Below are 72,089 nucleotides of genomic sequence, written 5' to 3'. Positions count from 1 at the left end.
GGATGACAAGGAAAGTCTACCTCCATTTCTCGACAAAGAAAACTCATAAACCCTAAAAATACAAAACCCCCAAACCCAGAAAAAAAGCTTAAGCTTGAAGAAATTTAGGAACTTTAATGGTCGGTGGATCAAGATCCGGTAATAGTTAATAGTATTTCAATTTTTTTCCTCCTCCTTTTTGATTGAAGAAATTTGGGAACTTAAGTTTATGGTTTACATTTTTCTTATTTTCTATTTTCACTTCAATCTAAAAATCAAAACTTTACTTTTAAAAAATCGAGTTTTTGGATTTCAAAAAATGGAGTTCGCAATTTTCTTCATGGTCAGAATATTTTAGCTTCTTAAAAAAGGTATAATTCTTCGAAGGTTGTGCAGAACATTTGTGGTTTTGAGCATGGTTCAGTTTTGATTTACTGTCTAAGGTAACATGCTGAAAGTCAATGATTTGTTATTGATTTTCTACTTTTCTTGGAAGCAAGAACCGAGAGTTGTTTGATTGATTTTCTGCAATTTACCAACACTACAGTGGTTGGAACTTGGGATCGATTTCTTTTTTAATCTGGTTTTTTAAGTTATCATCCGTTCAAAGCCTTTTTTGAATCCTTAAGTAATCATTTGTATAAATTCTGACATATTAAGAATGAGCAGTATGGTATAGTGCGTGGTTTATATGATTGCTAATCCTCTCTGGATGTGCCTTTATCTCTTTCTGTTCTTGTGTTAACAATTCTTTTCTTAGTCTGAAACGTAACCTTTTTTTGCAATCACTAGTTGGAGTTTAGAATTCAGTAGTACTGATAGGGCACATTTCTAGACAGTTTCACCGATCACCTCTATTGCTTTCTACAGGAAGGTGAAGGATCATGTTAAAGCCTTCACTATCTTTTTGAAAATATTGAAATAAAATGTATTTTTAAGAGGATGATAGAACTAAGCAATGAGTTTGCAGACATAACTTTTGCTTTAAGAAGGGATCATTATCCATAAAAAGTTTCTCTAATGCATCTTTTGGACATTACCTTCTTTTTGAAGTAGTCACTTGTAGCTGTTGCTTATAAAATCTTCAGAATTATAGTTTTTCATCAAGTATTACAGTAATATTCTCAGATGACCATACTATGAGCTATAACATCAACTAATGGTAGGCTTTAGAATGTCTTGCTTACCAATTTCTAGAAGTTTAGTTTCTCATAAATCTTGCTGTTCTTGTTTATTGTTGACATCTGCACTCTGTTTAATGTGATTCACTTTAGACATCCATCCATTAAGGTTTCTTTTTATTGATTTTCTTTAATGTTGGATTATGTATATTATGTATGTAACCTTAGAAGCAAGATTTTTAATTATGCAAATGCAAGTTTATGTGGAAATTGTGGTACTGATGATACTTTATCAGCTGTTATTCCTAGACCTTCAGTCTTGATTATCGATTTCCACAGTCTTGAGAATTATTTAAGTGTAAATTTCAAGACCTAAATCTCTTGGAACTTGTCATTGTTGTGAATGCTGATAAAAAATTTCTAAAATTTTATTTTGTTTTTAAAATTTATATGAAGGCAATAACTAGGAATAAATTTAGTATGAAATGAATGAGGTTCTTATTCTAAAGTGATAGCTCAATAGAATCTTATGTATTGATTAATAATAGATGTTTCTTCAAAGAATATATAACATTTGAGTTTGGATTTGGTACATAATTTCATATACTCACACCATTTTAATAATAAAATAATATTTTTTTAATCTTTTCATAGTTTCATTTTTGTTTTTAGGCATTTAGCTAAATAACTTATATCCGAGAAATGGATGATTATTTAACTTATTTTTTAGGCAAGGGCTTTGAGTTCCTTGATCTTGGAATAATAATTAGCATATAATATCTGCTCCATCTCTTTTAATGTCAATAAAACTTCATTTGTTTTTCTCTATATGTCTGTGTTTCTAGTTTTGCTGGATTTGCCATGTCAAACAGTTTTTCTTTTTCTTTTTGTGTGCATGTATGTGTATGTATGAAGGATGGACCTAATAATTGTACAAAGGGACAATCTAAACTCTATTACTGCTGATTTTTTGTTAGATTAGAGTGAATTAGATATTAAAGACTGGTTTGCTAATGAGTCCCCTTAAGAAATTCTTTAAACTTAGTTAATATTCTATTTATGGTTATAACATTCTATTGACTGTAGTAGTTGATAACTTATCTTTTTTAGTTGGAACCATTATGTGTTAAATGTGTAGTGGTATATTATTATTTCAACAAGGGGCATGTGGTTTAATAAGGTTGTGTTTTCTTTGGCAGAATTGACTTCAAGATAAGGACCATAGAGCTTGATAAAAAAAGGATCAAGTTGCAAATATTGCTGGGCAAGAGAGGTTTTGTACAATAACTGAGGATGAGCGCTGTTGTGCAATTGAGCAAAATTCCAGATCATCCATCGCAAATGCTCATTTTCTTTAGTTTACCTTCTACTGTGCATTTGGAATAAGTCAAAAGATTTCTTGTTGACCATTAAAAATTATGGTTGTCTTGATGATATTTTGGTAACATTTTGTGTTTGTAATATTTGGATGGTATAATGACATGATAGAATGTCATTAAAATGTTGTAACTTTTTGAGGTTGTAAAATTTTATAACATATGGATTATGACATATAAACTAATGAAATCATGTCACTTTTTTGTTAATATATGAATATTATGTTTGGATGTGAAATATAATTCTCAAATTATTTATTATTTCTAATATTTTGTTTTTTATTGTAGAATATTTGAATTATTTGTTTCACTAATGATATTTTAGCACATTAAATATGTATTGCAGTTTAAATATAATAAAGTAGATTACATATTATTTTTATAGTATTATATATTATGGTTTTTTAATTCATATAATAATTACATTAAGAATTTTATTAAATTATATACCATTTTATTAAATTATAATTAATAATAATTATGTTAAAATATGATTAAATTATTTATTATATTTATTAAATTATTTTTAATAAGAATAACAATAATCATCTACCTAAAAAAAATTCTGCTAAGGGTATTCTGGTCATTTTAGTTTTTTTCCATTATGTTATTACAACATCATTCCATTCAACCAAACACAAGAATACTATTACAGTTCTATTCCATTCCATTCAACCAAACAGTTGAATTACTTATTACAGCTCTATTCCATTACAACTCTATTCAATTACAGCCTTATTCCATTACAGCCAACCAAACGTACCCTAAATTTTTTGTAAGCGTGATATAACGCATGAAATACTGTTTGGTTGTATAATGTTAGCAACTAAACCAAGTTATTACAATTGAAAATGATATCATTTAGGAAAGTGTAGACCATGAAGTTTTTTTTGTAAAATAATGAAAGAATTGAAAAGATCGAATATAAATATTATTTAACGTGATAAAATTTCTCCATAGAGGATAAAAAATTATGAGTAATTAGAAAAGAGTTTAACCAAGAGAAAAAACCAAAAATTTTGGAAACACGTTCCCATGTCGCTACGTCTCCAGTCGTGTCATCATGACATTGTTTCTGCTTCTCCCCGTTTCGTCGTCGCGACGTCTGTAACATCCTGATTTTGGGCCTAGTCGGAACAGTGGTTTCGGGACCACAAATACGATGAGGAAAATTTTATTTTTATTATATTTTTATGGTCTACGATTTCATGGAATGATTTCGTGAAAATTTTGTTCGAAAATTTTGACGTTTGGGCACTCAATTTGGTCAAAAGGACTAAATTGTAAAAAGTGCAAAAGTTGAGTTCTACATATTAGAAGTGTCTAATTGTTATGAGTTTTTAAATTAAAGGTCCTTAAATGGTAATTAGATCATTTTTAAGTTTTTGGACAAAAATGGACATGGTATGATAGGTTTTTAAAAGTTTTTCATTAAGGGCATTTTAGTAAATTGGTAATTAAATGAATTGAAAATGCCAAAATAAGCCAAATTTGCTCATCTTCTTCCTCATGGCCGAATGTCTCATGAAAAACACCATGGATAGGGTTTTCAAGCTTTCCAAGCTCATTTGTAAGTGATCTTGAGCCCCGTTTTTAACGTTCTTTACATTTTTGAAGTCCCGATAACATGTTCTATCTATTTCTACCATTTATTTGAGCTAGGGCTTGTGTTTAAAAATTTATCCATGAATGATATGCATGTATTTTGATGTTTAATGGTAGAATATGAAGCTTAAAATTGTGTTAAACAACTTTTGCTAGGCGATTTTACATGAAAACGAGTAAAATGACAGAATCGGTAAAAATACCTAATGTTCATAAGTACATGTTAGAGTGAGAATTTTAGGTTTCCATAGAAGGAAAAAATGATCAGCATGTCATAAAACATAAGAAAATAGGATGAAGTTTAATTTCCGAGCCTTGGGAAAAAAGTGCAAATATGTAAAAGTTTATGGGTCAAAATGTAAATTTGTAAAAATATGATTTTTGGACCCGTATGAATAATGTGACTAATTAGTAGACTAAATATGATATTATAGATCAAGGAAATCAAGATTCGGGCTTAAATCGGGAAAATACAAGGTTATGGACTAAAAAGGTAAATTGTCGTTTCTGGATCGAGGTAAGTTCGTGTGTTAATAATAATGCAATACCATGCATGAATTGTAATTCTCTATTGATATGGCATAAATTGTATGATCTAATATGTTTAAGAGAAGTTGATAGATGGTGTGTATGATATGGAAAAATGTAATGCTTGTTGTGTCATGTGAAATTGAATGGCAAATTATTGTTACATGAATTGAGTGTTAAATTACTATTGCCTGGGTTGTATGAATTGCTACACAGTTTTACTTGACGAGATTTCGACAAGTAAGTTCAGATAACTTAAAATAAACTCCTAACATGCCTAATTGTATGATTTATGAGTGCATGATAAGTGCATTTATTGATGGCATGAAATTACATGAAATGCATATTTGAAAATGATTTGTCGAAAAATGTCTCGGTTGAGGTTAAAAAGGGAATTCGATGGATAAACCATGTGTTACATGTGTAATGAGATCTTGCATGTGTTGCAGAAAATGATTTAGCCCGGACGGGTAATCCGCTGATCTCAATTATAAAAAAGATCTAGCCCGGACGGATGTTCCTTTGGATGATTGAGCCTCCCGAAGAATATATGTGCATTGGATTTAGCCCGGATGGGTAATCCGAATTAGGGTCTAAATTTAGCCTGGACTGGTAATTCAGATCCGAGCTCATTGAGGGTGTTTGTCGTCACAAGGGATTTAGCCTGGACTGGTAATCTCGACATCACTCTATGAGTTTATATTTCGGGGGATTTAGCCTGGACTGGTAATCCCGCCGTAAGATGTGAGGTTCGTGGGACCGCGTGCTTGAAAATGATCACTTGTATGATTTGACGGTAAATGGCTATCCATCGAGATTCTCGAGAAATTCAATGGGATCAAAATGAGAAATGAGAATGGAAATTCTTGAATTATTGAGCTTAACTAAGATTAATACTATGATGTTTTGTCATGAGACTAATTTGATGGTTGAGTGCATGTGATAGGGAATTATCCTATACTTGGGATGTATGACTGTTAGGATTTTAGCCCGATTAAGTAACGAACAAGAAAATAGCAGAATAAATTGAGAAATTGAACACAAATTTAACGTGAAAAAACCACTCCAAAAAGGATAAAAAAACCACGGGCAAAGATAATTTTACTATAATGGAAAAAGAACGAAGAGTACAAAAGATGGAGATAAAAACTAAACCCCGAAAACCCGAAAACAAAGAACCCACAAAACGTAAACACAAAATTCTCTAAATGTGTTATGAGTTCTAATCTCTAATGGGTGTATTTTCTAAGGTTGTAAAAGAGCCTATTTATAGGCTAAATTCATAGATCAAATAATAATAAAATAATCTAAACTAATCAGTGTTTGATTGAAACAAGTAAACAGAGTTTAACTGAAAACTATTTTTCAAATTTGACTGAAAATAGGAGTCATATTTAACAAATCTCCACCTTGACTCATATTTTCACAACGCCATCTTTGCCAAAGCTCGCAACGAGCCTATCTTGAACTATGCAGGGAATTAATTGAGTCGAATTTGTACTTAGAAACTGGAAGACTTCTAACCTTCGACTTGTACATTGCCAAATCAAAACTAACCCGGGTCTGATTTTCACGAACACAGTGCCCTAACTTTTCAAAACCTGCATCTAAAAGAGAACCTCTCTTCAACGAAGCAGTCATACCTTTTTCCCTTCTATGACTAAGTTGCCTCCGCTCCAAACAAGTTGACTTCAACTCCGTAACGGACGAGGGACGTCCAATTTCACCGGTCACTGTATAACCTTCCAGAATATAAAGACTGCCAGTTCTTTTACCTTTTAACAAAACGAGAGCTCCACGAGGTACTTTAATACCGCTCAACTCGATGTTGATTTTGCATCCTTTCAAGTCTAAAATACTTAAGGAGATGAGATTCTTTCGTAAATCAGGTACATATCTGACATCTGAGAGTGTCCTAATTGTCCCATCGTGCATCTTAATTTTAATAGTACCAATACCAATTACCTTACTAGATGAATCGTTTCCCATGCGCACAACTCCACCTTCAATCGACTGTATGTGGAGAACCATTCTCTATTGGGACACATGTGGAAAGAACATCCTGAATCTAGGATCCACTCGGACGTGAGCTTGGTGTTATCACTTGTTGACACTAACAAAAAATCATCCCCATTTTCATCGGCCAAATTAGCACCAGCTAAATCTTCCTCGTTACTCTCAGCAGCTTTTTTATTTCGCAGTTTATAACAATCTGTTTTGACGTGACCTAACTTTTTACAATAGCGACACCTTTTATCTCATTTCTTTGATGCTACCAAAACGGAAGCTTGCCTATCTGTCTTACTATCCAAATGAAGCTCATTGTCGAGTTTGTCTCTACTCAACAAATGACCCTTCACATCTTTGAACGAGAGTTTGTCTCTGCCATAAATTAGGGTCTCCCTGAAAGACTTGTATGAAGGGGGTAAAGAGCACAATAATAGCATAGCCTGATCTTCATCGTCAATATGAACCTCAACATTCTTTAAATCATTTAAAAGAGTAATGAATTGACTAATGTGATCTCTAAGAAGCTCACCTTCGTTCATGTGAAACGTAAATAGACGTTGTTTCAACACTAAATGGTTAGCTAGAGACTTCGTCGCATAAAGAGTTTCTAACCTTTTCCACAAGGCAGATGAGGTCTTCTCCATCAATACCTCCTGCAATACCGTATTCGTGAGGCACAACTGGATTGCAGATAAAGCCTTTTCATCAAGCTCTTCCCATTCTGTTTTATTTAGATTCTCAGGATTTTTCCCGATAACAACCTTTTTCAAGCCTGATTGAACTAGAATTGCCATCATCCGAACTTGCCACAGATTGAAATTTGTCTCACCATCGAACTTCTCAATTTCAAACCTTGTTGTTGCCATCTCTGAACGGGCTGATCTATAAAAATTGAACTAGCTCTGATACTACTTGTTAGGATTTTAGCCCGATTAAATAACGAACAAGAAAATAGCAGAATAAATTGAGAAATTGAACACAAATTTAACGTGGAAAAACCCCTCCAAAAAGGATAAAAAAACCACGGGCAAAGATAATTTTACTATAATGGAAAAAGAACAAAGAGTACAAAAGATGGAGATAAAAATTAAACCCCGAAAACCCGAAAACAAAGAACCCACAAAACGTAAACACAAAATTCTCTAAATGTGTTATGAGTTCTAATCTCTAATGGGTGTATTTTCTAAGGTTGTAAAAGAGCCTATTTATAGGCTAAATTCATAGATCAAATAATAATAAAATAATCTAAACTAATCAGTGTTTGATTGAAACAAGTAAACTGAGTTTAACTGAAAAACTATTTTTCAAATTTGACTGAAAATAGGAGTCATATTTAACAATGACTAAGTATGCCCATGAGAAATAATGACTTTTATATTGAACTCTATTGTGAAAAATGAGTAAGGGATCCATGAAATGGTAAGTTCATGATTAGTTGGAAATGATCTTATGATAGTGAACATTATGTTGTACCAAAACAGAATAGGACAACAACATTAGTCCTCCTTTAAAAATCCACCAAAAATAGTGAAAATTGAGTTAGAGACTGAATTAAATATGAAATGAAATATTATTGAGTCTAGTTTCACATAGAAGAAACATTACAAGCAAAAGAATTTAATATTATGAGATATTCGAATTCTCGTGAGACAGAGTCAGAATGAGTTCGGAATCCCCAGTTCTGAATTTAGAAAATCACTAGAAATTGTACAAAAATAATTATAAGTTAAGAATCATATGAATGAAATCCTAAATGAGTCTAATTTTAGGATAAAGAGTGAGAACATTATCCGAGTCTCGTACTATGAGATAAATAAATTTTAGTGAAGAAAGGTCGAAGCTATCAAACAACAAAATAGGGGAGACTTTGAATAATAAACTGTACTTATTGGCTAGACTAAAAATTTTGAAAATTGTATGATAAGAAGAAATATGAGTCTAGTGTTTGTAAAAATTAACGGATCTTAATTTGGAGTTTCTTAGCTCCAGATATAAATAATTTAATAACTGTGACTCGAGAAAATAGCTTAGCTGGAATTTGAATAAATAGAAAAAAAATGAAAATAACATGTTATCGCATTGCTTATTATTTTCATGCGAGCTTACTAAGCGTAAAGCTTACTCCCTTCTTTCCATTTCTTTTAGTTTTTCCAGGTCAGCTCGGGGTTGTAGATCGTTTGAGGTAGCATCACACAATCGAGCCATTATCCGTGGAGTATTGATATGTGTATGTTAAATGCTTTCAAATGAGAGGCATGTATAGGGACTTAGTTTTTCTATGATGACTATTGTTGTGATTAGCCAAAGGTATTGATTTATATTGATTTGTTGTTTATAGCCATGAAATATGGCTTATAATGATTTTGGCTTGTAAGCCCATTTATCCATGATATGTGTTAATGTCTTGTGATGTGGTTATGTAATTGTGCTTATTCACTATGTATGAGAAGTATATGGCATATGTACATGATGAATGTCATTGAAATCGTGTATGTGTGTGTATGTAAAGATGACAAAAAGGCTTGGAAATTAGTCTAAGTCTTGACCACACGGGTAGAGACATGGCCGTATGTCTCAGCCGTGTGGAGGACACGGCCTCTGGCCACGGGTGTGTGCCTTGGCCGTGTGCCCTTAAATGGTTGCTGATGTCATGAACAGAGAGTTACACGGGCTAAGGACACGGGCGTGTCCCAAGCCACACGGACGTGTGCGATCACACGACCCAACCCACACGGGCGTGTAACTCTCCAAAGCTAGAAAATTGTTAAGTTGCCCAAAGACTTTCGAAAGTTCTCGGTTTAGTCCTGAACCACCCCGATGAATGTTATAGGCTTCGAAGGCCTATATAAGGGACAATATGCATGTGTTTGAAAAGTTCTAATTTTGGGCGAAATTTGGTAACCCAGTTTTGTATGTTTGTGAATGTTTAAGTCCGGTAACGCCTCGAACCCTGTCCCAGAGTTGGATACGGGTGAGGGGTGTTACAACGTCGCTCCCTATTTGTGGCATACTCGACAAATATGCTGAAGTTTGAAAATCATCAATGTATGGTCTTATCCATCTGCACTTGTGATAATCATCGGGAGGAGTTCCACTGATACCTGGAAGTGAAGTTTTGTAAATGTTTCATTCCCTCCTTGTCAGCTTAGGTACTCAACTCAACTGAAGAAAATAGTTCTAGTTTTGTATAAAGGAGGCATGGTTGATCGAAAATCAAGCACATAGGAATTCCTTGTCCATTTCAGGGGATGGATGGGTTATACCTTGGCATTGACGCTACTCATTATTGTGTGATCTTTATGGTTGTTACGAGATTTTGAAACCAAGGCAGGCCTTTGGTTGAACTCAAGGTAATGGCACCTATGAACACAATAGAACATCTTTTGGCTGTTCAGTACACAATATCTCAAGCTGAACAGCTTGTCCAGGATGGAAACATTGTTCTTCTCAAGTTTCGTGTCTTGATGCTCTCCATTTTCCCACAGGTGCTACTCTTGAGTTTTTCATTATTGTCCGATCTGACAGTTTGTTGTCTTTAAGCTGATTTTGTGGTCATGGTGTTAAACTTAACTAGGCAAGCGATAGATTTGCAACTCTGTTGGTATTCACAGCATTAGTTCTAGCGTTGGTGCCTAGTAAATACATGCTTCTGGTGGTGTTTTTGGAGACATTTACGAGGTATTCGCCTCCGAGGAAGGCGAGCATGGAAAGGTGGATGAGGAGACTTAGAGAATGGTGGTTCAACATCCCAGCAGCTCCTGTGGTAGTTGAAACTCAGACAGAGCGAAAAGGGTGATAAGAAGAGAATAACTGTTTTACTATGTAAATATAATGATTTACATATATCCACATCTACATCTCAAAATTGGAGAATAAAAAACTATTAAAATAATTTAAATTTGAACTACTCAAAAGATTAATAAATAATTCTTTTAATTTTAAACTTCATAATTTGAATTTAATTTTTTCAAAAGTTAAATTTTAAATATTTGAATTTAAGAATATTTAAATTTGAGATCACACAAATCTATTATTCAAAATGATTTTAATCATACAATAATTTTAAATTCTATTTTCTCATTCAAAAATTTTAAAATCCTCTTAGGCATTAGATTAATTACTTTAAAATCCTCTTGCTAGAATTTTTTTAGCTTCTTTCTATTTATGCAAAAATAAGTTAAAATTTTTCTTTCCTAACTCACAAATAATTATGTTTGTTAGATATGTAAATTAATATATAAGATATTTTTTAAATCCAAGTTGACGAGATTAAAAAATACTTTCTTTGTTCTCAATTATATTTATATTTTTTAAGTATTTTTTAAAAATATATATTAGAACCTTTTAACACGGTGACAACACCAAACAATTTTTTTTTAAGAAGCTCATGATGGCATGATGATTGGGGGAAAGTGGGATGGTGCCCCTAGTGTGTTTGGCAACACCAACGGACACTGTTCAAAACAATTTATTTTCGTAAATAATTATTTCTCTGATTCATTTTTTGATATAGTTATTTTTTATATTATTTGTATAAAAAAATTAATATTCTTTAACCAAAAAATTATGTTCAAAATTTAACTAATATAGAATTAATCTTTAAAACTATATAAAATTTTTAATATAATTTTATTAAATTAATATTTTAATTTAATTGAATGAAACAAAACGCACTCAGGATGGATGAAATTGGCTTTCGAATAAATTTGGATGAAATTGGGTGTCGACGTGTGCTTCCTTATTTTTTTAAATTGTACTTTTCCTATATTTTTATGATTAGGATAAATTTATTTTTTTTAAAGAAAAGAACTAAAAGAGGAAACAAAATTTGACAAAAATCAAAATTTGAGTGAGTAGTTGGTTAACACTTTTGAAGCAATTAATGGATCTAACACAAATTACCAACCCTTTCATAATGGAAATTACTATCTAATATCAAACATTAAAATTAAAGAAAATACGGTATAAAATAATTAAAATTAAACACACTTTTGGATGTTAGCGTAAATACGTATTTCATTCATAAATCCTCATTATATTTTATTGATATAATAGTAAGTTATAACAAAAATTTAATCATGTTAAAATTAATTAATATTAAATTAAAAATACTCATAAAAATATTTTTATAAAAAATAAAGAAGGTTTTGGTTGATAGAAAAATTAAGAATTTGAAAATATTCACCAAAATAAAATTTAAAAAACTATAATATCTTTAATTAAAATTTAAAAAGTTATATAAATATAATAAAAAATTAAATATTTAGAATTTATATAAAATAACTTTTACTTATTATAATATAATCAAAATTGTATAAAATTAAAATTTTAAATTTTAAATAATAAAAGTTGTTGACATATTAAACTTTATATAAAATAATAAGTCATATATATAAATAAGAGAGGTGGGATTTCACATGAATTAAATCACAAAATTTGTTTTGGTGTAAACAAATATAGAGTTGAGTTGTAAACTGAGATTTGAGGGTATTGTTTTTAACTTTATACCGTTTTTAGTCTTTCTTAGCCTTTTATCTTGATCCCGATTCATCAAATACCAGACATGAGTTTTAGTCTAAAGAAATCTTCTTTAGCTGCATGTTAAAAATATAGTCCAAGCCCCTACGATTTAAGGGCTATAAATAATACAAGCGTACGATCCAAACCCTTAAATTAAGGGTTACAAATAATAAAAATGTACAATCAGATCATATTCTCTAGAACATTTTTATACAACTTTATGCAATCTCAAAATATTCTAAAACTTTCCTCCGGATTTTTGGTGATCCATCCACGTTCTAAAACAAACCTCCGGACTTTTGGTTCTCAAAAGCACCATGTTTCAGGCTTGAGTGGCTCTCTTGGCGCTTGGTGACCTCCAAGCCTTTTTGGAATCCTTGTGTGCATTGCTTATAGGCAGATAACATTTTCTTTCACTCAATCTAGTATCCTGCACTTGATCTTTGCCTACTACTTGAGCTGACTGGGGTCAGGTCTCCATATTCGACCTTCTTGTTTCTTTGTTTAATTGAATTAAATTGGTCCAAGTTTGGAGTAGAATGCTTAGATTCAAGAGAGTTTAAGAACTTGCAAACCAAGCAAATATTGTCTTTGACCAAATTATTTTAATGTTGTGAGCTAAGAAAGAAAGTTATATAAAATAGATTTTTAGAATACTATCCTTTAAAAATATTGATCTATTTTGAGATTTATTTTGAATTATAGTTTTAGTTATTTAATTTTAATAATTATTATAGAATTGTTGAAATTGTTTTTTTTAATAAATTTTGCTTTTTAGATTTTTTTTCTCAATTAGTTTGTGTTGGGTTTACTTACAAACTCAATCAATTTCCCAATTGAATTGCTCAAGCAAAGACCTGAACAATTTATATGTTATGTTATTTTGATAAACTTTGATGGCTTGAAGTACTTAAAAAGACTATTTATATGGAACTCCATGTGATGGCTTGATGGTTAAGTGTGTTCATTGCTCCAGGTGTGGCCTGAGTTTGAGTCGCTCTAGTCGCATTTGTTGTTCGGGCTTTACCCTATTATTTTAATTCACCAAAAAAAAAGAGAGACTATTTATATGTTATTCTAATAAACTTTGAATTTTCTAATATTACTATGGTTCGAGAGAAAGGAAAAGTCTCTACTCCGACTCAGACACGACAGTTGAATTGTGTTGAATCAAGAATAGATAGTAAGTGCCTTTATTATGGACGCTTTATTCTGTCTCCACTTATGAAAGGCCAAACCGACACAATAGGCATTACACGTGCAAAATATGAGAAAATACCCCACGAATATTCTACCATAGTAAGTATTCAAGAATCAGTCAATGAAATTTTAATGAATTTGAAAGAAATTGTATTGAAAGGGAATTTGTATGGAACTCGTAACGCTTTTATTTGTGCCAAGGGTCCCGATTCAATTGGCATTTTTTCATGAAAAGCAAACATGAGATAACAAATCCAGTCTTTCACTAAGATTTTGAATAGCTATTCCAAGTTCAAGTTGATTATGTTTCGCCTCTTACTCGGAGAAAGACAATCAAACAATTTCCAATCATGGTCCTTGCAGATTGAATCATCCATATAATATACAAAAAGAAACTCCAGATATTTGATATCTTCCTCTCTGAATGAGATCTCAATTCCATCAACGGCTTCATTAGATATCTTACAACTAGAATCCCTCTTTTTTCCGATCTAGTTCCTCCACCACCACGAACCCTGGTTAGATTCAGGCATGATACACTTTTTAGTTATTGGGAGAACCCAAGTACTCTCTTTCAGATCCAGGAAACATCTCTCAGAGATCTTTTTTCCTTTTAGAATATACAGGAGCGAAACAATCAACTTATTGGTATTGGAAGACCCAAAGATTCTTCTAATGTATCATTTCTGGGTCCAATGGAATTCATAGGTATAGGAAAAAGCCATGTCAAATAGAGATAGATTGATTGTAATGCCCCGAAATTTTAGTTTTTGAATTATTAAAATTAATTAAAGTGATTAATTTGGTATAGTAGTTAAATGTTGTGAGTAATGTGTGAAAGGTTCTGAGTTCAAATCTTTTCTCTTGAATTTTGTTAACTTTTGTTTCAACCCCTATCTTTGAACTTCTGGTTTAAATATTACTTTCGCTTAATTAATTATAGACTGAGTCTGCTACTTCAGTAGTAAGATTTCAACTTACCCTTTGATCCTATGTTCAAATCTCTGTGCGTGCAAATGAGAATATTTTCGCTAATTCTTTGTGATATTGCCTAAGTGGACCTGATTGGGTCAATTTCAAACTATGGATAATCTGATTAGTTATCAGAAAATCTGGTTAGTGGGATATTTAAAAAAAAATTAATTAGATTTTTTCCCCAAAATTTTTCCACTCCCTCTCAAGTTCCTAAGCTAATTTTTTATTTTATTTTTCTCTTTCCAATTTTTCCCCAATTCCACATTCATCAACTCTTCTTTTGGTTTTCACCTTCTTTCCTTTCTTGCTCTTTTATGTTGAGATTTCTTTATTGTTTCCTTATTGTTGTCGTTGTTTTGCTGGTAAGTATAGTCAATTTTCGTTTTAAGTTTTGTTTTGATGTTTATTTCGCGAAGAGTAAGGAAGATTGTCGGTTTAAACTATGGATTGTAGAATTAATTGTTTTGTTGTGTTTTTAGGAGAGGATTGTGAGGCGTTTGGTACTTCCAGCAAATTAAGTGCATTGGGTTGCTGTTTCTTTGAGGGTAAGTGACGTTACGCCCTGTTAGGGGTTGAATTTTTATGGTATTAAGGTTGATTGTGGTTCTTTGGAATCGAATTAGGGATTCAAAAATTGGTAATTCTTGTTGGCTAATCTGGTTGAAATGTCGATTTAGGTACTGGAATTCTCACTTTTGGATTTACATCGGAAACTTACCAGGTGTGTAACGAAAAACTCGAAAAATAGCGAACGACGTGATGTCGAAAAGTGGGCCATCAACGCCACACTGCCGCATGTCAAGCCGTACAAGTCACATGATTTGAGTCAATTGGGTTGTGTGGACCACACGGGTTGGGCCAATTGGGTCGTGTGGGCCACATGATTGTGTGGGCCTATTTTGTGAAAATTGTACTCAGGATCGTATTGATATGTGATTCATATTTAGTCACTCGGTAGGATCCGTACTGTATATGTAGGACATAAAAACATGAAATATGGTGTTATGCTACTGTTTATAATGCGGATAGTATATGTGAAATATGTATATGTTTTGTAAATTGGTAATTCCATTAAGCATGTTATGATGTGGTAAGCATGTATGATAAATGTGCATTTGATATCTGTTAGTGCGTACATTTGCATTGGGGTGGGATAATGATGAGATGGAGAAAGTGTTGACAGTTTACTAATCTGCCCTAGCTGGTGGTAAAAACCACTTGTATCTGTTCTGGTGGCTCAACCACATTTATCTGTTCTAGCGAATTTTCACGTATTATATTTGGCAGCTTGACCGCACTATTCTAAAAAGTGACATACGCTCACTTATAGGTGTGTGTGGTTGGATGAGAATTTAATACCCTATTTGGTGTTTAGAGATAGACGGAGATAGTGTGTAGGGTTGGATAGAGATGATGTGTAGCAGATGATGGTAGTATCTGAATATGCATCTAAATATGTATATGATTTTGCATCTAACTCTGTATCTGAACTGCAATTGCATTCGTATCAGTTAGTTTATATGTATTTGATATGCTCGTTGAGTTAAGTTACACACTGAGCTCGTAATCTCACTCTTTGTTTGTTTTCCTCTCAGGTAACTAGCAAATTTAGAACAGGTTGGCATACCGGGAGACTAGGTTAAATGTCTGTTTTAAAATTTAGTTATGATAAAGTCTTATTTTTAATTGGATTGTTTTGGACTCTTGGAGGCTATTAATTGTTTTGGGTTTATTTTTCGTTTTTGAATTGATTTATCATATTTAAACTATTTTATTTCAAATTGTATTTCGTTGGATTTCAAATCAAACCATAGTTTTCAAAACTCTTTAAAACTTGAATTAACTAACAAGCTGATGATATAATAATTAATATATTTTAAAACTATTAATTATTTTAAAATTAAAATCTAATTTACCAAACCGCTTGAATTGATTCAGTTAGTTGGTTAAATTTGTTTTAAACGCCAATCATAATAGATTATATGCTATTACATAATAACATAATATGATATATACTTATAACTAAAATTATTAGTATATATATATATATATATAACTATTACTATATTATAGTAAAAGATATAGTATTACATAATATTATGATGTTTAATCATTGATGCGTATATATAAATTATTATATATGACATGAGATAATATTATAGAATATAGTAAGATGACTAACTTTCAAATGTATGAAGAATATATAAACTTAGAGCTTATTTTAACCATTATAATAAACAATAATTTTTAATTTTTAATATATTTTTACAACTATTAATACATATATAACTACTAATTAGTTCAAAATCAAAACTGCATTTACCAATTAATTTATTTGAATTGACTCGATTTAGTAGGTTAAGTCAGTTTTAATAGCTAACTTTTAATAGATGATATACTATTATATAATACAATAATATAATATATAACTATGACAAACTATTAGTACATAGATATAACTATTATTATCTTATAGATTATAATAAAAGATAAAATACCAATAGTTATATGTAATAAATAAAATATTATTAAAAACTCAATATCTTAATAAAATATCATTTTTATTAAATTAGATTTTGAATTAGGTTTTGACTTTTATAAATTGTATTTGGGTATTGGGTTTAAATTCTTTTTATTTCGACTTGAGATTTGGGTATAATTAGTTTATTTTGAGTTTAGGTAACAATAAGAATATTATTCGGGTTTGAGTTTAGTATAATATATTTAAATTTTGAAATATATATTTTAGAATATAAGAAAGATAGAATTATTCAATTGACAATATAATATAATAATATAATAATAAAATATAATGAATTTTACATACAATAAACACTTTAATTATTTTATCTAAACAAACTCTATTAAATAAATGTATTATGTTTTTTTATAAGGTAAATCTAAATTGTGTTTCCCATCGTATAAAAATAATTCATTTTATTAAATTCAAAATTAAAATATTTATGACTTAGAAAATCCAAATTATTTGAATCCGTCAAAATTTACTCGACTCTATGTTCAAATCTGGAAAAATTAGAGTCTAAAAGAACCCGAGCACAAAAAAAATTGAGCCCAAAAAAATCTAATCCCGAAAAAAACTTAAGCCCAAAAAATTCTGAATCCAAAGAAAATTCGGTCGTTTGTCACCTCTACCCAACCTCCATCTTCACATAATGATTAAAATTTTCATATTTTTCCAAAAGAGATATAGGGTCATTACATATTTTACCAGCACAAGTCTTGCAAATATGCTTTATGATGTTCATTTTGATTTTTTATACCAAGAGCTAAATAAATTGAATTACCCATGTAAACCAAATAAATCGAACCGATCGTGGGAGAAAGGTTTTTAGATTTTCTTTTTGAGTTGGAAAAAGAATTTTATTTGAAGTACCTACAATTTTATTTCCTTGTTTTTAAATAATTATCTTTTTTTCTTCAATTTAATATATCCTATTCCTTTAATTTTATTTTAAATTCATTATAAAAATATTAAAAATTAAATTAAACAATTTTTAATGAACTCAAACAATATTTATTTTTTTATATGGCCAACAATCCAACATACTATTTTCTTGTCTTCTACCATTCTTAACATGTACATATCAATTTGGGTTTTTTATATGTTAAATGATGAAAAATTAAAATGTCATAAAAAATAAATTACCAATTTATGTTTTAATTATTAATGGGTTTGAGTTTGTAAGAATAACAAGTTTTAATGGATATTTAAGTTTAAAGTTTAAATTTTGATTTAGATATGTAAATGAGTTACGAGGATATGACCTTATAGGTTATTCCTTAATCAATTTATTAGGATTAAAATGTTTAAACCGAAAAATTTGGTTTTTTTTATTCGATTTTTTAGGATTAGAAAATTTTTTCACACCCCTGCTTTCCATATAATCGTGCAGATGCAGAGCAGACCAGCTATACATGCCATAAAGTATCTCCTTGTTGCTTTGAAGCCTACAGCATACATCAAATGCTTTTCCATATCCAAGTATCTACAGTTCCAAGGCAGCAATTTCCTACCCAAGCCGATGTTGCTCCCAGTCTTCGTCTTTTCTTCCAAGCATCAGTATCTAGCACTCATGCTCCACGCACATCTAGATATAACGATGAGACCTTCCAAGAGAGAACTCGGAAAACAGTTAACACATTCATGTAGAATACATACTGATATACCCATATCCAGGGTCGAAGCCAGAAAAAAATTTTTGGGGAGGCCGAAGGAAATTTATTTTTTTATAGTCTATATATTTATAATTTTTAAAGGATTAAATTGAATTTTTATAATTTTAAGGGGGCCAAAGTGCAATTTTACTTTTACTAATTTAAAATTTAAAAAAAATCTAAAGAGCCTAAATGAAAATTTCCCATTTTAGGGGGGGCCGGGGCCCATGCCTGCCCCCCCTGGTTTCGCCCTTGCCCATATCTGACATAGCCAAAAAGTTCCGTGAAAAGCAGAGCACAGACTCATCCATTCCAGAAAGCCACTGAACAACTGGAACCTACAAAATGATATTTTAGAAGCAGCACACTATCTTATTCCCGCCGGTAGGCTTTATTTATATACAGAACAAACATATCTTGTAAGCATATGTACAGCTCATGCCAATTCCCGTATTTGATCACCATCCATCCAAAGAAAAGGTTTCATGTTTTACTTACTTTTATCCAATAAACATCGACAGCAAAAAGCCATCATGCACATGAGAAATAATTAAAGAAGGTAAACTCGTACAGAAATTTAAAGAAGCCATTTCTCCATAGATATGCGAGGAGAATTAAATCCATAGAGTTTCTAAAGGGATGAAAGTATAATATCCACCAACAGCAGCAGGGGAAATTTCTTTCATGCATTCCCTCACATAACTATAAACTAACTAGTATTTAGAGCACGGATATATAAGTTTCTGATTTTTATAAATTAAAAAGTACCTTTCTTGATTCTAGATAATTTAATATTCCACACCAAAAACATCACAAGAGCAAGTTATAGTTGCTTGATTCTCATAGCAGTCTCCATGCAAAACTTAACAGGGAATTTTGTAGAGGAAAAACTATGATAGATTTCATATAGGCATTTTCATCAGAGAGAATTACAGACCATTGCCAATAATGTGAGTTAAATCGATATGATGCATTATCTCCACCTAAGTTGGAGCAGAAAACTTCACAGTGATGGAGGTGGAATCTGCATTAGTTACAGCACCCTCGATGGAGCACCATCAATCATTTATTAATCATTCACCAAACCAATAACAAGCCACTAATCCATAAAAATTTATCTAAAAGACCAGAACAAGAGATGACCACAAAAATACCATTACTACCTAGTCAACTTGGAAGTCATAGAAATTTTAACCTATTATTGATGTGAAATCTACAAATGTTCATGGACTAGCAAGCATGGTATCGGATGTTACAAACAGAAAATGTAAAATTCAGCAGCATATTGAATCTGAGGTAATATGGAATAAGAAGGTTCTTCATACATTGGTGCATTAATCAAACTTATTTTAAATTGATATATATCAGTAGAAAAAAAAATGAAACTCTAACCAAGAAATGCAATGCCAAAAATCAGTTTCTTTGAACTACACAACATGGCAACAAAACAAATTTAACAAAACAGTGATAAAAATTAGCATTATCACCACTAAATGTAACTCAAGCCGGTGCAACACTGATTTTGGACAACTCTTTCTCCTTGTGCTCCAGATACTGATGCAAAATTGCAAGCCTGGCAGTCTCAAATGCAAAATAGCCCAAAGCTGAAAAACAAGCACTATGAACAACTCTAGGCCCCAGTCCACTAGTCAAACCAATCCAACCTTCCTCCTTGAAAATCTGCTTCACCGTCGCATTAACCCCACTATACATAGCAGCAGCAACTTTATTCCCATGGACCTGAGTCATCAACCTTGTTTTCACGACATCGAGAGGAGTAGTCAAAGAAGCTGAAATTGCACCAGCCAAAGCACCGCAACAAACACTCTGAATTGGCTCCAAATTAGTCTGTTTTGTCTTTCTCAAAACCGCAGCTTTTAAATACTCAAACGAGGAATAACTTAACACCCCAGCAGGCAAATTCCTCAACAATGTAGCTGAGTAACCAGCATAAAGACCCAAAATCCCATCTTTTTCTAAAATTCTTAACAAGACTTGCCATGAGCTTCCTTTAGCACCAGCTTGCATTCTTTGAGTAATCAACTCTTTGGGTACCATTATAGCTGATGAAACAATATTTCCCATAGCACCAGCAGTTGGAGGAATAAGCAAAGCTGGACACTCCAATTTGGACAAAAAAGACTTCCCAAACTCACATGTCCCAAAATAAACAGCTGAAGAAGCCGTTGAACCTACAATAACAGCTGAAACTCCTCTGTAAAATCCAAGAATACCATTCGTCTGGAAAGTTTTGACTACTGCATCAAAGGTGTTAGCATAAATCTCGGAAGCACCCTTTGTCTGCATTTTGGTTTTGATGGTATCGAGTGGGAGAAGGCATACGTAAGTAAATGCACCGGCAATTCCACCACCACCTGCACCGATTAGAGCTCTTTCGAAGACAGATAAGTTTTTAATAAGGGTTTGGGCTTTGGAGCTGTTTCTTGATCTGGGTTCTAGCCATTTGGGGAATTTAGGCGATTTGGGTTGCTGGGATTCAATTAAATTGGCGAAAGGGAGCGGAATACGAAACTTGGTGGGTTTTGCAGTTTGAGGATCTGCAGAAATGGAGGCAGAAGCAAACGAGAGGTGATGTAGGAGAGGTTTGAGGGGTTTTTGAGGGTTTTCCGGAGATGAAGTGAGAGTGATGAAATGGGTGAAAAGGGAGGCGAAGTTGGTGTTGATTGGCGGATGATTTAAGTCAGAAGAAGGGAGACCCAGAGATGCAGAGAGTCTTGTCTCCATTGCTAAAGCTTTATGTTGCTCTGGTAGAAATTTTCTTTCACTCGGTTTGAAGTTCGAAGTTTTAACCACTCATTGATGGACGATGGAATCGATTATTTCTCTTTTTTTTTTATGCTTAAGGAACATCAAAATATATGAATAAAAATTCTAAATAAACCTTTTTCTTTTTCCTTAATGAACAGCAAAATACATCAATAATCTTTAATTATTTCCACAATTGATCAATGGGGATTCAACTTTAAGCTTGGCATTGTTTTTAACAGTAAATGAACCACATTACTGAAAACTAATTTTTTTTTGATTTCTTCTTATTCAACTTAGCATTTGAGATAGAAAACATCAGGGAAAGTATTTTGACAGAAAACATTACTATAATCCTGCACTTAATCTCTCAAATGATGTCGTTGCTGCTTAATCTTGCACTTAATCTCTCAAACTGTGTTGTTGCACTTAATCTCTCAAACGATTATGAGGGTCCTCCCTTCTTGTTAGTTTATTTAATTAAATTAAATTGATACAACTTTAAATAAAGTTTTATGACGCACACTAATTGCTACTCACATGGCCCAATAGGCCCAGTTTGAAGTAAAATATTTAAATTCAAGAGAATTTAAAAGCTTACAAACTAAGCAACTAGGCAAATACTGTCTCCTCGACGTGGGTTAAGAAAGTAAGTTACATAAAATCAATGTTTAGAATGCTAATCTTTTTAAATATTTCAACTTAAATATTTATTTATTTTGAGTTTTATTTTAAAGTTGTAGTTTTAGTTATTTAATTTTAATAATTATTATAAATTTTTTGAAAAACATAAATACTTATTATTTTTATAAGTTTTGAAACAAAATAATATATATTATTACTTATATAAAGTTTAATTATTTATATAACTCCTTAAACAAATCAACCTTATTTGCATCATAAAATTAAAAAATTAAAAAATTACCTAAAAAAATTAATAGAAATAAATAATTAAACTTTAATAATTACGAAACTCATTCATCCCCTCCAACCTTGAAGACGATGAAATAAGCAATATTTAGAAATAAAGCTGTTGATGGATCAAACAAAGGTTGAACAAAACAAGAATTTACTTGTCTTTCACAATTTTCATTTGTTATAACCGATGATGTTTCGTTGTCATCATTGTTTCTTGAGAACTCGACGAGCACAACACATCCACTACAGAGGACCTAGGACCTACAACTAATGTTACACCAACTCTTTGAAGTCGGTTAACCTTATATTTTCTAACTTCTTAGTGCATTATAATACTCAGGCGGCAGAGTCGACCATATATAACAGCTAACCCAAGTGCACCAAGTGCTTAGAAACCTAAGGCTTAACCGAGACTTACAATTAAAAGAGAAAAGAGCACTTTTATTAATATACAATACAACTACAATATGACACACACTTCTCTCTTACTTCATTATAAGAATGAAAGCTCCTACCCATATTTATAGAGTTTAATGGTCATTGGATTGTTGATACATGTCAACATCCTTGCCATTAATTTTACAAACATATAATAGTTAGAATGTTAATCTAGAATATCTAGTCTTTTAGACGATATCATATTTCTTTATTTTATATTCTAGAATCTTCCAAACAAAAAATCTCTTAAAGGATAAGTTTGGTTTTTATCCAAAAGTTGCCTTGGCTTTAAACAATCCCCCCTCAAATATGCAAACTTTTTTCCACAGATGATTTGCAGATCATATCGAGTGCTTCTCTGAACTTCTCAAACTTTAGTCTACTCAAACTCTTCGTGAATATGTTTGCAACTTACTCATCTGTCATTGTTGGCATCATCTTGACTTCCTCTTTAACGACCTTCTCGCGAATATAATGATAGTGAACTTCTATATGTTTTTTTCTGTACATGAAAGATTTGTGAAAATCAAACGTTGATAATGACAATTAATCTCAAAGAAAGAGAGAAAAATAGAACACACAGATTTTACTTAGAAACCCTTTTGGGAAAAACCACGGCCAGAGGAGAAGAAAAATTCACTAACTGTTGAATTTGAATGATATAAGAGGAGAGACGACTACGTCTATTTATAGGTTTAAAAACCTTATTCTAATCAAAGTCTAATAGAAGTAATGCAGTAAGGCTTGATAATAACGATGTTGGTTGTCTCTTATTGCACCATGATATTGCTCTTGATCCAAGGATGAAGATGTACCCAATTGTCGATTGTTGCATATCATAGTCTCTAAGATAGTCGGCGTCACAATATCTAGCCACTAGACATTCTTTTGTTTTCTTGTATAAAATACTAAACTTAATGGTGCCTTTAACATACCTTAGGATGCGACGTATTGCATCAAGATGAGGCTTCTTAGGATTACTCATGTATCGACTAGCCACTCCAACTGCATAAATTATGTCTGATCAGCTTAGAGTGAGATAAATAATACTTTCGATTAGTTGTCGATACATGGTTACATCTTCTAAAAGTTTTTCTTCATCTACTTATAGTTTTATATTGGGATCCATGGGAGTGGAGATAGGCTTACAGTCAAGCATCCCATACCTCTATAGAAGATCCTTTGCATATTTTTATTGTCCCAAAAATAATACTTCCTCCATGCGCTCTACTTCAAGTCCAAAAAAGTGTTTGAGTTCTTCTAGTTCCTTCATATGAAAAATGATAGAAAGATTTTCCTTTGTTCGCTACATTTTCTCGCAATAATCTCCCGTGATGATTAAGTCATCCACATATATTAGAACTATGGCCAGTTTTCCTTGATTTGCTTTCACAAATAAACTAGATTTTGAAGGAGCAACTGTAAAACCACTTTGTATTAAAAACTCATTGATCTTCCCATTCCATGCTTTTAGAGCCTGCTTCAAGCCGTAAAATGCCTTCTTCAGTTTGTAAACATACTCGGGATGGATCTTGTTCTCGAAACCTCTTGGTTACTCCATGTAGATGTCCTTATCAAGTTCTCCATGTAAGAAAGCATTCTTGACATCCATCTGTCGCAACTTTCAAGGCTTTTTAGTGCTTAATGCTAATAAGACTCGAACAGTTGTGATCTTTGCCACAGGGCTAAATGTTTCTTCATAATCTAGCCTATATTATTGAGAGAAACCTTGAGCAACAAGTCAAGCTTTATACCTTTCATTTGAGCCATATGGTCGGGTCTTCACCTTGTAGACCCATTTGCAGGATATTAGCTTCACATCTTTTGGCTTTGGCACTAAGTCTCATGTTTGATTTTCTTTTAATGTCTTAATCTCTTCTTCCATAGATTTTTGTCACTCAAGGCTTTGTGTTGCTTCTTCATAAACAGATGGCTCAATAGGTATAGACTCATTTACAAAGGCAATGTTGGCATACCTTGGGTTAGGCTGCCTTGGCCTTACTAATCTTCGTAATTCTTATGCAAGCTCCTCGACTTGTATTTGTCTTGGACGAAGCTCCTCAAATGTAGGTTGATGTATGCCTATCTTCCATGGACTCTTTTCCTTGAAGGGTGAGCTTTCTCTTTCTTCACTTGGATGCAATACTTACTCTTTACCTTCTTTATTTTCTTTCGGAATCTCTTTTAAGCCATGAGATTTTGGAAGCTCGATCTTTTGAGGTGACCACCATGAAGAATCTTCATCAAACATCACGTTTCTTGAAGTGTGGCATCTTCCAGTGGTTGGATCACAACATCTTCAACCTTTTCGTGCATCATCATAGCCGACGAAAATGCACCGAATTGCCTTATTATCAAATTTACTCCTTAGGTGATGTGGCACAAAAATGTAGCATACACTACCAAATACCTTGAGATAGCTAATAGTTATCTTGATCTTCCATAATATCTCATACGGTGAGATGAATCCCAACTTAGCTTATAGTAGCCTACTAATCATATAGGTTATCATTCTCATACACTCGACTCGAAATCTTTCTGGTACATTCTTAGCATGAAGCATGCTTCGACAAGTTTCAACGAGGTGACGATTCTTGCATTTTGCCACTCCATTTTGTTATGGAATATTGGGGTAAGTTAATTGTTATATGATCTTGTGCTTCTCAAGATAGACAGTGAGCTCAGTAGATAGATATTCTTTCCCATTATCAGTGCGTGGACATTTAATTTTCTCATTGAGTTCACTTTCTATCTTCTTCATAAACTTCTTAATGTTCATAAAAGTCTCTGGCTTTTCCTTCATAAAGTAAATCCACACGTACCTTGAGAAGTTGTCGATAAATGTCACGATATACTTCATACCTCTAAGTGATGATTGTTTCATTGGGCCAAAGACATTTGAGTGTATAAGCTCTAGTGGTGTCTTGAATTGATTCTTTGACTCCTTGAGTGGCAATTGGTGAGCCTTGGCAAATTGACATTCAACAGAGACTATGTCTGTTCGGATGTCTACTTGAGAAAGTCCTCTTAATATGTCATTCTTTATCATTTCCTTCAGCTTGTTGTAGCTTATATGTCCAAGGTGCTCATGCCAAAGATCAGCCGTCTCATTCTTCCTAGTCTTGTCCACAAATTTCGACTCTGCAGATAACACATAAACTGACTATGTTCTTCTTCCTTTCATAATAAAAGTGCCAATCACATTCACTTTCTAGAATATAGTCACATCTTTAGGCCCAAAGAGTACATAATTCCTTGTTGCTGCCAGTTGAGGTACTGAAAGAAATTCTTCTTCAAGCTAAGGACAAGATAGACCTTCTCAAGTTGGAGTTACTAAGAGCCATACCTTGGAAGTGTTGTCTTCCCAATATGAGAAATAAAAAACTTTGGATTGTTGGCTATCAGCACCACTCTCATTCATTTTTACTCAACCATGTCTTGCAACTTCTTCTCGTTACTGGTAATATGATTGGAGCACTTAGAATCGATGATTCAATCCTCCTTGTAGGCTATCTTTGACTTCATTATTGCTGCAAGAGCTGGTTCCTTCATGTTTTCCTCCAACTTTTCTTTATCCTTGTAGTCTATCTTTGAATCCGTGGTTTCTATAAGAGTTAATTCCTTCATGTCTTCCTTTAACTTTGCTTGATTCACTCCAATGAAAAATTTGGCTTCTGCATCCCATTGATTTTATCTAGAAGTTGCATAGGCTTTCAACATTGTTGATCCTCTTATTGTCTTCCTTTTCCGAGGCAGCACCACTCTCCGCCTTGGGTTGATGAAAAACATGATTATTATGATTTTGATGATCATCTTTATTATATGAAAGCCTTGTAAGTTTCTGCACCAACGCTATGAAATCTTTAGAATGTGTGTGGATGACTTTGGGAGAGTGCATGTAGATAATAATAGGGTGACGTTGCTGTTGTGGCTTCGAGGTGCCATTAAGGCCAAGGGAAGGGATTATAGATGATGACGACAATGAGGAGCGTGGGGGGGCAACTACCACCATTCCCGATGTTGGACGTGATTTCTTTCTTTGCATGACAATGGCAGCACACCACGCACTTGAGAGGACCTTTATTGGCCTCCATCCACACCTAAAGAGCCTTTTTGAAATTCTTGTGCACTAATTATAAGCAGATCGTATCACTCTCTTCCACTTGATCTAGCAGTGCTTGTCGATCCTCGACACTTTGATTTGTAAAGTGATTTTGTTGCCTACGATTAAGTTATTCCTTGTTGGTTGGGGCCTGGTCTCCATGTGTATTATCTTCGATCATTCTTGTTACATTGTTTAATTAAGTTAAATTGGCCCAACTTTAAATAATGGCTATGAGGCTCGATAACACTTGCCGAAACCATTTTCAAATCGAGTTTTGAAAAAATGGGAACTGATTTTAAAAAACGAAAACGGGAGTCGCCACCAATCTTTTTAGGTGTGATTGGATCACCTTTGAAACATTTTATTCTAAAATAATTAGTTTTGGTCCACGAAATAAAAGAACGGGTTCGGGAGTCGATTACGTACGAGGAAGGATTAGCACCCTCGTAACGCCCAAAAAATTGGTACCTAATTGATTATCCAATGTCTTTAATGACGGAAATTTAAAAAAGAAAAAAAAATTAAGATGTAGTCCCCTTTAAAATATTTTAACTTTAAAAATTGGGATTCACTCGCGTCAAAGTATTGACATTAAGTTAACCTTTTTTGAAATTCCGATCTCGAAACAGCAAAACGCTATATCCAATAAGTTAGGACATATTGCTTTGAAATTCCAAGATACTAGCTTGCATTTAGAAAACCTTTAAAAAACTTAGAAGGGTGCTTAATTATTCGAATTCAACGAGAAAGTGGCAACCCAATAAGTTAGGGCACTACTTTCTCGAAATTTTCAAACACCAAGCATCGCCTTATTTGCAAAAAAAAATCTTATCTCGAGGTAATAAGATGTCATATCCAGTGAGTTAGGACACAACACCTCAAATATCAGAGAGTAAGTATTTTATTTAACACTCGTATTATGATTTAAAAGAATATGCCGTTATTTAGGTTAAACGTGAGAGAAAAAAATCGAAATCCAGTAAATTAGGGCACGATTGTCTCGGATTACCAAATACGAAATATTTACTTCAGTGAAAGAATCACTATCGGGTTGGATAAAACCTAAATTCGTAATGAAACGAGATAATAAAGAATGCATAACAAATAAAAATTGATAATTATAACAGGGTAAACATAAACACAAATATGAATACTAACGATAAATACGAAGGTAAGATAAATGGGTCGAATAAATAATAAGAAAGGGAAATAATGAATAAGCTAAATGTTTGAAATTATTTAAAAAAAAACTATAAATAGAATAGATGATGAAATAATAATAAAAGTAATGATATGTAAATAAAATAAATATGCTAAAAAATATACAGTTATCAAATTAGTTAATATAAAATAATAACGTATAAGTAAATACAAAAATAAAGGAAAATATAATAACAATAATAGAAAAATACAACAATAATAATAGTAAAAGATATAATAACCTAATAATATAATAGTAATAGTAACAACATGACGATAATAGTAAAATTAATATATTAAATAATAGTAATAAAAGTAGTGCTAATAATAATAATAATAATAATCTATTAAGTTATAATGAAAATAATGATAATGATGATATATTAGATAATAATAATTAACAATGATAAATTATAATAATAGTGATGAGAATAACAAGTGATGATAATAACAGTAACAATAGTAGTAATAATATATTAGTAATACATAATAGAGTAGTAAAAAAAATATAGTAGTTATAGTAATAATAATATAAACAGTAGCATATATACGTATGAAAAATAATGATAGTAAAATATAATAATAGTAATAATAATAATGGAATGAAGGTAATAATAATATTAAAGTAAAGTAAACAAAAATAATACTATATATCAATATATATATACATATAATGCAAATACACACTACCATATAATAATAATAATAATAATAATAATAATAATAATATAGAAATACAAAGAGCAAATAAAAATATTAAATTTAAAAAAACAATACTATATATAAAAGTATATACATACATATATGTACATAAAAATATACACTAATAATAATAATAATAATATTATTATTAAAATGCAGAAAGTAAATATGATATAATAGTAATATTAAAATGACGTAATAAAAATAATACTTATATATAGAAATGTACATACGTACATATATAATAAACATACATTAATTAATAGTAAAAACAATAGAAGTGCTAATAATACTAGTATTAGAATGAAATAAGAGATAAATGTAAACATAATAATATAAATAAGGTAAACAGAAACAATAAAAAATAATAGGAAGGACATAATCGAATTTGAGAGCAATATTTTGGGGCAAATCTGTAATAAATAAAAGAAGAGGGGATTAATTCGCACACGCAAATAACCGGGAAGGACTAAAACGGACAATAGCCCTTTGACCCAAAACGCGCAGCTTTGATTCTATCCTTTATTTCTTACTACGATTGGAGTGAATATAATGAAACCCTTTGAACCTTTTTGATTGCTATTGATATACTGATTTTTTGTTCTTGAATCTCAAAAAAAAAAGAAAAATCCCCTCTTGAATCTCAAAAAAAAAAATCTCTTCTTGAATCTCAAAAAAATCGCTTCTCTCCAAAATACAATAGATTCCTCTCTCCAATCCCCCCCACTCCTTTGTTGCAATGAACATAGGGCTCTTTTATAGCCCAAAACCCAAAGAAAAAAAATACAAAGAATTTCATTTTCTATTGTTTTTCTTTGTTGCCCTTTTTTTGTCTTCTTTTGCATGTATGGAGTGGTGGAGAAGTGCTATTTGCACTTATCAATGCAACTAAAGTAGTGGGATTAGGTGATTTAGGGTTTTTTTGTTTTTTTTTTGTTTTGGGTATTGGGCTAATTGGGCTAGGGTTAGGTATTAGGTTTGGGTTTAGTATTTATTTATTTGGTTTATTGGGCCCCGGGCAAAATTTGGGCCATACAGCTGCCCCTCTTTGCTTGTTGTTGTGTAACAAAAACAGAGCAAAGACTATAAAAGGACCAATTTTGCCCGGGCTCGTCGAGTCTTGAGTTCTTGATCTGCTTCTTCGATCTGTTCCCCATAAACACAGGGATGCCAAATCTGCTGTCTTCAACTTGTTTCTTATAAACATAGGGATGCCAAATCTGCTATATTAAACTTGTTCCCTATAAGCACAGGGATTCCATGCTGAAATCTTCGATCTGCTTCACCGTAAGCACAGGAATGTCAGTTCTGCTATCTTCGATCTATTCCTTATAAGCAAAGGGATGCCAAATCTGCTGTTTTCAACTTGTTCCCTGACAATACGGAAATGCTAAATCATCTTAGATCTGCTTCAGTGAAATCATCTAAAGGTTGGATCTGCTATGTATCTGCTCTCCGTCAAAATGGAGATGCCAGATCTATTATCTTGGATCTGCTTTGGTGTTGGAACATCCGAAAGTCAAATCTGCTATGTCTTCGATTTGTTCCTTGTAAGCACAAGGATGCCAAATCATCTTGGATCTTGCTTCAGTATAAATATCTGAAGGTTAGATCTGCTATGTATCTGCTCTCCATTGAAGTGGAGATACCAGACTTCGATTTGTTCTCTGACAATACAGAGACCACAAATCATCTTAGATTTGCTTCATCGTAATCACGTGAAAGCCAAATCAGCTATGTCTTCGATTTGTTCCTTATAAGCACAAGGATGCCAAATCATCTTGGATCTTGCTTCAGTATAAACATCTGAAGGTCAGATCTGCTATGTATCTGCTCTCCATTGAAGTGGAGATGCCAGACTTCGATTTGTTCTCTGACAATACAGAGACCACAAATCATCTTAGATTTGCTTTCACGTGAAAGCCAAATCAGCTATGTCTTCGATTTGTTCCTTGTAAACACAAGGATGCCAAACCATCTTGGATCTGCTTCAGTGAAATTATCTGAAGGCGAGATCTGCTATGTGTCTGCTCTACATCAAAGTGAAGATGCCAAACTTTGATTCGTTCTCTGACAATACAGAGACGACAAATCATCTTAGATTTGCTTCATCGTAATCACGTGAAAGCCAAATCAGCTATGTCTTCGATTTGCTCCTTGTAAACACAAGGATGCCAAATCATCTTAGATCTGCTTCAGTGAAATCATCTGAATGTGAGATCTGCTATGTGTCTGCTCTCCATCAAAGTGAAGATGCCAAACTTCGATTTGTTCTCTGACAATACAGAGACGATAAATCATCTTAGATTTGCTTTATCGTAATCACGTGAAAGCCAAATCAGCTATGTCTTCGATTTGCTCCTTGTAAACACTAGGATGCCAAATCATCTTAGATTTGCTTCATCGTAATCACGTGAAAGCCAAATCAGCTATGTCTTCGATTTGTTCCTTGTAAACACAAGGATGCCAAACCATCTTGGATCTGCTTCAGTGAAATCATCTGAAGGCGAGATCTGCTATGTGTTTGCTCTCCATCAAAGTGAAGATACCAAACTTCGATTCGTTCTCTGACAATACAAAGACCACAAATCATCTTAGATTTGCTTCATCGTAATCACGTGAAAGCCAAATCAGCTATGTCTTTGATTTGTTCCTTGTAAACACAAGGATGCCAAACCATCTTGGATCTGCTTCAGTGAAATCATCTGAAGGTGAGATCTGCTATGTGTCTGCTCTCCATCAAAGTGAAGATGCCAAACTTCGATTTGTTCTCTGACAATACAGAGACGACAAATCATCTTAGATTTGCTTCATCATAATCACGTGAAAGACAAATCAGCTATGTCTTCGATTTGCTCCTTGTAAACACAAGGATGCCAAACCATCTTGGATCTGCTTCAGTGAAATCATCTGAAGGTGAGATCTGCTATGTGTCTGCTCTCCATCAAAGTGAAGATGCCAAACTTCGATTTGTTCTCTGACAATACAGAGACGACAAATCATCTTAGATTTGCTTTATCGTAATCACGTGAAAGCCAAATCAGCTATGTCTTCGATTTGCTCCTTGTAAACACAAGGATGCCAAACCATCTTGGATCTGCTTCAGTATAACATCTGTAGGCCAGATCTGTTATGCTGTGGCCTATTACCCTACTGCTTAAGGGATTAAGGCCCGTTATCCTGTAGAATGATTATACCTGATAATTAGGATGCCATGATCAAAATGAGTCGGATGTTCCTAATTAAACATGTTATGATGCAAAATTTTACGAATATGACCCCTAATCCTAGACGTCACCACTTATTCCTTCATTTATTTTTTCAAAGCATTATTCTTGCTCAACCTGTAGGCCTGTACCCTTCCTCCAATGCTACGATCCACTGAGGATGTTTGTAAAATAATCTTTTCTTAAAATTGAATCATTGATTTTGTTCATTTTCCCTTTAGACTGGATGAAAGAAATTCCTCGCGTTCCTTCATCCTTTACTTACGTGAATTTCTCGAACAATTGTCCTGTTTTAGTTTCTTGTATTGTCTAGAAATTTCAGAGTAATGCGCAAAATTTCATTTGTAAACATATTTAGTTCATCTATCATTATTTCAATGCAACATGGAAGATGAATAAATCTTTAAGAATAATTAGATTTGAATGAATTAAGAAGAAAGAATACAAAGGAAATTAATCTGAAGGCCTATCTTTAGGAAGGAATAGAATCTAAAGATGGAAAATCAGATAGAAGTTAGATCCTCCAGATATCACCGCTTGAGTGCCTATACACCAGCTCCATGAAGTCTTTCTTGAGTTCAAAATGTGTTTAAAAGATCCCAAGTACTCTTTTGATGCCCCAGTTTGTAGCATTCTTCACTCTTTGCAACAAGATCACTGTGTACTCTTCAAAATTTGAGCTGCCCTTATAGGTTTTCAACTCAAAACCCTTTTGGTCACAAGGTGCCCTTTGCGGGTTTTCACCAGTGATCTTCAAAATTTGAGCTGCCTTTATAGGTTTTCAACTCAAAATCCTTTTGGTCACAAGGTGCCCTTTGCGGGTTTTCACCTTGGCCTCTCCGTTTTTGATTTTTTTTTCAAGGCGCCCTTTGCGGGTTTTCACCTTAGATTCTCTTCTTCTTTAGACAAAGTATTTTTTAACTGAGTCCGAGTTCACTGGATTAGGTAAACTTTTTCCATCCATTTCTGCTAAGATCAATGCACCACCGGAGAAAGCTTTCTTCACGATATACGGCCCTTCCCAATTCGGCATCCATTTTCCTCTAAAATCCTTTTGAATAGGAAGGATCTTTTTCAGTACAAGGTCTCCCTCATGGAATTCTCTTGGTCGAACTTTCTTGTTATAAGCTCGCATCATTCGCTTCTGATACATCTGACCATGTCGAATGGCTTTTAGCCTCTTTTCTTCAATCAAGTTCAACTGGTCATACCAGGATTGAACCCACTCAGCTTCATCTAACTTTACTTCTGTCAAAATTCGAAGAGAAGGTATTTCTACTTCAATAGGTAATACTGCTTCCATCCCGTAAACTAACGAGAATGGAGTTGCCCCAGTAGAGGTTTTGACAGATGTTCGATAGGCCAGGAGTGCAAACGGTAACTTCTCATGCCAATCTCTATAGGTCTCAATCATCTTCCCCACTATTTTCTTAATGTTCTTGTTGGCAGCTTCTACTGCCCCATTCATTTTTGGACGATAGGGGGAAGAATTGTGATGTTTAATCTTGAACTGGTCGTAAACTTCTGCTATCATTTTGTTGTTCAAGTTCAATGCATTGTCTGATATGATCCTTTCAGGCATCTCATACCGACAAATGATCTCTTTCTTCAAAAATCAACTCACAGCCGACTTAGTAACATTTGCATAAGAAGTGGCCTCTACCCATTTTGTGAAGTAGTCAATTATTACAAAGATAAATCGATGTCCATTCGAAGCTCTCGGTTATATTGGTCCAATGACATCCATGCCCCACATGGAAAAGGGCCATGGAGAAGTCATAACATGTAGAGGTGAAGGTGGTACATGTATCTTGTCTCCATAAATCTGACATTTAAGACATTTCTTGGCGTAGTTGATACAATCCCCTTCCATGCTAGACCAATAATATCCAAATCTCATGATTTGTCTAGCCATCGTGAACCCATTTGCATGTGTCCCGCATACGCCTTCATGAACTTTTTCTAAAATTAGCTTAGCTTCCATAGCATCAACACATCTCAAAAGTACCTGGTCTTTCCTTCTCTTGTACAGGATATCCCCGTCCAAGACATAATCGCAAGCTAGCCTTCTCAACGTTCGTTTTTCATTTTCATTGGTCGGCTCAGGGTATTTACGATCCCTCACATATCGTAATATGTCCTGATACCAAGGGTTATCATCCTCTTCTTCCTTCTCAATGTTGCAACAATGTGCTGGAGCCTCGTAGACACTCATTTGAATTGGTTTTATCTCTTCTTCTTTATTCGCCTTAATCATTGAGGCCAAGGTTGCTAAAGCATCTGCCATCTGATTTTCGTCTCGTGGGAGATAATTGAAGGTGATGTCATCAAACTCCTCAAGTAACCCCAAGACTACCTTTCGATAATTAATCAATTTAAGGTCCCTTGTTTCCCATTCACATCTAAGCTGATAAACAACCAATACCGAATCTCCATATACTTCTAGGGTTTTTATACCTCACTTTATAGCTGCTTGAAGTCCCATGATGCATACTTCATATTCAGCCATATTGTTTGTGCAATCAAAGTCCAACTTGCACATAAAAGGATAATGATCGCCATTCGGAGATACCAAGATTGCCCCAATTCCATTTTCGACTGCATTAGAAGCCCCATCAAAATTGAGCCTCCAAGAAGAATTTTCAGTCATTGTTATACACATCAACTCCTCATTTAAAAAATCGAAGTTCAATGGCTCATAATCTTCTAGAGCCCTACTGGCCAAGAAATCTGCTACCGCACTTCCTTTTATAGCCTTCTGACTTATGTAGATTATATCAAATTCTGAAAGTAAAATTTGCCATCTCGCCATTCTTCCATTCAGAGTCGTTGACTCCATCATGTATTTCAATGGATCAAGCTTTGAGATGAGCCAAGTGGTATGGTATAGCATGTACTGTCTTAATCTCCGAGTTGTCCAAATCAGAGCACAACATAACTTTTCAATCGGTGAATATCTCATCTCACAGTCAGTGAACTTCTTACTGAGATAATAGATTGCCTTCTCCTTTTTTCTTGACTCATCATGCTGACCAAGCACACATCTCATAGAATTACTGAACACTGATAAGTACAGTATTAATGGTTTATCTGGGTTGGGTGGAGACAATACCGGAGCATTCAACAAATACTGCTTGACCTTTTCAAAAGCATTCTGGCATTCCCCATCCCAAATACCTTGATTGTGCTTTCTGGGGAGGCAAAAGATAGGATTACATTTCTCGGTTAGTTGTGAAATGAACCGAGCAATATAATTCAGCCTTCCTAGGAATCCTCGAACTTCTTTTTGAGTACGTGGTGGAGGTAATTCTCGTATGGCTCTGACCTTGTCTGAGTCGACTTCAATTCCTTTTTCATTGACTACGAAGCCTAACAACTTTTCGGATCTGGCTCCAAAGGTACACTTTGCTGGATTGAGCTTCAACTGAAATTTTCTCAACCTTACAAACAATCTTCTCAAGACCTCAATATGCTCTTTTTCCGTACGCGACTTGGCAATCATATCATCGACGTATACCTCAATATTCTTATGCATCATGTCGTGGAACAAGTTCACCATGGCTCTTTGGTACGTTGCCCCTGCGTTTTTTAGTCCAAATGGCATTACTTTATAGCAAAAGGTGCCCCACAAGGTTATAAAGGTGGTTTTATCCATGTCCTCTGGATGCATCTTTATCTGGTTGTATCCTGAGAAACCATCCATAAAGGAGAACAATGAATATCCCGCTGTGTTATCCACTAAAGTGTCAATGTGGGGTAAAGGAAAATTATCCTTTGGGCTTGCTTTATTCAAGTCTCTGTAATCGACACACATTCGTATTTTTCCATTCTTCTTGGGATCAGGCACAATGTTAGCTACCCATTCGGAGTACTTTACTTCTTGCAAGAATCCCGCATCAAACTGCTTCTTGACTTCGTCCTTTATTTTCAAAATGATATCTGACCTCATTCTTCGCAACTTCTGTTGGACTGGCTTACAATCCTGTCTTATCGGAAGACGATGTGCCATAATGTCAGTACTCAATCCAGGCATATCCTGATATGACCAGGCGAAGATATCTTTAAACTCTCGAAGCAACTCAATCAGACCATGCCTTGTGTCCACGCCAATTAGGGTTCCGATTTTCAACTCCTTCCCTTCCTCTAGGGCTATATTCTCTATTGCCTCTTTCTCATGTGGCATGATTTGCTTCTCCTCCTGCTTAACCATTCTTAACAGATCGAGAGATACGTCACAATCTTGAACATCTTCAAAATCCTGAGGTTCCTCTAAACCCATGTCTTGCTTGCCAGAGAAATTAGGAGCTGTAGTATCAGCGCTCATATCATTGATATCTAGAGACCTGTGGGGGTATGAAAGAATATACAAAGAATGAATGAATCGAAGAATGATTGTTTATGTGCTATGAATAAAAGAATAAGAATTGCTAGAATTTGAGGGAATATTGGTTGATAAAAATAGAACAATACTCGTTTAAATTGATAAAAGTTATGTTTTATTTAAATAATTATAGATGAGCATAAGCCTATTTCTAGAGTAACAGACATGTTTTGAGAATTACTTTGAAAAAACTATAGGAAGGTCTTCCGCAGTCCAATTATTCAGAGAGCTCCCCGGTTCGTAAGGACGAATGCCTTCGAGGCTTCCTTGCTCCGATCCTTCATTGTGCACAGCATTAACTTGATGTCTTTCCTTTATCAGCAGTCCTCCTGATTTGAAGGATTTAGATATAGGTGGGAATGTCATCGGTTCCCACTCCATTTCTCTTCCATTCAAACGCGCATTTCTTCTCGCTTGGCGCTTCTCTATTTCCTGCCTCTTGTGCTTGTGGTCTGGCTTGAAGCCCAAGCCAAAGCGATCCTTCTTCTCAATCAGTTTTGGGATTTGAACCCCTAATTGCAACTGTCTTCCTAGCCCTTTTCTCGGCAATGCTCCTTTCCCCATCATCATACGTAGGGCCATCCTTGTGGCTCCAGACATTTTGGGTACCGGTACTTCGCTTCCTTCCAAAATGAAAGTGGCATTAATGACCTCTAAATAGCAGAAAGAACATTCAATAGCCTCTTCATTTGCCTCAACATAAGGGGCCTTGCTGGTAACTGCCGCTATGATGTCCTCTTCCGCATTGATGGTTATTAAGCGACCATCTGTCACTAACTTTAATTTTTAGTGCAATGAAGAGGGCACCGCTCCTGCGGAGTGTATCCATGGTCTCCCCAATAAACAATTGTAGGAGGGCTTGATATTCATTACTAGGAAATCAACTTCATACGTATTCGGCCCAATCTCCAGAGGGATGTCAATTCGTCCCATTACTTTTCTTTCAGTTCCATCAAAGGCTCTTACCACATTATGAGACGTTTTCATATGCGAACTGTCAATGGGCAATCTGTTCAGGGTGGATAGCGGTAGGATGTTCAAAGCAGACCCATTATCTACGAGTACACTTGGAAGTGTGTATCCTTTGCACCGAGTAGTGATGTGTAGGGCTTTGGTTGACCCTATGCCCCCAGGTGGAATTTCATCATCATTAAAATAAATGAAATTGTCAGCACTAATGTTGTTTACTAACCGGTCTAGCTTGTTAACGGATATGTCATGGGTAACATATGTTTCGTTAAGCACCTTTAACAACGCATCTCGATGCACCTCAGGATTCAAGAGTAGGGCCAACACTGATATACGTGTCGGCTGCTTACGCAACTGCTCGACCACGCTATACTCGCTATGTTTCAGGAATTTTAGAAACTCCTTAGCCTCTTCCTCCTTTACCGGCTCATTGATGAGTACTTCAGTCTCCTTCTCCCTTTCAGCCTCGACATCTTTTGTCTTTGCGGGCTCTACTATGATATGCCCCCCGTCATAACATTTCCCACTTCGTGTATGAGAACCTTCATTTTGCGTGCCTCTGGATGCGCTAGCTATACTCTCCCCCTCAGGTATTGTTATATTGCAGTCATAGCTCCATGGCACCCTCTTGTCATCCTTATAAGGGAAAGGATTGGGTTTATGGATGACTATTTTGGGCCTAGTTTGCGACCCCTCCTCATTATTCCCTGGCAAGGAAATAATAATTCTCGGTTGGTTGGTTCTTTGTCGTTCATTCTCCAGCACACATATTTGTCTTTCATATGAACTACCTTCAGAAACCTGTAACTCTTTGTTAACGATAAAGCCTTGTACCATGACCTTGAACTCTTCACAATTTTAGATCATATGACCCACTTCCCCATGGGACTCACAATGGTTCTCTATTCCTTCTCCTCCTTTTCTAGAGGTCAGTATACCTCTCTTCACCATCTCTTCCCATATTACCTTCAAATGTGTCTTCACCTCAGCAATGTCTTCCTTGATTTTTCTTTTCTTTGTTTCATCAATGGCATTCACTCCTTGATTGCCATGATCCGGTAACAGATTTTCAGTATTAGGGGTACTGTCTAATTTCACAACCCCCATCTTGATAAGCCTCTCTACGGCCTTCTTGAATCCTGTGCAGTTTTCGATCGAGTGTCCCAGTATTCCCGCATGATATTCGCACTTAGCATTTGCATCATACCATCTGGGGTATGGTGGCTGTAGTGGTTTCAAGTGAAATGGAGCAATGGCATGTGCATCATGCAAGCTTTGATAAAGCTCACGATACGTCACAGGGATAGGCGTAAATTGTATTCTTTTCGAATTCTGTCTTATGCCCGATTCCTGTCTTTGGGTATTTTGTTGTTCGACCATAGCTGCTTTGGGTTGACCAACTGTGATTGCCCTTGAGTTGAGACTATTCACCTCATTATCCTTTCTCCTTGGGGCTGATCTTTTAGCCACTTCCCTCTCGATTTTACCGCCTCTCACGGCATTCTCAATCATCTCACCCGCCATAACTATATCCGCGAAACTTTTTGTGGTACTTCCAATCATATGTGTGATGAATGGCGCCTTCAAAGTATTAATAAATAACATGGTGGTTTCCTTTTCTAACAATGGTGGTTGTACTTGCATTGCCACCTCCCTCCATCGTTGTGCATATTGCCTAAAACTTTCATTAGGTTTTTTCTCCATGTTTTGAAGTGTGATCCTATCTGGCTTCATATCAGTCACATGGTTATACTGTTGCATGAAAGCCTGTGCAAGATCTTTCCATGAACTGATTCTTGCACGGCTCAACTGATTGTACCACCTAGCCGCCGCTCCCACTAGGCTGTCTTGAAAACAATGGATCAATAGTTGATCGTTGTTTACATAACCAGTCATTCTTCTACAAAACATTGTTATGTGTGCCTCTGGGCAAGTAGTCCCATTGTATTTTTCAAACTCTGGCATCTTAAATTTATGAGGAAGCACCAAATCTAGAACCAAACTTAAGTCTTTGGCATCAATCCCATGATGATTGCCAGCGCCTTCTAAAACCCTAAACTTCTCCTCTAACCACCTGTAACGATCTTCCAATTGTTTTGAAGATTCAGTGGCCATTCTTTCCTTCTCCATTAAATCCAGATCAGGAGTAATAGGGTTGATCGAGCTATCACCAAAATTATTTCCCAACCCAGATGGGAAATTTATGGGGATTCTAGCATCCACTGGCCGATATTGAGGCCTTACTGTGACAGATGGCCTTCTAGGAGGTGCCTCGGTTTGCAGGGGCACATGAGGCGGAGTAAAACCCAAAGGAGGACCTTCATTATCCTCTTCAGTGATCACCATGGGAGCTTTTCCTTTATCAGTGGCTCTCAGCAGCTGAGCCGTTTCAGCCATTATGTTTCTCTGAGCCTCTAGCATCTGCTCCCTCCTTTCATTCTGTATTTTGGACAACTGCTCTTGCATTTGATCTTGCATATCTTTTTGTAATTGCTCAAACCTTTGATCCATATTCTTAGTTTTAGTACGAGTACCATAAGGATGTGTGATTTCCAGATTTTCTTTTCTACCTCTCTCTTTTCTACCTCTCTGGAAAGTAAACTTTAACTAATCAGGGTCTTTCTATAATTTTGAATGCAAATGATGTGATGAAATGTTATGATATGCAAATGCATGAATGCAAAAAGAATATCGATTCTGGTTCAACTTCATTTAGAAAATTTTATTTAGAAAAAGAATATCTTTACATATAAGAAGATTACAAATACGATTTCGCCCTAAGGCCTAAAGCTTTAACTCTATCTAATAAAAGGGCTAACTTTTGTCCTACATCCGACGATGATGAATACATCAGACTCAATACGTCAGCTCGAATTGCCAAGTCTTGCACATACTCAGCAACCTCTCGAATTTGAGCTATGGCTTCACCAATGACATGATCCCTTTTTCTGATCTGTTCTTTAGCCTGATGTAGCTCTTCCCTCAGATAATCCTCTGCGCCTTGAGCTGCTAAACCCGGAGTTCACCGTCATGCAATGCCACCTCCAAATCTTTAACCTTGCTTCTTAGCTCCTTTAACTCGAGCGTAGAATTATGGTTTTGGTGCCAACGCAGGGATTTTCCAAGTTTCATTACCTTGGTCTTCAATCCTTTATTCTCTTCCTCTAATGCCAAATTCAGCCCCTACATTTCTTGGAATTTCCTCTCCCAGTACCCGGCTCTATCCTTTTCTTCTTGAACCTCCTTCTGCCACTGATTCGAAGATCCTCCTACTCTCGCCCTCCTCAAGGCTATTTGTGCCCTTTTGTAATGCTCCCTTAGATCATCTCGATCTTCCTTAATCTTCCTTTTTTCTTTCCTCTCTTTCTCAACTTCCATCTTTTGAACATCAACGTCCAACTCAAGTATATCTTTTCTTCTTCGAGCTTTGCTATCCTCCTCTCGAACTCCAAGCTTTGTCTCTCTAACTCCTGTTTCATAATTTCTAACTCTAAGGGCCTTACTTGCAAATATTCCTCCATTGGTCGAGCTCCTTCCATACTTGGCTTAGGGATATTATCATTAACTCTTCTACCTCTCCATTCTATGTATTCCGGTATCGTAGCGGGGCTAATAGCTTTTCTTCTTAATCGACAAGTCTTCTTCCAAGCACTAGAAACTTCACTAACCTTCCTCTTGTAATCGGCTCCTCTATATACAAACTCACTTTGAGCCAACCCCTAAGTCGTTGGTATGAACTGTCTCAATCCATGCTGCCTCAGTACGAGCAAATGGGCATAGCCAATGGCACCCCAAATCCCCAATAAGGGTACCCAATCAAAACTACCGCATCGGTAAAGAACCTCACCAGGCATCATCTACGGAGCCCTCCACTCGACATCTTTCGACTGAAGGTTCTGAAGTAACGCTATCCAATTCTCTTCTGGAACATCAACTCTCCTGGTTGAAGCTATTATATCTTTCAACGGTGAATAATCCTCAAAGTAAACCCGACAAACCACCCTATCTATCAACCGGAAATGACTGTAGAACCAAGCCAAAAGCAACTGAGCACACCCTATAAACCTGCCAGCACCAGCCCTCCTATATGCACCTAAAGACCTAAATGTTTCCGCCAAAATTGTAGGGACAAAAGTGACCTTTTTACTGAGTCGATGAAAAAGATCCGTAGTTGCCTCATCCACATATCCCAAAGCCCTAGGGAAGACCATCAATCCATATAAACTTAGGGCAAAAACATCTATCTTCTTTGTCTCATCAGGGTGTGTCAGAATCAAATCTTTCAAAGCATCCCACGAAATGCACTTGCACTCACCCTTTTCTTTAATTCGGGCCGTGGCCCACTGCTCGCTCATCCCCGTAATAATCATCAATTTCTTCCAAAAGGTAGGGACACAAGGAGCTCGGGAATAGATCCTATCATTCTGAAACCGGGGACAATGAAGTAAAACAGTGTACTCTTCCACCGTAGGTACAATGTCTACTTCCCCAAAAGTGAAGCAACTGTATGCCGGGTTCCAAAATTGAGCAAGGGCTCTGAATAAGTGCTCGTCTATCTGAACATCAAGCAAGTAAGGTAAGTCTCCATAGTTACCGTAGAATAATTGCTTAGTCTCTTTGCCCCACTGATCCCAAATTTCCTTAAGCTCTTGGAGATTATTCTGTGTGACACTTATACGAGTATAATCTGGCAGCTCCGACACATATCCTATAGCTATGCTGTCTCCCTTTTCTAGTTGAGTTTGCTCGGACCATCTGTGGACATTAACATTGCCTTCCACTTTATCAAGAAGTCCGTTCTCCATAATAAAACTTCCTAACTTAGAAACTGACCATGAACCAATATCTTTGTAAATGCAAAATGAGATGCAAGCAAAAGAAAAGAGATAGTCAGTATCACATGATATCAATAAATTTCAACGATAACTTATAAGAGTAATGTCTAAGTTGGTCTCATACGGTCCTTCGACATGGGGTTGGTTCTAAAGTTTGAGGTACCCGAACCAGCAGATTCCTCGATCCTCACCCATTATAGGCTCATTTTAATCGAGTTCAGTTCAGGGGAATACATTTCCCTATGGCTACACGGAGATGAAAATCTCACGAAACCATAGGTACGGATGTATCCCGAAAGTGATCCACTATCCTGCACGGAGGCAAAAACCTCACGAAAGCGTAGCTTTTCACTCCCACTTAAGGGTGTGACCACAACGGTCATGCAAATGCAATGCGATCAAAATATAGCATGTAATAATACAAACACATGTAATGCAAAGAGGATTAAATTTTAAAATTTTTAATTTCTGACATGAAGACAAGAGATAATCAATTACATGGCCTGACTCTCTTATTAGTCCCCAGTGGAGTCGCCAAGCTGCCGAAACCATTTTCAAATCGAGTTTTGAAAAAATGGGAACTGATTTTAAAAAACGAAAACGGGAGTCGCCACCAATCTTTTTAGGTGTGATTGGATCACCTTTGAAACATTTTATTCTAAAATAATTTTTTTTGGTCCACGAAATAAAAGAACGGGTTCGGGAGTCGGTTACGTACGAGGAAGGATTAGCACCCTCGTAACGCACAAAAAATTGGTACCTAATTGATTATCCAATGTCTTTAATGACGGAAATTTAAAAAAGAAAAAAAAATTAAGATGTAGTCCCCTTTAAAATATTTTAACTTTGAAAATTGGGATTCACTCGCGTCAAAGTATTGACATTAAGTTAACCTTTTTTGAATTCCTATCTCGAAACAGCAAAACGCTATATCCAATAAGTTAGGACATATTGCTTTGAAATTCCAAGATACTGGCTTGCATTTAGAAAACCTTTAAAAACCTTAGAAGGGTGCTTAATTATTCGAATTCAACAAGAAAAGTGGCAACCCAATAAGTTAGGGCACTACTTTCTCGAAATTTCCAAACACCAAGCATCGCCTTATTTGCAAAAAAAAAATCTTATCTCGAGGTAATAAGATGTCATATCCAGTGAGTTAGGACACAACACCTCAAATATCAAAGAGTAAGTATTTTATTTAACACTCGTATTATGATTTAAAAGAATATGCCGTTATTTAGGTTAAACGTGAGAGAAAAAAAAATCGAAATCCAGTAAGTTAGGGCACGATTGTCTCGGATTACCAAATACGAAATATTTACTTCAGTGAAAGAATCACTATCGGGTTGGATAAAACCTAAATTCGTAATGAAACGAGATAATAAAGAATGCATAACAAATAAAAATTGATAATTATAACAGGATAAACATAAACACAAATATGAATACTAACGATAAATACGAAGGTAAGATAAATGGGTCGAATAAATAATAAGAAAGGGAAATAATGAATAAGCTAAATGTTTGAAATTATTTAAAAAACTATAAATAGAATAGATGATGAAATAATAATAAAAGTAATGATATGTAAATAAAATAAATATGCTAAAAAATATACAGTTATCAAATTAGTTAATATAAAATAATAACGTATAAGTAAATACAAAAATAAAGGAAAATATAATAACAATAATAGAAAAATACAACAATAATAATAGTAAAAGATATAATAACCTAATAATATAATAGTAATAGTAACAATATGACGATAATAGTAAAAATAATATATTAAATAATAGTAATAAAAGTAGTGCTAATAATAATAATAATAATAATAATAATAATAATAATCTATTAAGTTATAATGAAAATAATGATAATGATGATATATTAGATAATAATAGTAAAATAATAATTAACAATGATAAATTATAATAATAGTGATGAGAATAACAAGTGATGATAATAACAGTAACAATAGTAGTAATAATATATTAGTAATACATAATAGAGTAGTAAAAAAAATATAGTAGTTATAGTAATAATAATATAAACAGTAGCATATATACGTATGAAAAATAATGATAGTAAAATATAATAATAGTAATAATAATAATGGAATGAAGGTAATAATAATATTAAAGTAAAGTAAATAAAAATAATACTATATATCAATATATATATACATATAATGCAAATACACACTACCATATTATAATAATAATAATAATAATAATATAGAAATACAAAGAACAAATAAAAATATTAAATTTAAAAAAACAATACTATATATAAAAGTATATACATACATATATGTACATAAAAATATACACTAATAATAATAGTAATAATAATATTATTATTATTAAAATGCAGAAAGTAAATATGATATAATAGTAATATTAAAATGACGTAATAAAAATAATACTTATATATAGAAATGTACATATGTACATATATAATAAACATACATTAATTAATAGTAAAAACAATAGAAGTGCTAATAATACTAGTATTAGAATGAAATAAGAGATAAATGTAAACATAATAATATAAATAAGGTAAACAGAAACAATAAAAAATAATAGGAAGGACATAATCGAATCTGAGAGCAATATTTTGGGGCAAATCCGTAATAAATAAAAGAAGAGGGGATTAATTCGCACACGCAAATAACCGGGAAGGACTAAAACGGACAATAGCCCTTTGACCCAAAACGCGCAGCTTTGATTCTATCCCTTATTTCTTACTACGATTGGAGTGAATATAATGAAACCCTTTGAACCTTTTTGATTGCTATTGATATACTGATTTTTTGTTCTTGAATCTCAAAAAAAAGAAAAATCCCCTCTTGAATCTCAAAAAAAAAAAACCTCTTCTTGAATCTCAAAAAAAATCTCTTCTCTCTAAAATACAATAGATTCCTCTCTCCAATCCCCCTCCTTTGTTACAATGAACATAGGGCTCTTTTATAGCCCAAAACCCAAAGAAAAAAAAATACAAAGAATTTCATTTTCTATTGTTTTTCTTTGTTGCCCTTTTTTTGTCTTCTTTTGCAGGTATGGAGTGGTGGAGAAGTGCTATTTGCACTTATCAATGCAACTAAAGTAGTGGGATTAGGTGATTTAGAGTTTCTTTTTTTGGGGTATTGGGCTAATTGGGCTAGGATTAGGTATTAGGTTTGGGTTTAGTATTTATTTATTTGGTTTATTGGGCCCCGGGAAAAATTTGGGCCATACAACACTAATTGTTATTGCCATAGTCCAATCGCCCAAGTAATTTGAAGTACAATACTTAAATTCACGAGAGTTTAAAAACTTGCAAACCAAGCAAATGTTGTCCCCTACCAAATTATCTTATTAGGCATAACACCGAGGTTGTGAGGGATGAAAGAAATGTATATAAAAATATACAAAATCATTATTTAGACGAAAACTAAATTGGCTTAATTTACAATTTAGTCTCTGTAGTATATCTATTTTCTCACTTTAATACTTAAATTTTTTTGTCCCAATTTGATACCAAAAGTATCAATATCTTTTATTTTTGGTCCATTCTATAATGAATGTTAAAAGACAACTGTTAGGCAACTTGGCCAATGAAAAACGCCACGTGACATGTTTTGGCCAATGAAAAATGCCATGTTGCAATTAGGTTTATTTAAAATAAAAACATTAAATTTAAATTAAAAAATAGAAAAATATAATATTAAATATTAAAAAACACTTTTAACTTTAACCCGTTGTTGACCGGATGTTAACTAAGTGTTGATTGGCCACATGGCGCTATTAAAACACACCACATGTTCTTTTTTTAATTATATATTTTAGTATTATATATTATATTGATTAAAAATATAAAAATATATATAATATATAAAAAAGTTTTAAAATATTTTTTTATAAAATTCTAAAATATGTAATTTTAAATTTTAAAAAGTTAAAATAATATATAAAAATTAAAAAAATGTATTTAAATTTCAAGTAATTGTAAAAAAAAAAGTTGAAATTTAAGTACATTTTATAATTATATATTTTAAAATTTTATAAAAGAATTATTTTCAATTTTTTTTTACAATTTTTTTTACATTTTGTAATAGTTTTATTAATTTCAACTAATTTTTTTCAATTATCGTAATTTTTTTAGATTATATATATTTTTCTAAATTTTTATATATTTATTTCTATTTTTATATTTTCTAATGTGAATATACATTTAATAAAAGAAAATATTTGATTTTTACATCAAGACATCACGTGGCGCTTTGTGATTGATTATAAGATTATTTTTTTAACCTCTGTCAAAAAATAGACTAAAAAGTATAATAAACGCGTACTTTAAGTACCAAACTGGGAATTTGAGTGTACTTTAAATATCAAATTGAGACAAAAAAAATTATATACTAAAGTAGAAAAATAAATATATTTTAAGGACCAAATTGTAAATCTAACCAATTAAATTTTCACTCAAAAGACTTTAAATATTTCAATTTAAATATTTATTTTAAAGTTATAGCTTCAAATATATAGTTTTAAATATAATTATAAAATTATTAAGAAAAACACAAATACCAATATAATAAAATTTGTTGTTTTATAAATTTTACTTTATATATATTCAACTGAATTTTTGTCTAATAACTCTAAGAAGTAACTGAGGTAAAATTTTAATAAGTGCATTGAACTTTGAATACTAATTTTCGTTATGCTAAAATTATCTTTTTATCTTTTATTGATGGATTTTAGCTTTGTAAATTACAAAATATTATTATTATAATATTTAGAACTATTTATAATTTCTTTTCAACCCATAAATAAGAGGATAATACGTGTATTAGAACCTACATCCTCCTACATTGATAACAATGTCTATGTCAATTGAAATAAGACACTGCTTTTCATAATTAAGTAATTGTGTTTGTTTTGTGCTTTGGTTTGCATGGAAAGAAAGAAGAAAATTAAATGGAAAATTATGATTTTTTGATGCCAAAAATTAAAAAGTAGATACAATCACGTCTTTATTTTGAAACTAAATGACTAGTGGAAAGGGGTTGTATCTCCTTACACTGTCTAAGCCGATAAAACACAAAAGACAATGACAAAAGAGATGAGATGAGATACAATGGAACATCCTACAACTACATATGTTGATATATTGTACATGGATCATTCATGCATGCATGCACGCACGCACGTAGCCCATCAATCACATTGATTTGAGTACAGTATGCAACCTTTAGTAACTGTGTGTTCATTTGATGGGGTTCCAAGCATGAGCATGGTGAAAATAATAGAGCTCATTCTCCGATATGCAACTCCAACATTTAGAATTCACTGTGCGGAAACTTGGTTCTCTCGGGATCGTTAAAGGCCGGTTCGATCTGCATTTCCATTTTCTTTTTACTAATAATAATTCATATTATTATTATTTGTTTATATTTATCATTTTACCTTTGAGGGAAAAAGGGTCTGTCGAAGAAAGGCATGAGTTGAGCTTTTGGAACCATCTCCTTTCTTAAACAACGTATCTCTTCATCTTCAATCATCTGATCTCCATTCAATGTTTATTTATGTTATTAAATAATTAATCATTAATTTAAATTAATCATTTTTCTTAATTACCTTTTGCACTTTCTCAACTTGTTTCTTCTGTATTTCCAAGAGATAAAACTTGGTCGCCACCTGATTAACCACATAATTAATAATTAATAATTATATAAGCAAGAAAAAAAAACACTTAATTCATGAAAGTGATAGTGAATTATACGTACCGAGTAATTGAACATAGCACGCTTAACGGCTCTTTGTCCAGTGTGAAGCTTGAACTCTTGAGGCTTAGTATTTTCCTTGGCTGCAGGCTTGGGTGTAACCTATATTCATACAAATCTGGCCTTTTATTTATTTATTTAGAAGTGAAATATTAGTGGAAATTAATATATATGGATAAATGTGTTTACTTTGGAATATTTGTCTTTCACCTGATCTTTTGTCTGCTCAAAAGAAGAATAATGAAATATTAATGGTACAACCCAAATAAGCAAGACAACAATTGATAAATAAAATATTAAAGATTTACATTGTCGATTGAATCTTAACTTAGTTGGTACCGGTATTGTTGCCAATGTATGAGTTGAGGAGGGGTTATGAGTAGTTTTAGGCATTATATAAAAAAATAAAACAAAGACTAAGAATCGTGTATTGCGATCTTGGAAGTTGTTGGTTCGAGCATAAGCGAATTTAAATGATTAAGTGGGAGCTTTGCTTCTCTCAAATGGAAAATTTGCTTATTAATTTCTTTATAAATAATAAAATTACAAGTTAATATGTAATAAGATAGTACTTTGACTCCAAAAATAATGAAACTATAAGTCAATACAAGATTAAATTCTTATTTAGTTCTTTAAAAGAAATTTCTACCTTCGACCTTGATAGATAGTGTTCTGCTTACGTAAGTATACTTAATTAAGGATTGGACGAAAATGAGTTAAGTAGTATTGGACAAACTTGTTAGGAAATTAACCAAAAGCATTGAAAAAACGTAAGAAATAAGTGAAAAGGAATTGAAGAAGAAACCTTTAATGCAGGTTTGGGGTGTGATCTCTCCATGTTGGACTGAATGGCTTAGCTAGTTGTTTGCAGTGAATATTATGCATTAAGTGAGGAACTGAAAGTGGGGGATTTAAATGCATGGTGTGGGAAGACCCCCCCCCCCAACCCAAAAAAAAGAACAAAAATGTTTGGAGATTTGTAACTATCTTTTAATGCCTTTATCTGTTGCAACATCAGCAACAAACATTGTTAAGAAGGAAATTAAAATTTCATATTTGCCCACCAAACTTTCTGATTAAATCTCCCTCTCATCCACACATATTTGATTGTCATTCCCTACTAAACTTTTCCCTCTTACTGTTTTAACTATTAAAATCTCTAATTTCACGTCACTCTTAATTTTGTCTTTGATTGAATTTAAGGGCTTAATCTATTAATTAAGAGTCTTTGTAATAATTGATATCCTTATTTATCCAAAACTTCATTACCTTACCCCCCATTACTTCAGTTTGTTGTAAGTGTTGTTGAAGTGCTTTTGTGATTAGATGTGATTGCAACACTTAATTAGGTGATTAACCATATGTTAATGATGATTATTAGAAAATTAATGTGTTTCGCTTAAATTTACTATTGATTTTTAATTTTATTTTGAGACATTTTGATATTCGGTAATTATATTGAACTTTGATTAAATTTAAAGTTGTGTAGGATCAAACCCTTAAATAGAAGGTAAAACTCTCATAACACTATTTTTTCCACCCACAAGGCTCGAAGATGAGGCCTTATTTAAAAAACATCAAGCTTCTTACCATTCGACTCAACCTAATCCTTGGAGTGCTAACAAGGAACTTTAACCACTTGCCCGATTAGACTATTTGTAGTTTCATTGAAACATATCTATATGTACTCAACTAAACCAGAGTTTGATTGTATTACATCCTTGTTATATGAAAAAGTGTTGAAAAAGTGTGGGTGACTCTCTATAGAAGCAACAATTGTGACTTCCTACAAAGATGTTCAATATTTGTAAAAAAAAAAATCCTTAATTTTTCTTGACAAAACACAGTAATATCAGTTTTAAAGAAGGCAATAAAATCGGGTATTCATTAACATTCTGATAAGTATAAAAATTCGAGTTTATAAACCGTATAACGAAGAGGATGATGGTAGAGGGAAACTCAGTGAGTAAAGTAGCTCTCAAAACAATAGTGCTGTCTTTTGGTTCAGGTCACCCTTCTTGCACAATAATAATAACAAACTGACTTAGAAAACTAAAAGAAGAAAAGCTAAAAAGGGGCGAACGAACAGAAGGTTGTTAAGAAGGCAGTTTTCAATTATTATATATATATATATATATAGCCGACTGAAACTTAATTTAATTGGCATAGGTGTGGTTGCTAATGTTGGAGGACGTGGATTCAATTGTACATTATTCTCCTATTTATAAGTTAGGGAAGGGCTATGAATAATTCTAGATATTGTGTCAAAAAAAACAGATACGGTCAGAACTTATAACAAGATTATTTAAAAAATTTTATATATATATATAGTTAAAGTCGTTATCCAACCAGCAATGGCATTTGAAAGACAAAGTTTGATTGTGATTAAGAATGGAAGGAGGATGTTGGCTTATTATTATTACAAGTTAAGAGGAACGTCAAAACAGTTAGTTTGGTGATGATTCGAAAATTAACCTAACTAATTTGCTTTTCTTTACATTGAAGTTTTGCCACCTCATGTCTCACATCATTTTTCTATTCCATTTTTCTCCCAAAATATATAAATAAATATTTGATACGTATATATTGGTAAAAAATAAAATATATAAGTAAATGACATGTCTACAATGTTGGTGAAAAAATTTATGTATCAAATTTATATAAAAATAATAATATAAAATTTATTTATGATTTTAGTTAAAATGGAAAGTCGAAATAGTGAAGACCATAATGTCTTAGTTTAAATCTAATAATTCTCATCTTTTGAATGTATTTTAAAAAAAAAATTAGGCTAAACTACATTCAACTATTAATAAGTTTTTTTTTGTCACCCGACTATAAAAAATTACAAAATTGTCTTTTAACTGTTTGATATTTTTCTTTTTTGGTTACCAACCATTAAATGGCTAATGGAAAGATGACGTGGCTGCTTTAAAAATTGGCAAATAGTAAATTTAACCCTCGACATTTATATATTACGTTAATTTAGTCTTGATTCTAAAAATATTAACCATCAACATTTACACGTTGTGTAATTTGATTATTTTTCCAGTTTTGCCTTTGTGACATTTTCACCTAAAAAAATTTTAAAAAAATATTTTATCAGCTAAATTTGATAGAAAATATACCAAAAATGGGAACACCCAAGAAATCAAGATCATAACCTTCACATTCTCTCATTATTTTCTCTTAATACTTCGATTCTCAATCGTTGGATTGAACACTAGCAACTAAGATAACTCGGTCTTCGCTAGTTCACTCTTCAATATTTTGAAGTATAAGAAACAAAATGTATTTGGAGACTATCTAGTTTAATTATAAATGCAATTTTTTTAAAAAAAGGAATTTTTTTTATTTTTAATTTACATATTGTGTATTGAATTATATTTTCATGAAAAAATAAGATAAAATTTGGTAATTGTAAATATTAAGGACTAAATTTTTAAAAATAAGACTAAATTGACACAATATGTAAATATTGAGGACTAAATTTGTTATTATGTCAATTTCAAAAGTTGTCACATTATCTTACTGTTTGTCATTTAACGACAGGTGACCAAAAAAGAAAAAAATTGAATAGTTGAGTGATTATTTTGTAACTTTCCATAGTTGATTGAGCAAAAAAGAAACTTACTAATAGTTGGGTGACTACCAGTATAGTTTACCCTTAAATTTATCAAAATATATAAAAAAAAGTAGTACCCTCAAAATGATTTTTTTAATGCCAAAATAATATTTATTGCTTTGTAAAAAGAATGAATTTTTGATAATTTTACAACTGAGTTGCGATCCGGTTAATGAGTAACACACCAACTTAGTCAAACTCTTAATATATAGTGTATGTATATGATTATTAGTAAACCATCCATTGCTAATGAACTTTTTTTAGGGCTTGTCCACAAATTGGTACTTAAACTATACCATTTTTTGCATATTGCTATCTAAACCCTTTTTTTTGTGACAAGTGGCACCTAAAATACTTTTTTTTCCAAGTTGGTACCTCCATTAGTCAAACTGTTATGTCTATTTTAAAAAAAGGTAACCTACATCCAAGGTCACTAAATTATTAATAAATTTATGTTTTGGTGACTCAACCTCAAAAGGCTATAAAATAGTCACTAAATTATTCAAATGTTTTCATCTAAGTCATTGAGCTATTAAAATAGTCGTTGTATGGCATTTTCCATTCTCACCTCCGGCACCAATCAAAAGAGTAAACCTCTCTTCCTCTTGTTGGGAAAAATTTGGTTTGAAAACATTTATCATTGCACAACGGAAAATTAAAATTTTGAAAACCGACTAGATTTTTTATATTTATAGTAATAAACCGTTTATCAAAATTGCACTTGTGTTTTCGACTAGAAGGATCCTTGTCGTTCCCGGCTTTCAACCAAACAACTTTCTCCGCTATTCTCCTATCATGAACTACTTCAAGTGTGGGCTCGAATGAATTCGGATCAAACATAGAACCAGAAAAAATTTCTTTACTTTCAGTGAGAAAGTAAATCCCTCTCTTAAACAAAACTGGTAGAACTGTTATTCCCGAAAAATATAATTTATATTTAAAAATGAATTTTGACTATTTTCAGGCAAAATAACAATATCTCAAAATGTGTATATTTAGTCCTACCAGTACCATCTATTTATAGAGAGAGGAAGTAAAACCCTAGTTGAATTAGTAGAAGCATTTAATGCCTGTTTAATAGAAAAAATAAACTCTAGTCTAAATAGGATTATGGGGGGCGGCAACCCTAGTTAAATGTACTAGGGTTTATTGTCTTATGTATTAACATGAGAGGCTTTTGGAGCTCTCTTGTATCGGGTCCAATTATAAACACTTCTTGAAACTTTTAACCCTATTATTTTATAATTCAATCCAACCCAATAATTGTTTTTCTATTTTCAAAATAAACATCATAAATTAATTTAAATAAAAAATTAATTTCTCAATTAAATAATTTTCTCAACCCGATTCTAATTTTGTTAAAATCATTGCAACTTTATTAGAAAAGAATCTGTGAGAAAATATATTTAATATTTCTACATTCAACAAATTCACAGTAACCAATTAATTTATTTTCATTTTCGAATTTCAATTAATTAATAAATAATTCAAAAAATTATAAATTAATTTTTCATGTCATTTCCATTTAGAGAAAATCATATTGTCATTTTCATTTAGAGAAAATCACATTCATTTCTAAATGTTTCTCATTTCTCTAACTTTACCATTTCTATCCATTCTTGTTCATTTGACTCAATATGCAATTCATTTTTTGTTTCAACAAGTTAGTGGATAGATTGATCGGACATATGTGATTAGGGCTCAAAATGATTTATAATTAAATTTTAACTTTTCGTTTATTTATTATAAACTCATTTACTTACAAAGTCATTCCATTATAGTATGGTGACTAAGTTGTCCCTAATGTCATAACATTATGAAAGTAACTAGATTAGTGCTCGTCCAATGACCTTGTCATAAGAGTGTTACCCTCATAGGATATCCTTAATCTTTTTTTGGGATAAATTTGTTCTCCCAATATGATCATGTTTTATCTCATGGTAACCATTACTCTTCCTTAATGAAAATTCAATTACTATCAAATAGTAATCAAGTCATTCATCTCAAAGACGAAGGACTCATTGCCATGTTTACTTTTTATTTATCATGTAATACCAATGAGAGGATATCATTTACCCACATTTTGGACTATGAATTCCACTGTTGTAAGTGATGCTACATACTGCAAAAGTCGTATACCCAATGCAGCAACTTTCGGTTCCTTATCTATTTGAACTCAGGCTTTTACTTACATCAAAGTATACAAGTCAAGCATACATGTCCGTCATCCACTCAGGATTAATGTATGTCACACTTTGAACGTCACAAGTGAATAAATCTATAAATGGATTCAAGATCTATTCTTCTTGGGTCCAGTTTGATATACTATTGGTCCAATCAGTCACATCTATATTTCTATCGTCTAGGAATCATCCGCCCCGATGCCCAAGACAAGACATCTCCTCAATTAAACTTGATAGACGGCATATTGGTCTTTCAATTAGTTTGCTCATTTTAGATTAGACTAAGGACATGTTTATGTTTATTTAAGAAATAAGTTATCTTTTTGTATTACGATCCGACCATATAATAATTTATTTTAACTGAGTTTAATTGAGTTAAAAATCGGTTGACTTGTTAACCAATACAAACTAGTTTAATTGAGCTAAAAATTGGTTGAATTGATTTTTCTATTTTTTACATATTTTTATTTTATGGTTTTTAATAATTTATTTGATAACCAAAAATTGATGCCGGAGTAGTTCAATCATATGTGAAAACCTTAATTAAAACCATAAACCCTAAAATGCTCACACTTATAAAAGAAGCTCAAGATGAGAGAAAAAAATATATATATAAAGAGAAAATAATATTTTTTGTCTTTTTTTTGTCACATAGTAACTTCTAATAGGTTATCTTTTTAAAATAGATTTAATGGTTTGACTAAAGGTTGAACTAATGGATGTACCAATTTGAAAAAAAAATAAGTAGTTTAAATAGCACTTCTAACCAAAAAAAAAATAGGTATCCAAAAAAAAATTGATATAATTTAAAAACCAATTTGTAGATTAAACTTTTTTTTAATTGCATAAGCAGAATTATTATGTAATTAGATAAAAACTTTAACCACAGTTATAAAATAAAAAATCTTTACATATATATACAATGTTATTCCTATAAAAAAAATATCTAATCTTAAAAGTATCTTAACTCTTAAGTAATATAGCAAAGCTCATAATACAAAGTTATTTTAGTCCAATTTCATTGTCATCAATTTAATATTAAAAACAGCTCGAAAATGCTAAAAGTAAGTCTAAAGTTGACGTTTTAGGCCTATTGAAAATAGGACTTCAAATTAGTAGTAATTAAAAAAATTTCTGAAATCATTAGTATGGTTTTTTATCTATATTCTCATAATATTATTTCTTGATTAATTAACTAAAGATTTTTATTATTAAATAAAAATTTATAATATATGTTCAAAATAATCCCTTATTATGTGCTTTTGATTTAGATTGAATCTTAACTTAACTCGAATAAGTATTGTTATCAGTACAGGAGAACGTGAGTTTCAATGCATTAAAACACATTGTCTTCCTATTTATGAGTTGAAAAAAACTATACATGCTTCTAAACATTGTGTCAAAATCTTCCTTCCCTAAGCCAACAGTAAGTAGCCAAAATAACCAGTGAATCACCGTATGAGCATCTGAACTGAAACTATTCTCAAAGATTCAACAGCAAAACTTTGTAATAGAATATCACAATTAGTTCGTATCATTTTGACACTTGATCATAGCCAAGATGAAAAAACTTAAAAAGTCTTTTCTTTCAAAGAAAAATAGAAATGGAAAGAACCTATAATAGTCCTCAAATTTGGTTAATTTCCACAATGGCTGATTTTCTTCAACAAAAGCAGCATGAACTGAGATGATGGACCGAAACCGGAGAAAAACCAGCAGTCAAGCTTCTGAAACTCTACCATTTACTACTTGTTCTTTTCACATTCTTTCTTTTTATAATTTAACTTGCTTGGAAGTCAAGGAAAAGATGCAATTTCTGCAACAGCAACTCACGAGTTCCAAAAGGAGGTTTGCTACTAGTAATCCAATCCTTCTCGAGAAGACCTGCTTTGGCACTAGTCAGCATCTCATGGTGGAAAGCAGACACAATGCCGTAAATTGAAGTCCTTAAAACATCAGCCATTGCGTATGCTTTAGAATATAGTGGGTCATCTCTCCTTTTTCCTGTCCTAACATCTCTTCTTCCAGTACTGAAGGTAGCCGATTTCGTGCTGAATGCTCCCATTAACTGATGAGATGGTTGTAAGCTTATTTTTTTCCCCATCAATGTTTCAACAGCAAGTAAACAAGCTATGAGTGTTGAGATGGCAGCAGCATTGCTACCAGATAGTTGAGCAACTCCAAATCGGTCTTCCCTACGCGAGCGTGAAGTTAAGGAAGCAAGTGCTCGAGCAGACCATGTGTATACCTGTAAAAAGGTGACACCAAAAGATTATTAAATTTGATACAAATTACAATCAAATGAGTCAATCTATATTTTGCTCAAATCTCAGAGAAAAGCCACAACTGAACTAAGCAATTCATGCATATGGATGAAATTTCTCGCAAGAGAAAACACCCAATATAACTTGAAAGGGTAAAACCCAACCTTGGCTGAGCACAAATACAATCAGCCTCAAAAACTATGCTCCACCCCCTTCAAATGTGTCTTGATACATAATTAGGTTATATATACTAAGCAAGCAACCACATAGAAACAAGAGAACAAAGCAAACCCAGAACAAAAGCAATTACAGCAAGCAAATAAACCTACAAAGAAAAGTAGTGTTTGTAACCAACTACCTGTGCTGCCTAGGGATGTAAGATTCCCTAGTCGATAATGAGAAAAATACCAAAGTTACCCAGAGATTGAAGTGAGCATTAAAGGCAAAAATTTGTCCAATATGAATGCCTTCAAACATTTTCAAGTCTTCTATATAATTCTGAAGGTCATACTCTCGTATTCATATTCAAATATGTGCCTGACACAAGTGCTTTAAGTAGGATAAAGTGTCCGGCAAACATAGCCTTCCTACCAAACCATGTTGCACATAAGGTGAATAATCTGGGGATCAATTTTTTTCAAGCAGAGCTAGGATGAGAGATCAGATAGTCCCCTCCCTTCTGCAACAGGGCTGTAATTTTTTATTATATAATTTATTTACTACTGCATGTTAATTAAATTAGTGTCAAATACTATTTTCTTCGGTTAGAAATAATGGTACATGTGGAACGTAACTATCTCCATTCTGTTGCAGGAATACAACAAAATTTTAGTAATTTACAACATGCAAAAGTATCTTTAGCAACAGATCGGCAGAGAAATCCCTCCCAGTTAGCATTGGTGCCAGAGAACCAGGGATGGAGGTGTAGGGGGATAAAGATTGTTAATCCTTTCAATAGCAATTAAAAATATTACTATAAATATCCACCACTCTTAACTGTTAATTACCCATTTTAATATTTTAAATGATTTAATCTCAATCTCAATTTTAAATTATAAAAAACACAAATATTGATTATTGTCATAAAGTAGGGAAAATTTCAATTTCTTAAATTAATATTTTGATTTTAAAGCTTTATTATAATAGAAAAAAAAATTATTCTATTTCATCACCATCCTACAGCACTAGAGCATGTTTTTCTAACATTACCAGATATCCTTCCAACATACTAATCAGATTATGAACCAGATATCCTATCTAGAGCAAACACATATACAGTTTCCCACTTGTGATAAATGCCACATAAAGCTCCCAGGATGAGCAGAAATACCAGCAATTACTTAAATGCCTTCTTGCAATTATTACCAAAAAGTTACCGTTTATTTGTCTAAAATGTGAACAAAACTAGAACTATTGATAACAAAAAGTTCACCTTACATATAATAAAAATTAGACAAACAAATTTGATGTAAGACCACCGAACCATAAGATTAAGGCATGCTTATTTTAGATAGATTCAGAAAAATACCCTGAAATTTGGGCTTGTTTCTATCTGAACTTTATTCTTTCATTAGTTTCGCTTTATACTCCTTAAATTTGGGCTTGTTTCACCTCATATAAATAAGTTCATGCTGAACTGTTGAGGGTAGCTTTAGTTGTTCTAAACTTACTACTTAAAGAAAATGTTACAGACATGAGTGCTTTTCGCTGTTTTCATAAATGGAGCTATGATGCTAAAAGATTCTCCTGATTAATTTGGACTCTTATCATTGTGGTGTAATGGTTCTGCATGATGAATACGCAATATGGGATGGGTGCATACACACCTCTAGAAAATGTTGTCATACCTGGAAGTCATTCACTAGCTCGTGGCATTTTGAATTCTGTCGGGGGTTAGTTGGTGACTGCAACTGATCAGATATTGAGAAGGTTTTATCATCTGAAGAACCTTCAAAACCTTGGACCAACTTTGATGCAAGCTGCTCCAAAGGTCTCAAACATACAGCTGCAACTCTTTTGTAAGTCTCACCAGTTTCTTCAAAGAAGGCAGCTCGACGCCAGTAGTCAACATTATTCTCACAAACCATACATAGATCAAGGTATGCAAGATATTTCAGAAGAGAAGCTGGAGAGCTCTCCTCTAATGTAGCTAGGAGAGGCTCACTTGGATTTGTTTCTGCTGCAGCTGATCCTTTTGGTGGTGCAAATATGAACCTTTTAGTATGTAGCACCTATATCAAAGCATGAATATAAGTGCAATGAAATATGTATAGTAAAGAATGTCACTGAATCTGAACAAGCATGTTCTCTATGTACTGTGGAAGCATGCAAAAGGAAGTGAAATAGTAACCAAGAAGATGATATTAGTTTAGCCTTTTGAGCAAGACAAGAAACCTATATTGCTCGGATTCTTATTTGATTGAAGCACCTGTGTCCAAAACTTGTGTCTAATACATGGATATGGGAATATGACCTCTAAGAATCTTCCAAATACATAAAAGAACTCAGAAAAATCCAACCATACCCTATCCAACACTCATACAAGTCTGAGTAACAATAGCAACAAACACCATGCCAAAAAGCCATAGCAGCCAAGACATTTGATAAACTACAAACAGTTCATGATCAATAAAGCTAGTAGTTTACCATACCAGGAATTGAAAGTTGAGAATATAAAACATACACAAAGGAATTTGCCACTTCAGAAGACATGAAAAAAGATGCAAGAACGGTGGTGTTTCTTATGCAACAACTATGAGTACATATTTTTAGTGAACTGACTCAATTTGATAAAAACACATATCTATCAGCAGTGCATAAATAGAATTGATTTATAGATTTAATCCTCTTTAGAATCTGGCAGCTAATACCACGAGTTCTTCATCCACAAAAAAGCCCTAGAGGTCAAAGAGAATATGCCTAGGAATTGGAAAGGTGATTTACTTACCTATTAGTGTTAGAAATTACATTAGTTTAAACTTTAATCACACATGTTAGAAATGGCAATTATTTTATGTGTTTCGAAGTTAAAACCAACCTGATGCAAATGGTGAGTTAACTCCCAACAGAGAAACATAGAAAAGCAGGCAGCATAGGAGATTATGTGTTGAATAAAAAAGTTCCCGAGCTTGAGATCAGTGCTAAAATGGTGTGGCAGAAATACCAACAGCAGTGCTGAAAATAGATAAGCTGCAGCAGAAAGCTTCAATGCCCTAATAATGGCGGAAGGGATCCCCATCTTGAAGCTAAAGAAAAGGGGACGCTGTAGACAAAAAGCAAACAAAACCCAAGTCATAAAACAGACTGAAAGAAGATATTTTTCAGAACAAGAAAGACTTAACAATATTATAAATTCACCTGAATGATGGGGAACTGCAATACCCATCGCCGCTTATAAACATAAAAAGAAGCGTAGAATAACCCGGAAGCAAAACCCTTAAAACCCACTCTTCCATTGAACCCACAAAAAGACACAGCTGAGAGAGAACCCGAAACAGCGGCGGCCGTCAGCAACACCGGAAAACTACGTCTAAATTTAGGTTGGGGAGATAAGACGGTAGAGAGGGACACAGAGAACAACAGCTGGGACAGATGAAAGCTGAAAAAGGAGACGAAGATTGCAGTGGCGGAGCGCCAGGAGACGATCGTTATAGTGAAGGCCAAGAAAATCAAGCTACTTAGAATCGATTGCCATAGTAGGAACCCTACCAACCGGTTCTTCACTACCATGTCTGATTCAGCTGCAGTCCATGAACACATACTGGGTTCCCCTTTTTTCCTTTTAAAAGATTCAAAATATCTGAAACTACTGCCACAAAAATAGATGTTTAGGTCAAAAGTTAATAAAAATTTTCAGCTACAAATATTTGAAGCAGAATTTTTATGTGCAATGCTGTGATAATCAAATTAATAGAAATTAAGAAAAGGAAATAATAAACCCAAAAATTTTATAAAAAAAAAAAACAAGGGAAAAGACGAGAGTTACTTACCCAATCAGTAGTTGAGCTATGGAGGGGAAGAGGGAGAGGGGAGAGGGGAGAGGGTTAGAGCTGGTGACAATGTGAGAATACGGTGCAGTCAAGGTCAAGGAGACCAACAAGATGGTGGGGAGAAGAGAAAAGGGCAAGGAACAGAAAAAAGAAGGGGGGAAATAAATAAGAGTGAAGGCAGTTTGACAGTATAGAGGAAAAAATTTTGGAGGCGGCTCATTTACGCTACATTTGATTTGAATGACCTTATAGACACGTGAAATATTTTTCCGGTCATTTGAGAATGAGTATAATGTATTTCATTGTCACTATAAAATATCTACAGTCCAGGGACAAGGATAGTAGTTGTTCAATTCTTTTTAATGCCAAACACTTGAACATCTTTTTTAGCTCATTCTTTTCTTACAGCAAATTCAATACATTCATATTTTAATTATTACTTAAATATGAACTAAATTTATTTTATCATTATAGATTTTAAATTATTAAAACAATTAATAGTAATCACATGAAATAGAACATATTAATTAATACAATAGAAAATTATATCCTTTAACAACTCTCAAGTCTCAAACTCAACCCACACTTCTTTGGCATCATTAGTACAAAGGAAAAATTATTTACTAATTCAGAAAGTATACAATATCAAAATTAATGTTTTTCAATAATATGCAGACCAAAATCAACCAATTTTTTTTTATATATATAAATATACTCAATGACTCAAGTTTGACTTCCGCAAGACCACAAAGTAGATACTACAACGTAACATGCTTTTATTTTCCGATCTAAAAATGGACCAAAAATCAGATATGTCAAATCTTAACCATTGAACCTTTAGCTGGATAAGTCTCCGGGGCCATTGATCTCCTGCCCACAATAAAAAACATTACAACCAATTAGCAAAACACAAAACCAATCCCAGTAATGGCTGTAAGAAAGAGACTGTGGTTCATTTGTCATCCCAATGTTTTCACCTTGTTTTCGATTACAATTCCGTCCGGAATCTCCAACTTTTCTCCTGGTTTTGCAGCAATTTTCACTTTTCCCTGTAAGAAAAGATAATAATTCCGTGGAAAATTTAAGTGTCAAGAAGAGGAGAAACTTGAAGCATGGTAACAGCAAAATTAGCACACAATCGTAGTCTGAATGATCAAACAAGTTTAAATCATCCGGTATCTGGATTTTCTAGCAGACCAAGTATCAAAACAATTGATTAAAAGTTTAAAACAATGGTCCAGATTTCCTGATAGCAAACATCGGCGACAAAATTGGCGAACTAGGGCAATAGATCAATAATTTATAACCATTCACACCATATTTAGGATCAAACTGATATTTGGACATATATTTTCATCAAAAGGATCATAATAGAGGGAAATTCTACTAAGCTGAATTCCGAACACTGCAACAATCAGGACAATATTCAATCTCACCAAAAGAGCCATTTTAATGCTTCGTAAATAGCTCATATGGAATGCAAAAGTCTAAGACATGCGAGTAGCTACACAACAGTTGGAGGGTGTAATATACCTTGAGAACCATACCAGCACCAAACCAAACATCACCAGTCACGGTAAGGCTATCAAGATTAATGATGCTTGGGATTGTCTTGAACCGACTTAAGAAGTTGCTAACCTGTTAAGAAAATTAATATATATTTATAGGTCATTATGGAAATAGCATCCATATAAAAGTGCAATATCAACATGATAAGTACTAACCTTCTTGAATTCAGGCCCCAATTCAATGGATGGGTTTTCAGGATTTGCTCTAGCACTATTCCGGCTAACGAAGCCATCAACTAAGGTGTAAAGATCAGACTGAAAAAGAAAATATGAGAACATGTTACGGAAACTTCTAATTATTATCCAGGGTGCAATGTTAGAGGAAGAAGAAAATAACCTGGACAAGAAGCAAATCTGAAGTTGCCTTCACCGGAAGGAATCGCGATCGAGGTACGTTGATACCAATAGCATGATCAAAGAACTTGTACACACATGGAAATAACACAGTTAGACCATTTTTTTAGCACTTTAATACATCATAACCTTAAATAGTACAATTTATACCCTAATTGCTGCACCAGCTGCAGTTTCCAGTTGAAGAACTTTGGTTCCCTCGACCTCCTGCAGCCAATTTTATCATTTGGATATCAGAATTCTACCAGAGGCAACGTAGTAAAGAAAAAAAAAAGATATAAACCTTTGGGTTTGGAATTATCTCCATCTTGAGTGCATCAGCTTCCACAAGCCTCTTTACTGCATTTAGGTTCAGCCACCTGTAAATATATCATTAGTGCCTAACCTATAAGCAGTTACAATACTTTAAGGGAGGGTAACTTACAAATTGTTTGTATTGAAAATTTTAAATTTCTCTATAGACTTGAATTCATTGACCTGTTACAAAGAGAATCACATCAGCCATAAACCTGACGAATGATTATCTTTGTCAGTGTTTCAGTGTATGACAGTGGTGCAGAACGAACTATTTTCAAATGAAAATACTTGAGAAAGAATCTAAAAAATCTTAATAAAAATTTTCTGAAAGCTCAGGAGAAACACCCAAAATCTCAAATATTGACATCAAAGGTTAAAAATAGAATGATCGACAGACTCAATTTATCATAATCCAATCTACCAGAAAGTGAATTGATGGAGGTATTTATAGGTCAACTCTAAATGATAGAAGAAAATCTAACTGTAAACCCAGTAAAATGCAAACTGATATTTGGAGAATAGAAGTTGGTTGGCATATCATTAGGGGAACAAAGAGGTAAAGAATACTACTAAAATTTAGAATAAAATATACTTGTTTGTATAAAAAACATATATATATATTCTCAAAGTAAACATGACCCTAATAATTATATACAGCATTCAATGACCTACCAAACAATCAAGATTACAACACTCAAACCATGAATTAAGCCGTAAGCATCATTTTTCCTGAAACATGTGCCACAGCCAGAGATGTACCATGTTTCTAGTAACAATGTCCTCCTCTCCCTCCCTCATTCATTTACTTCTTACTCTACTAGGGTATACTTTTCCATAAAAAAAACCTATCAGTACCACCATCCAAACAATAACAACAAACCCTGTTAAATTTTGTAGCAAAAGAAGATCCCATCATTTCTCCTATCCATTTTCTTCTTCCCTAACAAGGTATCTTCCGTCAACTTTTATCATCAAAGATCTACCACCAGCAGCAGCGACAATAACAACAAATCTCATCTTCAAGTAGCCAGTCCAAGGTTCCATAAGTAAGTTAACATATTTCTTTTGTAATTACCAGTTAAGTTTTCTTTCCCTCTCCCTCCTTTTATGTCTCTACCTCTCTTTTTCTTCTAATCCTGGCAAACAACATCACCTATCTTTTGCCTATGACCCTACGTTATCATACATCAATCAGTAGCACCACAACCAGTGATAACAGAAACCATCATCAAGCACTGGTGGTTCACACAAATCACCAGATCTTGTGCATTTGTCACTATCATGTTGTGTCTGAATGACAAAATCAAGTTGGCCGCCCAAAGCAGGCTTGCACATATTCTTTAAACTTTCTATTTCCCTCAATTTCTGACTCTCTTGAAATTTGGAATTATTCTTGGTTGTTTTATGTCATTAAGCCTACATTTACGGTTCTGGAGTGGTTTAGTCATGAAACTCAAGTTCTTGCAGAAATATGATCTTTAGGGCCAACTGGCATCGGGACAAAAAAAGGGGTTGCATCAAATTAAGAATAATCTGGTAATATCAGCAGCAGCAACTTGTCATTTAAGGTTTAACTGGATGAGAAAAGCTAAGAAGGCTTCGGTAGTTGGTTTAGAAGGGAAAGGCTTTAGAGGACCAACAACACAACAGAAAATAAAACTTGTTGCGGGGCAGCGAACTCTACCTCACTACTCAAGTTATTATTCATAGTTACAGTAAAGTGGAAATCCTAAACATTGATTTCTTCATTCAATCTTAGCCTATACCATACTACTTATAAAAATCATAAGTCTCAATGAGCATAACAATCTTGCAACCAGGTTAACCCTAAACTTCAGCAAAAACTAATTCTGCCAACCGACCCATAGAACTTCAACTTCCTTACAAAATCTACTGATGATTGATAATGTAGTAGTAATAACATCCACAATAAATCTGCTGATAATTGGTAATGTAATAACTTCCACCCTATATTTAGATGTAGCTTATCATAGGTGGCAACCCAAGGACCACCTAGCAGTCAACTTGCCTTCTGAACTATGGTCAAAATCTAATATCAAAACCACAGTATCTCCATTAAATTAATAAAGGAAAGTCAAAAGCAAATTGAGGTGGAAGAACAAATAAAAAACCAACAAACAGGCAAAGAAAGATGGAAAATGAATAACTTACATGTGCATCAGGGACTTGTGCAATTTCAAGGAGCTGAACCACACAAATAAATAAGAAGGTATCAGTTAGCATCTAATTTCATTCTTTTCTCTTCCTTTCAAATGTGCAGGAAAAGTTAGTTATATAGTATTAGGAAACATCTGTTTCTTTCTCGGTTGGTGATTCACCATCAAGCATTAAAAAACATTACTATCATGACCCAAAAAAACTAAAAAATAAACTGAAACAATCAGCTATATACAAAAGCTTAAGCTTTAGATTCTTCTGATTTAACTGCAATAAGTTCTTTTTTGAAGAAATAACTCCAGGTTTTTCGTTGGTCTAAAGATATGGACTATATTCTCCAATAGGAAAATCAATTAACAAAATTTAGAGAGATAGTGAGAGGTCGTTTATGCATTTGGTTTACCAAGCCATTATCACAAAAATATGAAACAGTAATTGTACTCCAAAATCCTATCTAAGGCGCTTATAAAACAATAATTATGCTCCACAATCCTATCTATGGTGCTTAAAACCAAATAAAAAGCTTATCTTTAAAACCTCAGATATACTTCTATTTACAAAAGGAGGGAGGATTGAAAGACAAATTCTAAAAGCAAATAAGAGCCCATTTCAAACCTGAACTTTTCCTTCATAAGAAATAAGAGTACCACCCTTCACATCAGCTAAGGTTTTGGGTGTAACCTACACAAACAAAAGCCATATAGCAATGATCACAAAGCTATGGAAACCAAATAACACAGATTATAGTTCTATTCCTGTACCTCCATACAGTATTCATTCTTGTTTTTGACCAAATGGTTCAAGATTTCTAGAGCACCTGTCAAGGACTAAAACTGCCAGAAAAGAACTTGAGATTCCTGTGTTAGAGTGTGTGCATGAGTAACAACTAAAATGTTGAATTCATTAGAAACCAGAATAAGGATACTCAAGTCAACAATAGCACCCAAGTTGTCTGAGTTGGCAACAAATGCATACTCCTTGTCCTGTAAGGAACAATGAAACACAAATATATTATCAGAAAGAATTTATAACTTCATGCATCAAATGTTTGGGAAAAAATCACATTGCGTTGTAGCCACAACCTGTGATAAGAAAGTAGCAAGCTTGCCACTGTTCATTAGAGCTGGGAACACATCACCATGACCAGGAGGATACCTTTCATCCAGAAAAGAAATACTCTAGTAAAGAGAATACCATCAAATAAGCAATTCAAAAAGGAAGAAAAGGCTCCAACCATTCTCAAACCTAATCACTGCAAGAAGTGAAGATAACTAAAGAACTGGAATATGAAAATTTATTCATTATGAATCATCCAAGTGATTGCAAAGATAGAACATTATAGAAACTGTAGAGACAACTTTGAGAACAAGCAGTTCAATAAACTTCATCCACCATTACAGCATGCAGAATCCAGTGAAAACCTTATACTTCATTTTCAAAAACTCTGACCCCGTCTTATAAATACCTTAATCCATAAAAGAGTAACATATATCATCTAGCAAAAATATTGTATGCATAAACTTATAGCACAGTTTTGAAAGCAACATGCACAATTAATACTTTCCTTAGGAATGGGCTGTGGCTCAGATGAATGCTGTAACAAACTTCTGAAACTCTAAATATTAATGCCACATGAATTTTCCCTACTTTCTTGATTTAAAACTAACCGATTTAATCATATGATACATCCATCCCTTGTTAAAACCACTTCAAATCTAATGTTCTCACAAGTTAGCAGGCAAAAGCTTACCATCCATCCTTGCCAGGCTGGCCTTTGCAAGGAAATGGAGTAAAATCTTCAGCCACCAGACGAGGATATTGGCTCTATCCAAATCCAAGAAATGAGGGGAAAATCAGAGAAAAGAGAATACTAGAAATGGATCTCTATTTTAAGCTGTCAAGTCTAAATTGAATCTTGAGAAGGTTAAATTCAATATCTCAACCTGATTAAAAGTATGAATTTGAATGTTTGAATTGGCATACTTCTCAACAATCTGCATTGTACAAGAATTATATGAAAATTAGATCGAATCTCTAATGAAAAAAAAATTGGTTGAAGTAAAACAAAATGGTCATATAAATGCAGAAAGAAACCTTCAATGTGTCATCATGGGTGTTAAATGAGTTCATCAGAACCAATGGAACGTTACATCCATATTTCTTATTAAGATTCTGAGCAAAAACAAAGAAAAAGACAACAGTTAGCTGAGCCACATCTCACTACATGAAGCAGAAAGAGAAATCAACAACTTATGAGGGAAGACATATTTATGACCTCAATCTGCTGAACAATTAGATCAAGAAATGTGAAGCCATTGCGAACTTCAATGACAGATCTGTTTTCAAATAAAATCAAACGAAGGAACAATTAGATGATTTTGTTACTAAGTAATGCAAAACACAAACAGTAGTGGTGAACAATTAGGAACAAAAGAGCATACTTAGGACCAGTACATCCCATAGTTGTCCCCAGGCCTCCATTAAGCTTTAAAACAACAAGTTTGTCCAATAGCTTCTTAGTTTCAGCAGGATCTACATATAGATTTATTCATAGATCAAACAAAAGGCAATCTCCATATTCGTTTTTGTTTGAATTGATTAAAAAATTAGATAATTACCGTCAGAAAGCGGAGCCAAGGTATCATAAGGCACAACCACTTCATCAGTTGGTGTTTGGATTTTACTCCATTCAATTTGTTGTGCTTCTCCACTTAATTTTCACAATTTTAATCGCCATTTATTGAAACATCAGAATTTGAAATCTAACAAAGATCAATGCAAAAAAAAAAAAAACGGTTCGCATTGAAATGGACATTACCTGAGATAGCGAGAGACGAGGTTGATGAATCCGTTTTTCTCATTTTCACTGAAAAAAAAAATCATCAAAGATCGGCATTATAATCATTATTGTTATTACCGTTAATTAAAATTTATTCAAGAAAAGCAACGATTGAAACGTACCCGATTTGAGAAAGTGTAGCAAGGTGAGATTTGATATGATCGAGTTTCTCCATTGGAAACAACAGTAACGAAGAACAATGACAAAAACAAGGGTGCTAAGTGTATAGAGTGTGGAGCGTGAAGGATGTGTGCGTGTGAGAGAGCTTTAAATTAAAATTTTAAGATCTAAATAACCTCGTGAAATACGCATCGACGTTTACTAAATTTTCATTTTTCTTTTACAATATAAATAAATAAATCAATAACAAATGATATTAAGAATCAGTCGTAGAGTACAAGCATTACGGACAGCTTGGCACCTGATCCAACCGCAGCGATGGTGATGGCTGTCCCGTTACTCTTTTTTTTTTTTTATAAAATAAAACAGCATTATACTATTACGATAATAAGAATAAAATTAATGACTTATAATATTTTTTTGAACTAAACCTGCATAAGTTGAGGAGGCTCGAGAAACACCTAGTTACTTATGAATCTTTTAGTAGCATGCTTAGTCATAAAATCTGTAATTTTATTGTAAACATTAAAAATATGATAGATACGTATTTTTCAATTTTTCTATATTAGCTTATGAATAGTTTGTAATTTCATAATATGACTATCAATAGATTTATCGGCTAAAATTAGTTTCACTAACAGAGCATTATCATACTCAAGTTCAACCTATCAATAACATTTGTTCCAAGCTAGTCGAAGTCCTTCTAACATAAACCTTACTTCAATCCTGAATACTTCATCTTTGCTTAATATCATCGAATAACCACATAACCAATTACTATTAGCATCTCTAATGGCTCCCCCAATCGTAGCCAAATAAGAGCTAAGCGAAACTGTACCATCTATATTAAGTTTAATCCACCCACTCTCTAAAGCTGACCATTTTTAATACTAGAATTGATCTATTTTCAACACTACTCAAAATAATAGAAAATTGTAAAATGTAAATAGACTTATTCACGGGCCTAGCCACCTGGCCTGATTAAAAAGTGGGAGAGTTCGTGTAAAAATATATGCTCGAAAAATGGGTTTGAGTAAAAAATAAGATCTGTTTAGAAAATGGGTCGGCCCTCAGGTATAATTTTTTTAGCCCAAGGCCCGACCTGACCTGAATATGAAAACAAACAAAATTTACTTTTTTTTACTGTTTTTATTATTTTATTGCTATTTTCTTATTGATTTTTTCACTATTTTACTACCATTTCATAATTATGTTGCTACTATTTTGTTATTTTTATTTGGATATTGTATAACTTTTATTTTATTGTTAATTTGATATTATTTTTCACATTTACTTATTAAGTTACATTTATTTTAGTTTTATTTAAGTATACATATTTTTTAAAATTTATTTTCAATTTGTTGAGAAATATTTATTTCAAAGTTTTTAATTTTTTTATGTATTATATATTTTTTAGAAAACTATATAAAAAATTAATACAGGCGGGACAAAGCAAGTTGGGGTTTTAATATTTTTATCCAAGCCAGGTTTGGAAAAAATTTTAAATTATTTTTTCAAGTCGGGCCAAATTTAAACTAAAAAAGGCCTAAATTTGTTGTCGAATCCAGCCCGACTTAAACCATAAACACCTCAAAATGTAAAAGGAAAAAAATGTAAATAAGAAAAATATGGCACTCACTTGACGGGCACCAAGCCCAAAACAATGGGTTTACAACCCAACTAACTAGCACCATAGGCCGATAACGTCAACAAGCTAAAATTCAACCTAAGGTGTTGGTCGGAGATCACGATTAGAGTTGCTCCTGGCCAAGTCGGATTTAGCCTAGACTCATGTAAGATATTTAGATCAATTTTTTAGTTTGGATTTCACTTGAAATACGAACTTACATTTTGTTTGATCTGATTTAAGAAAATGTAAACTCAGGCCCGACTTGATTCACTCATATTTGATTTTTTTAAAATTAAATTTTATTTAAAAATGTTTTCAAAAGAATATAATACACTAAATGCATTAAAAAAATTAAAATAAAAGTTTTCTAATACATTAAAAATATATGAAAAAGTACTTATGTTAAAAAATATAAATAAATATAATAAATATTTTATTGTATTAAATATAATTTTTAAAATTTTATATTTTGGTTGAGTTATTTAGTTGGGCAAAGTTTTTTTTAAGTTTTGGGTAATTGAGATCATTGTTATTGGATTAGTGATTAAATATAAATATAAATATTATTTAACATATATAATTAATCTAATTATTTTATAATATAATATATTTGGGTAGGACCAGGTTGGGCTAAAAAATCTTGCCCAAGGTCCAACCCATATAAAAAATGAGACTTAAGTCTAACTTAAGCTTATTTTTCGGCCCTTGCTTGTCTAAATCTTTCTCTTTTTCATGCGAACTTTGAAATGTAGGCGGATAATTTAGCCCATGAACACATCTAATCATAATACTGTACTGTGATTATGTTATTTTCGAGAAACTTGGGAGATCATGTTGTATATTATAAAAGCTATTTTGATCTTTCTGAAATTAATTGTAAGCTGTTTTGATGTTGATTATAGTTTATGCTAATTGTCAACATGTCAATAGGCCATGATCACTATTTACCATAACTATTTATTTATTGATCAAAATTTTTTTATACTTAAAATTCTTTATTTATTACGCAAAGATTGCTATACAATGGTTACAATCCCCCCTTTAGGTCACAAAATTACAGTTTAGTGAAGTTTCAATCCTCAGTTAACAATCATTAAGGTGTTTAATTGGTCTAAATATATTCTAAAAAAGACAATTTGTATCTAGTTGTATCAATAATTAGTCTATAGACGTCGAGCTTAGAGATTTGCCCTTGGCCTTCTGGATGGACCAATCTAAAACCTCTTGCCAAGAACCATGTTGATTGTGAACTTCGTTCATATACAAAGAGATAGTTTGATGGTTGGTGATGGTTCATACCATGGTGCCGAGAGTTACAAAGGGTGGTTTCCAATGAGTCTTGTGAAGACCGAAGGGTCTAATAAATGTCTGTAAGGGCATCAGTAAGTTAGTTGGCCCTCCTTCTCTTTGATTGACGGGAAATATTTATACGATCCTTTTAAGTTTCTTCAGGTTTCAGGTAAGTTTATGAAAAAATGTAAATTGTTGAGTCATGATGGACCTTTTAAACGTGTTTAAGAATTGAGAAGAGCTTTGTCCTCGTAAACTATTTTATGTAGGTCTTGATGTGATTACATGTAGATTATACAAGGAACATTTGTTTGTATCCAAGGTGTTTCCAGTAAGCAAGCAGCAAGGTATTTTCCGTGGGCAAGCACTTTCTCGCTTCTGGTCAAGGTTTTTACCTAGTGAAAGGAGAGTCCATGATATATAAGAATTGCCTATAATCGAAGGGAAAATTGTAAAATGACCTATCATGAGATAGAAGTTAGGGAGGCAAGAAATTGTTCTTAGTTTTAAAAAGTTGCTTTAAACGTGTGTAGATCACATAACGTAATTAAAAACTTTATAGAAAAATGTTTTAGATAGATGCATCGTATTTATCCTTGATTTTCGAGATTATGCAACTTTTTATTAGTAGGTAAACTCCCATCAATCAAGGAGAAGAAGGACCACATCAACTTACTGTCTTTTTAATTTGTACAAAAAAGAGAATAGGAATAACTAAATTTGAACGACCCCTTTCCACAAGCATCCGTTTGGAGTAGGGGTCAAAGACTTATAAGTGGTTCCTTAAAGCGTGCCATCTCCACATGTACTCCATGAGCTAATTAAGTTGGTTAAATGGTCAATGCATTTGTTGCCTTCACGTAAAATGTGATGAATTTCCACAATCCATCATTCATTAATCAAATTTAAACAATCTTTGATCAATGTCCATTGGATGATCATTGTCACGAGGTCTCTTCAAAAATTCGACCACCAGCAAAACATTTAGCTCAATAATCAAACATGCTACCCTCGTGGCTTTTGCAAGAGACAAACCCTCCCAAACTCCCCAAAGTTTGGCACGAGCACTATTAGTCACTCCCGTATTCAGCATAAAAACCCCATCCAATATCCAATTTCCATTTTCATTTCACTAGAGACCCCCCGCTGAAGCCATTCGAGAGCCAAGCTGAACTGCTCCATCAATATTTAATAACCAAAATACCAACAGGAGTAAAGGTGTTCATAAATTGGGTCTAAGCATGATATTAATATACTTTATAATTGCTCAAGCCTGATCCAACTTGAAATATAGACTTAAATTTTTTCTCAAATCCATCCCTATTTAATTTTTTTCTCAAATCCATCCCTATTTATAAAAGACTAATTCAAACCCATTTTAGACTAAATTCATATTATTTTTAAAATTTTTAAAAAATAATATATTATAATATATTATTTTATTATTTAATAATTTTATACAGTTTTTATATAATCATTATAAAATTATTTTAATATTTATATTATAGTAGTATTATATATTTAGTATAAGTTTATTTTTTAATATATTCTAAATTATATAATATAAAGTATTATAAATTTAAAATAAGTCGTGCTTAGTGAACTTAGTCCATATTTTAAACGGATCTATTTTTTTGTTTAAGCCTATTTTTTAGTTTATTATTTTTACTCAAGCCCTTCTAAATTTCAAGCGAGCCTTCAAGCTTAAACGGATAGTCCGACACATTCTTGTTGCAACAAGGTTCGTAGCTCTGATAGTATCCGCTGCAAGTTTGCGGGCATACGGTAAAACTTGTACTGCAGGCGTGGATTGTCCTTGAAAGACATATCTGTTCCAACACTTCCAAAGACTCCACAAGGAGGTAGTAAATAGAACACCTTAAGGTAAACAAAAGTTTGCAACCGTAGATACGCGACAGCTTCGCAGCAACCAGTCAGTGAAGGCAGTGAAAAA

General features: G+C 33.1%; 5 protein-coding genes and 1 long non-coding RNA gene across 10 annotated transcripts in view; 1 reads left to right on the top strand and 5 right to left on the bottom strand.

The window, feature by feature from the left end:
* LOC107949350 (uncharacterized) overlaps positions 1–2,332 on the top strand; it is a 2,735-nt gene extending 403 nt beyond the window's left edge. Inside the window, exons 1-2 of the long non-coding RNA XR_001697719.2 lie at positions 1–138; positions 2,300–2,332. The exon at positions 1–138 is cut by the window's left edge and continues 403 nt beyond it. This is a non-coding gene — a long non-coding RNA (uncharacterized lncRNA). The remainder of the gene's footprint in view (positions 139–2,299) is intronic.
* A 17,424-nt stretch (positions 2,333–19,756) lies between these two features.
* Positions 19,757–21,400, bottom strand: LOC107886469 (protein MITOFERRINLIKE 1, chloroplastic). Its single transcript, XM_016810467.2, has one exon. It carries the CDS (start codon positions 21,233–21,235, stop codon positions 19,991–19,993), a length of 1,245 nt encoding a protein of 414 aa, XP_016665956.2. The 5' UTR covers positions 21,236–21,400; the 3' UTR covers positions 19,757–19,990.
* Positions 21,401–26,104: 4,704 nt separating this feature from the next.
* Positions 26,105–38,708, bottom strand: LOC121204592 (uncharacterized). The gene is made up of 5 exons (XM_041074693.1): positions 38,246–38,708; positions 37,420–38,044; positions 37,101–37,236; positions 36,482–36,962; positions 26,105–26,286 (listed from the first exon to the last, which is right to left on the bottom strand). Exons 1-5 carry the CDS (start codon positions 38,706–38,708, stop codon positions 26,105–26,107), a joined length of 1,887 nt encoding a protein of 628 aa, XP_040930627.1.
* Positions 38,709–46,988: 8,280 nt separating this feature from the next.
* LOC107918956 (protein TPX2) lies at positions 46,989–48,739 on the bottom strand. 4 transcript variants are annotated; one of them, XM_041075709.1, is made up of 6 exons: positions 48,604–48,739; positions 47,988–48,020; positions 47,802–47,900; positions 47,653–47,712; positions 47,482–47,576; positions 46,989–47,426 (listed from the first exon to the last, which is right to left on the bottom strand). In XM_041075709.1, the coding sequence occupies exons 1-6, from the start codon at positions 48,634–48,636 to the stop codon at positions 47,282–47,284; spliced, it is 465 nt and encodes a 154-aa protein (XP_040931643.1). In that variant the 5' UTR covers positions 48,637–48,739; the 3' UTR covers positions 46,989–47,281. The 4 variants fall into 4 exon arrangements, with proteins under 4 accessions (XP_040931643.1, XP_016704009.2, XP_040931644.1 ...); XM_016848520.2 differs by having other exon boundaries at positions 46,989–47,411; positions 48,604–48,732; XM_041075710.1 differs by lacking the exon at positions 47,988–48,020 and having other exon boundaries at positions 48,604–48,693.
* A 6,357-nt stretch (positions 48,740–55,096) lies between these two features.
* LOC121204913 (uncharacterized) lies at positions 55,097–60,188 on the bottom strand. Of its 2 annotated transcripts, none has more exons than XM_041075706.1 (5): positions 59,860–60,188; positions 59,228–59,675; positions 58,908–59,132; positions 57,718–58,101; positions 55,097–55,854 (listed from the first exon to the last, which is right to left on the bottom strand). In XM_041075706.1, the coding sequence occupies exons 2-5, from the start codon at positions 59,627–59,629 to the stop codon at positions 55,387–55,389; spliced, it is 1,479 nt and encodes a 492-aa protein (XP_040931640.1). In that variant the 5' UTR covers positions 59,630–59,675; positions 59,860–60,188; the 3' UTR covers positions 55,097–55,386. The 2 variants fall into 2 exon arrangements, with proteins under 2 accessions (XP_040931640.1, XP_040931641.1); XM_041075707.1 differs by having other exon boundaries at positions 59,228–59,678; positions 59,860–60,156.
* A 270-nt stretch (positions 60,189–60,458) lies between these two features.
* Positions 60,459–67,462, bottom strand: LOC121204914 (UTP--glucose-1-phosphate uridylyltransferase). Its single transcript, XM_041075708.1, has 21 exons — positions 67,218–67,462; positions 67,075–67,122; positions 66,875–66,966; positions 66,698–66,788; positions 66,532–66,592; positions 66,351–66,428; positions 66,200–66,250; positions 66,007–66,080; positions 65,339–65,411; positions 65,182–65,239; positions 65,018–65,064; positions 64,872–64,937; positions 64,251–64,283; positions 62,206–62,258; positions 62,065–62,140; positions 61,932–61,988; positions 61,765–61,848; positions 61,584–61,682; positions 61,393–61,497; positions 60,837–60,908; positions 60,459–60,729 (listed from the first exon to the last, which is right to left on the bottom strand). Exons 1-21 carry the CDS (start codon positions 67,268–67,270, stop codon positions 60,697–60,699), a joined length of 1,404 nt encoding a protein of 467 aa, XP_040931642.1. The 5' UTR covers positions 67,271–67,462; the 3' UTR covers positions 60,459–60,696.
* Positions 67,463–72,089: the final 4,627 nt, after the last annotated feature.

Source organism: Gossypium hirsutum, chromosome A08 (genome assembly GCF_007990345.1).
Source record: "Gossypium hirsutum isolate 1008001.06 chromosome A08, Gossypium_hirsutum_v2.1, whole genome shotgun sequence".
Classification (NCBI taxonomy): domain Eukaryota; kingdom Viridiplantae; phylum Streptophyta; class Magnoliopsida; order Malvales; family Malvaceae; genus Gossypium; species Gossypium hirsutum.
This window is presented reverse-complemented; position numbering and strand designations above follow the sequence as displayed.

Bases quoted from the DNA above. Each gene is read 5' to 3' on its own strand.
- LOC121204913 (XM_041075706.1), bottom strand. From the start codon at position 59,629: ATGTGTTCATGGACTGCAGCTGAATCAGACATGGTAGTGAAGAACCGG. The intron at 59,133-59,227 runs GTGAATTTATAA...TTTTGTCTACAG, and splicing joins TGCAGTTCCCCATCATTCAG to CGTCCCCTTTTCTTTAGCTT. The intron at 58,102-58,907 runs GTTGGTTTTAAC...GCTTTGATATAG, and splicing joins TAACTCACCATTTGCATCAG to GTGCTACATACTAAAAGGTT.
- LOC121204914 (XM_041075708.1), bottom strand. From the start codon at position 67,270: ATGGAGAAACTCGATCATATCAAATCTCACCTTGCTACACTTTCTCAA. The intron at 65,240-65,338 runs GTTGTGGCTACA...TGTTCCTTACAG, and splicing joins TTGCTACTTTCTTATCACAG to GACAAGGAGTATGCATTTGT. The intron at 64,284-64,871 runs GTTTGAAATGGG...TGTGTGGTTCAG, and splicing joins CTTATGAAGGAAAAGTTCAG to CTCCTTGAAATTGCACAAGT.
- LOC107886469 (XM_016810467.2), bottom strand. From the start codon at position 21,235: ATGGAGACAAGACTCTCTGCATCTCTGGGTCTCCCTTCTTCTGACTTA.
- LOC121204592 (XM_041074693.1), bottom strand. From the start codon at position 38,708: ATGATTGAGAATGCCGTGAGAGGCGGTAAAATCGAGAGGGAAGTGGCT. The intron at 38,045-38,245 runs GCAATCAAGGAG...AAAATTGTGAAG, and splicing joins AAATCTGTTACCGGATCATG to AGTTCAAGGTCATGGTACAA. The intron at 36,963-37,100 runs GTAATGAATATC...AATGCGGAAGAG, and splicing joins CGTATGAAGTTGATTTCCTA to GACATCATAGCGGCAGTTAC.
- LOC107918956 (XM_041075709.1), bottom strand. From the start codon at position 48,636: ATGGAGAGATCACACCCCAAACCTGCATTAAAG. The intron at 47,577-47,652 runs GTAATTAAGAAA...AATGGAGATCAG, and splicing joins AAGTTGAGAAAGTGCAAAAG to ATGATTGAAGATGAAGAGAT. The intron at 47,427-47,481 runs GTAAAATGATAA...ATTAGTAAAAAG, and splicing joins AGACCCTTTTTCCCTCAAAG to AAAATGGAAATGCAGATCGA.